Here is a 56,055-nt window from a genome sequence, read left to right as displayed (position 1 = left end):
AGGAAAAGAAGGGAGAGGGAGAGAGAGAGAGGGAGAGAGAAAAATCAAACTGTGACCTCCTGACCTCCTAGTTCATAGGTCGACTCTCAATCACTGGGCTGTTTTTTGTTTATCCTCACCTGAGGATATTTTTTTCCATTGATTTTTAGAGAGAGTGGAAGGGAGGAGGAGGAAGTGAGAGAGAGAAACATCCATGTGAAGGAGACACATTGCTTGGTTGTCTCCAACACACCCTGACTGGGACTGGGGATTGAGCCTGCAACCCAAGTACGTGCCCTTGGCTAGAATCGAACCCACAATCCTTTAGTCCGAGGGCCAAAGCTCTAACCATTGAGTCAGTACTGTTTTGTTTTGTTTTGTTTTGAAGTCAAGTAATACTTTAACTGCCCATGTAACTTGCCTCAGGAATATCATCCGTTTTAGCCAACATTCCAGATCCCTGTAGATCAAGGCACTCTGGCTTTCACGCCACCCCTGCTGGCAGGTGTTAATTACAGCCATCTTATTTTTAATGGTTAAATGCCACCACCTGGCCTCTGCTGTTCTGGCATCCCATCACCCCAATTGACACTAAGAGGGCTGGCGTCATGGCAGCATCTCCTACGGTCAAGCCTGGCCTACAAAGAATCAGGTGTCCCCCTCACTGGTGTCCTCCTTAGTAACTTAGAGAGGGGCATTCCTCTGAGCCCTCTACGGTAGCAATTTTCAACTTGTATGCCGCTGCACACGGTCGTGCTGCAGGAATTTTTAAAACATGCAATACTTGACTATTTAGTCGGGCACTGACCTCTCTTCCCTTAGATAGTCAAATAAAAAATGACAACAGCCAACACAACTATAGTCGTTTGGTGTGAACGAATAAAAATTATACCTAGCCTGGTTAGGCGTGGCTTAGTGGTTGAGCATCGACCTAGGCTCCAGGAGATTGTGGTTCGATTCCCGGTCAGGGCACATGCCCAGGTTGTGGGCTTGATCCCCAGGCAGGGGCGTGCAGGAGGCAGCCGATCAATGATTCTCTCTCATCATTGATGTTTCTATCTCTCTCTCCCTCTCTCTTCCTCTCTCTGAAATCAATAAAGGCATATTTTTTTTTAAAATCAATAAAGGCATATATATTTTTTAAATTATACCTATTTTTTTACAGATTGGCAAAACATATACTCTTTGGTGTGCCATAGAATTTTAGTAATAAGTTTATGTGTGCCATGAGATGAAAAAGGTTAAAAATTGTTGCTCCAGGGGAATATAGTCAAGTGATGGGTTCTCTGCTTACATGTAATAAAACCATTCTAACATTCTTATCTCCCTGAACCTCTTGACTCCTTTCTTTGGGACACTTTGCGAAAACAGTTATATAATCTCTACCTAAGCAACCATTGTGTCTATGCTTCAAGGAGTCATGCCAGCGATATGTTAGAGCTCCAGTTGTCCTTGCCAGGACATTAAATCCTTAGGCATGAGTGAATGTTTCCAGGTCCATAAATTCTCATATATGCAACCTCTTATTCTACCCTTGGTCCCATACCCTCATCTTCTCCTACACCTCACAGGTTCTTCCAGTACATATTAGAAAGCTCTTACAACTTTTTGGTAAATAGATCTTATCACCCTGAGCAGGGTTGTACTTGTATTCTTGGGCTATTATAAGGACTGACCCCAGTTATTGGTCTGCTGGCAATGTGGGTAAGCATCACTCTGTAAGGCATCCACCTCAGAAAAATTCTTTGCCTAGTCTCCAGGCAGAGGCAGGCTGCTCTTCTCCAGCAAGGAGGAGGGGGGTTGCTGCTTCTAGCCCACAGCATTCAGGGGGAGCTGGAGGTTCAAGGTTCTCAGGTGTGTCCTCTCAAATTTCAGGATCCCATTACTTTTCTATCAGAGGCTCTGAATTTAGGATAGAAGACCCATTCCAGTTGATCATTCAATTTCCTTGGCAGTTCTGCCATCCTTATGATTCAATTCCATGTCTGATTTTCTGCCCATTCTACTCTCCAACAGAAGAGAGTTTCTTTAAATCCTATCTGGCTTTGAAGAGCGTCTTGCTGACCAAAGATAGAATATTTCAAGCATCAAAAAGGACTGCAATGAATTGAAACACATCAATTATGTTAACAATCTATGAGCTCTCTGAATTGATAATTGGCTAAGTCAAACCTGTCATTCCACTTATTTAGAAAAAAATAAGTTGATCACTTTTGGAGGATGCTAGCGAACAAACTTTTAATCTAAAAACTGGTAAGTAAAGGGGAAAAAAATCAAGTATTTCTTCTGCCTTTCTTATACTTTAGGGTTACCAAATATAAGAGTTGATGAAGGAAAATTCTTTTTTTTATTGTAGAAAAGTACATATAACATTTACCATCTTTACCATTTTTAAGTGTCCAGATTTTTTCTGTCCACATTGCTGTGCAGCCATCACCACCGTCCAACTCTGTAACTCTTTTTACCTCTTAAAACTGAAAGTCTCTATCCACTAAACAATAATACCCTATTTCTCCCCTTCCCCGGCCCCTGGAAGCCACCATCCTACTTTTTGACTACTCTAAGTACCTCACGTCGGTGAAATCATTGTCTTTTTGTGACTGGCTTATTTTACTGAGCATAACGTCCTGAAGTTTCATCTATGTGGTAGCACGTACCAGAATTTTCTTCCATTTTAAGGCTCAATAATATGCTACTGTATGTATATGCCACATTTTGCTGATCCACTCATCTGTTAAAGAATACTTGGACTGCTTTCATGTTTTGGCTTTTGTGAATATGAATATTGCTGCTTTGAACATGGGTGTACAAATATCTCATGGAGACCCTGCTTTCAATTTTTTGGGGTATATACTCAGAAGTGATATTGCTGGATTATATTTTAATTTTTGAGGAGCAGTCATAGTGTTTTTCACAGCAGCTATACCATTTTACATTCCCAACAGTTTGCAAAGATTCCAATTTCTCCAAATCCTCTCCAACGCTTGTTTTCTGTGGTGTTGTTTTTTGATAGTAGCTATCCTAATGGATGCGAGGTGGTATCTTGTTGTAGTTTTGATTTGCGTCTCCCTGGTGATTGGTGATGTTGATCATCTTTTCATGTACTTATTGGCCATTTGTATATCTTTTTTGGATAAATGTTTATTCGTGTCTTTTACCCATTTTTGAATTGGGCTGTTTGTTTTTTGGTGTTGAGTTTCAGGAGTTCTCTGTATATTCTGGACATTGATCCCTTATCAGGTATATGATTTGCAAATAATTTCTCCCATTCTATGGGTTGCCTTTAAAAAATGTGTGTGTGTGTGTGTGTGTCTTTATTGATTTCAAAGAGAGGAAGGGAGACACAGAGAGAGAAACATCAATGATGAGAGAGTCATTGATCGGCTGTCTCCTGCATGCCACCTACTGGGAATTGAACCCACAACCCGGGCATGTACCCTGACTAGGAATCAAACTGTGATCTCCTGGATCCTAAGTCGATGCTCAACTGCTGAGCCACACCGGCCAGGCTGGGTTGCCTTTTTTGAAAAATATGTTTTTTACTGATTTCAGAGAGAGGAAAGAAGAGGGAGAGAGATATAGAAACATCAATGATGAGAGAGAATCATTAATTAGCTGCCTCCTGCACACCCCTACTGGGGAATGAGCTCACAACCTGGGCATGTGCCCTGACCAGAATTGAGTCGAGACCTCATGGTTCATGGGTCAACACTCAACCACTAAGCCACACTGGCCAGACTGTGGTTTGCCTTTTTACTCTGTAGATAGTGCCTTTGGGTGCACAAAATCTTTTAACTATCATGAAGTCCAATTTGTCTATTTTTTCCTTTTGTTAACTGTACCTTTGGTGTCATATCCAAGAAATCATTGCCAAATCCAATGTCATGAAGCTTTTAAGTGTCCAACTTCATTCTCTTGCATGTGGATATCCAATTTTCCCAGCACCTTTAGTTGCAAAGACTGTCCTTTCCACATTAAATAGCCTTAGCACCATTGTCAAAAATCACTTGGCCATATATGTGAGGATTTATTTCTGAGCTCTCTATTCTATTCCATTGGCTCATATATTTGTCTTTCTACCACTACCACACTGTTTTGATTACTATAGCTTTGCAATAGGTTTGAAAACCAGGAAGTGTGAGACCGTCAACTTCGTTCTTCTTTTTCAAGATTGATTTGGTTATCCAGGGTCTTTTCAGCGTCCATATACATTTTAGGATGGGGTTTTCTTTATATATTTTGGATATTAACCCCTTACCAGATATATGATTTGCAGATATTCCTCCAGTTGGTAAGTTGCCTTTTCATTCTGTTGATGGTTTCCATTGCTGTACAGAAGATTTTTAGTTTGATGTTTATTTTTGCTTTTGTTGTCTTTGCTTTTAATATCTTTTTCTGTTTCTGCAAAAAATGTCATTGGGATTTTGATAGGGATTGCATTGCATCTGTAGTTTCTTTAGATAGTGTTGGCATTTTAACAATATTAGTCTTCAAATCCATGAACATGGGATGTATGCCTTTTATTTATGTCTCCTTTAATGTCTATCACCAATGTTTATTATTATTATTATTATTATTATTATTATTATTATGATGTCTTTCACCTCAGTTAAATCAATTCCTATTTTATTCTTTTAAAAAAAATCCTGACTGGAGGATATCTTTTCCATTGCTTTTCAGAAAGAGTGGAAGGGGAGGGGGTGGAGAGAGAGAGACCTTAATGTGAAAGAGGCACATTGATTGGTTGCCTTCTGCACACACCCTGACCGGGATCGGGAATTGAACCTGCAACCAAGGTATGTGCCCTTGACTGCAATCAAATCTGAGACCCTTCAGTCCATGGGCTGATGCTCTCACCACTGAGAAAAACTGTCTAGGGAAGTATTTTATTCTTTTTGATGGTATTGTATGTGAAATTGTTCTTGTAATTTCCTTCTCAAATTGCTCATTGTGTTTAGAAATGTAACTGATTTTGCGTGTTCACTTTGTATCCTGCTACTTTCTGAATTCATATATTAGCTCTAACAGGTAGAGTTTTTTTGTGTGTGGGTGGAATTTTTAGGGATTTCAAATTATAAGATAATATCATCTACAGAGTTAATTGTACTTCTTTCTTTTCAGTTTGGAGTCTTTTATTTCTTTTTCTTGTCTGATTGCTCTGAGTAGAACTTCCAGTACTGTGTTGAATAGAAGTAGTGGAAGTGGGCATCCTAGCCTTGTTTCTGATCTTATAGGAAAAGCTTTTAGCCTCTCACCATTGAGTGTTATGTTTGCTGTTTTTTTTTTGTTTGTTTGTTTGTTTGTTTTTTATATATATAGCTTTTATTATGTGCTGATAGTTTCCCTTAGGAATACTAATTTGTTGAGTTGAATTTTGCCAAATGCTTTTTCTATATCAATTGAGGTTAGGACATGGCTTTTTCCTTTCACTCTGTTAATGTGTTGTATTACATTGATCAATTTTAATATGTTTTACCATCCTTGCATTCCAGGAATAAATCCCACTTGGTCTTGTGTATAATCCTTTTAATAAGTGGCGAAATTCTGTTTGCTATATTTTTTGTTGAGGATTTTTACACCAATGCTCATAAGGGATTTTGGTCTGTAGTTTTCTTTCTTTCTTTTTTTTCTTTAGAGACAGAGAGAGGAAGGAAGAGAGAGAAAGAGCGAGAGCAAGAGCGAGAGCGAGAGAGAGAGAGAGAGAGAGAGAAACACCTATTTGTTGTTCCACTTATTTATGCATTCATTGGTTGATTCTTGTCTGTGCCCTGACCAGGTATCAAACCTGCAACCTTGGCATATTGGGACAGTGCTCTAACTAACTGAGCTACCTGGCCAGGGCTGTAGTTTTCTTTTCTTGTAGTGTCTCTAGTGGCTTTAGTATCAGGGTTATGCTGGCGTCACAGAATGAGTTAGGAAGTGTCCCACCTGTCCAATTTTTGGGGAGAGAAAAGTTTTAGAAGGATTGAATAAATGTTTGGTTGAAGTTACCAGTGAAACCAGCAGGTCCAGAGCTTTTTTTTTTTGTTGGGAGATTTTTTTTTTTTATTCCTATCAATTTCATAGTTATATGTTTATTCAGATTTTAAAATTTTTATTTTTTTATGGTTGGCAATAATACAAATGTCCCCCAGCACCCCCCTTTGCTCCCCTCCACCCAGTCCCTACCCCACACAACCCTTTCACCACACTATTGTCTGTGTCCTTGGGCTGTGCATATAACATATATGTTCTTTGGTTAATCCCTTCCTGCCCCCAACCCCACCCCCTGAGATCCATCAGTCTGCTCCATGCATCCATACCTCTGGACCTATTTTGTATGTCAGTTTATTTTGTTCATTAGATTCCACATATAAGTAAGATCATGTGATATTTGTCTTTCTCTGACTGGCTTATTTTGCTTAGCATAATAATCTCCAGGTTCATGCATGCTGTTGCAAAGGGTAAGAGATCCTTCTTTTTCACAACAGCATGGTATTCCATTGTGTAAGCATACCACAGCTTTTTAATCCACTCATCTACTGATGGGCACTTGGGCTATTCCCAGAGCTTAGCTATTGTAAATAACACTACTGTGAATATAGGAGTGCATATATTATTTCTGATTGGTGTTTCAGCATTCTTAAGATAAATTCCCAGAAGTGGGATCACTGGGTAAAATGGCAGTTCAATTTTTAATTTTTTTGAGGAATCTCCATACTATTTCCACAGTGGCTGCACCAGTTTGCATTCCCACCAGCAGTGTACTAGGGTTCTCCATTCTCCACATCCTTGCTAGCACTTGTTTGTTGATTTATTGATGGTAGCCATTCTGACAGGTGTGAAGTGATACCTCAATGTAGTTTTAATTTTCATCTCTCTGATAATTAGTGACATTGAGCATTTTTTCATATACCTATTGGCCATTTGTATGTTCTCTTTGGAGAATTGTCTATTTAGGTCCTTTTCCCATTTTTTAATTGAGTTGTTTGTCTTCCTGGTGTTGAGTTGTATGAGTTCTTTATATATTGTGGAAATTAACCTCTTATCAGACTTGACATTGGCGAATAGGTTCTTCCATACAGTGGGTTCCCTTTTCATTTTTTTTTTAAATTTTATTATTGTTTAAAATATTACAGATGTCCCTTTTTCTCCCCAATAACCCGTTCCACCCCGTTCCTTCCCCCTCCCCAGTCCCTCTCCCCACCATTGTCCATGTCCTTGGGTTGTGTATATATGCACATAAATTCCTTCATTACTCTCTCCCCCTCCACCCACCCACCCTCCTCCATCCCTCTGACATTCATCAGTCTCATCTATGCTTCCATGTCATTGAATCTATTCTGTTCATCAGTTTATTAAGTTCTTTAGATACCATGTGATATTTGTCTTTCGCTGCCTGGCTTATTTCACTTAGCATAATTTTCTCCAGGTCCATCCATACTGTCCCAAAGGGTATGAGATTCTTCTTCTTTACAGCTGCGTAGTACTCCATGGTGTAAATGTCCCACAGCTTTTTTATCCACTCATCTACTGACGGGCACTTGGGCTGTTTCCAGATCTTAGCTATTGTAAATTGGGCTGCTATGAACATCGGGGTACATATATTCTTTCTGATGAATGTTTCAGGATTCTTAGGATACATTCCTAGGAGTGGAATCACTGGGTCGAATGGCAGCTCCATTTTTAATTTTTTGAGGAACCTCCATACTGTTTTCCATAGTGGTTGCCCCAGTCTGCATTCCCACCAGCAGTGTACTAGGGTTCCCCTTTCTCCACACCCTCGCCAGCACATGTTGTTTGTTGATTTATTGATGGCAGCCATTCTGACAGGTGGGAAGTGATACCTCATTGTGGTTTTAATTTGCATCTCTCTGATGATTAGCGAAGTCGAGCATTTTCTCATGTGTCTCTTGGCCATCCGTATGTCCTCTTTGGAGAAGTGTCTATTCAGGTCCTTTGCCCATTTCTTAATTGGGTTGTTTGTCTTTCTCTTGCTGAGTGCTATGAGTTCTTTGTACACTTTGGAAATTAGCCCCTTATCAGATTCATCCTTGGCAAATATGGTTTCCCAGACCGTGGGGTTCCTTTGTATTTTGAGGCTGTTTTCTTTTGCTGTGCAGAAGCTCTTTAGTTTGATGTAGTCCCATATGTTTATTTTTTCCTTTGTTTCTCTTGCCCTAGGAGATGTATCAGTGAAAAGTCCACTATGTGGGATGTCTGTGACTTTACTGCCTATGTTTTCTTCCAGCATTTTTATGGTTTCGTGACTTACATTTAAATCTTTTATCCATTTTGAGTTTATTTTTGTGTATGGTGAAAGTTGGTGATCTAGTTTCATTCTTTTGCATGTATCTGTCCAATTTTCCCAGCACCACTTATTGAAGAGACTGTCCTTACTCCATTGGATACTCTTGCCTCCTTTGTCAAATATTAACTGACCATAGTGGCGTGGGTCTATTTCTGAGGTCTCTGTTCTGTTCCATTGATCTATAAGCCTGTTGTTGTACCAATACTAGGCCGTTTTGATTACAGTGGCTTTGTAATATAGTTTGAAGTCTGGTAATGTGATCCCTCCTACTCCGTTCTTTTTTCTCAAGATGGCTGCAGCTATTCGGGGTCTTTTTTGGTTCCATATAAATTTTTGAAATGTTTGTTCTAGGTCTGTGAAATATGCTGTTGGTATTTTCATAGGAATTGCATTAAATTTATAAATTGCTTTGGGTAGTATGGACATTTTAATGATATTAATTCTCCCAGTCCATGAGAATGGTATCTTCTTCCACTTGTTTATATCTTCCTCTATTTCTTTTTTCAGTGTCACATAGCTTTCTGTGTACAGGTCTTTTACATCCTTGGTTAAGTTTATTCCTAGGTATCTTATTTTTTTAGTTGCAATGGTAAATGGTATTGCTTTTTTAGTTTCTCTCTCTGGAAGTTCATTGTTGGTGTATAAGAATGCCATTGATTCCCGGATGTTGATTTTGTATCCAGCTACCTTGCCAAATTCATTTATCAAATCTAGTAGTACTTTGATGGAGTCTTTAGGGTTTTCTATGTACAGTATCATGTTATCTGCAAATAATGACAGTTTTACTTCCTCCTTTCCAATTTGGTTACCTTTTATGTTTTCCTCCTGTCTAATGGCTATGGAAAGGACTTCCAGTACTATGTAGAATAAGAGTGGTGAAAGTGGACATCCCTGTCTTGTTCTGGTTTTTAATGGAAATGGTTTTAGTTTTTGCCCATTGAGTATGTTGGCTGTAGGTCTGTCATATATGGCCTTTATTATCTTGAGGTATGATCCCTCTATTCCCACTTTGCTGAGAGTTTTTATCAGAAATGGGTGCTGGATTTTGTCGAATGCTTTTTCTGCGTCTATTGATATGATCATATGATTTTTGTCCTTCATTTTGTTTATATGATGTATCACATTTATTGATTTGCGGATGTTGTACCAGCCTTGCATCCCCGGAATAAATCCCACTTGGTCATGATGTATGATCTTTTTAATATATTGCTGGATCCGGTTTGCTAGTATTTTAGTGAGGATTTTAGCATCTATGTTCATCAGGGATATTGGCCTGTAATTTTCTTTCTTTGTAGTATCTTTATCTGGTTTTGGGATTAGGGTGATGCTGGCCTCATAAAAAGAGTTTGGGAGTTTTCCCTCCTCTTGAATTTTCTGGAATAGTTTGAATAGAATAGGTGTTAATTCTTCTTTGAATGTTTGGTAAAACTCGCCTGTAAATCTATCTGGTCCAGGACTTTTGTTTGCTGGGAGTTTTTTGATTACTGCTTCAATTTCATTAGTTGTTATCGGCCTATTCCGGTTTTCTGCCTCTTCTTGATTCAGCTTTGGAAGGTTGTATGCTTCTAGGAATTTGTCCATTTCCCCCATGTTGTCCAATTTGTTGGCATATAGTTGCTCATAATATTTTCTTTCAATCCTTTGTATTTCTGTTGGATCAGTTGTTATATTGCCTCTTTCATTTCTGATTTTATTTATTTGGGTCCTCTTTGTTTCTTAGTGAGTCTGGCTAAAGGTGCATCAATCTTATTCACCTTTTCAAAGAACCAGCTCTTGGTTTCATTGATTTTTTGTATTGTTTCTTTAGTCTCTATGTCATTAATCTCTGCTCTGATTTTTATTATTTCCTTCCTTCTACTTCCTCAGGGCTTTTCTTGCTGTTCTCATTCTAGTTCTTTTAGTTGTTGTGTTAGATGGTTCATTAGATCTTTTTCTTGTTTCTTGAGATAGGCCTGTAATGCTATGAATTTTCCTCTCAAGACTGCTTTCACCATGTCCCATAGGTTTTGAGTTGTTGTCTGTTCATTTTTGTTACTTTCCATGAAGTGTTTGATTTCTTCCTTGATCTCCTTGGTAACCCATTCATTGTTTAATAACATGCTATTTAGCCTCCATGTGTTTGAATATTTTTGAGTTTTTTTATAGTGGTTGATTTCTAGTTTCATGGCATTGTGATCCGAGAAGATGCTTGATATGATTTCAGTCTTCTTATATTTGTAGAGACTTGCCTTGTGCCCTAACATGTGGTCTATTTTTGAGAATGTTCCATGTGCACTTGAGAAGAATGTGTATTCTGCTGCTTTGGGTTGAAGTGTTCTATAAATGTCAATTAAATCCATTAGGTCTAGTGATTCATTTAAGGTCTGCGTTTCCTTGTTGATTTTTTGTCTTGATGATCTGTCCAATGCTGACAGTGGGGTGTTAAAGTCCCCCACTATGATTGTGTTGCTGTCAATCTCCCCTTTGAAGTCCCCCAAGAGATTTTTTTATATATTTAGGTGCTCCTGTATTGGGTGCATAAATGTTCATAAGGGTTATTTCTTCCTGTTGGATTGATCCCTTTAGTAATATGTAGTGAACATCTTTGTCTCTCATTATGGTCTTTATTTTGAAGTCTGTTTTGTCAGAAATAAGAATTGCTACTCCAGCTTTCTTTTCCTTTCCATTTGCATGGAATATTTTACTCCACTCCTTAACTTTTAGCCTGTGTGAGTCTTTTGCTCTCAGGTGGGTCTCTTGTAGACAGCATATATTTGGGTCCTGTTTTCTTATCCATTCAGCTACCCTTTGTCTTTTGATTGGCCCATTTATTCCATTTACATTTAAAGTTACTATTGATATCAACTTATTTAATGCCATTTTTCCCCTTTATGGTGATGTACCTTTCTCTCACTATTCCTTCTTTTTCTTAAAGCAGTCCTTTTAGCATTTCTTGCAATGCTGGTTTGGTGGTACTGAACTCTTTTAGCCTTTTTTTGTCTGGGAAGCTCTTTATTCCACCTTCAAATTTAAATGATAGCCTTGCTGGATAGAGCAATCTTGGTTGCATGTTCTTGCTCTTCATTACTTGCAGAACTTCATGCCACTCCCTTCTGGCCTGAAGAGTCTCTGTTGAGAAATCCACTGTCAGCCTTATGGGGATTCCCTTGTAGGTCACTGCTTGTCTCTCTCTTGCAGCCCTTAATATTTTCTCTTTGTCCTTGACATTTGCCATTTTAATTATGATGTGTCTCGGAGTGGGTCTCTTTGGGTCCCTCTTGTTTGGAACCCTCTGTGCTTCCTGAACTTGTGTGGCTTTCTCCTTCGCCAGCCTAGGGAAGTTTTCTATAATTATTTCTTCCACCAAGTTCTCTATCCCTTGCTCTCTTTCCTCCCCCTCTGGTACTCCTATAATGCGAATGTTGTTTCGCTTCATGTTGTCCCAAAGTTCCCCTAGACTGTCCTCATGCTTTTTAAGTGTTTTTTCTTTTTGCTGCTCTGATTGTGTGATTTTCTCTACTTTGTCTTCTAAGTCACTTATTCTATCCTCTACTTCATTGAGCCTGCTTTTAATTCCTTCCAGTGCATTCTTGATATCAGATACAGCATTCTTTATCTCTGTCTGAGTTGTATTTATGGTATGTATCTTTTTTTTCATGTTTTCACTCAGGTCCTCGATCTTATCATCTATAGTCTTCTTAAGTTCCTTGAACATCTTCATCATCAATACTCTGAACTCCGTTTCTGATAACTTGCTCAACTCCATCTCATTGTCTTTTTCTGGCGATGTTTCTTTGTCTTTAATTTGGGTGTTGTTTCTTTGTCTCCCCATTTTGGTAGGTCTTAGTGCTTATATCTATATATTAGATATATTTGCTGTGTCCCAGTCTTGTGGCGTGGGATTTTGTCTTGTGGGTCCAGTGGAGCCCAGAGATGTAGATTGTTGTTAATACTGGTGAAAGTTTAGAAAATAATAATAAACTAAAGTGTAAAAAATAGAGAAGCTACTGGGAGATAACAGAAGCAGAGAAAAGATTCTCAAAGAAGGGCCAGCACAAAATTAAGGGAGAGAATAGGAATAGGATAATAGTTGAAAATGAGAAAACAAAAATACAATAATGAGAATAAGAGAAACTAACAATCGGACAGGAAAACTGAAGGGGGCAAAATGAAAGAATGAAAGAAAAGTAGAAAAAGAAAGAAGAAAAAGAAGAAAAAAGTTATGCCAATGGATTGAGAGGAGAGAGAGACAAAGTCCAGGCAGGCAGGGAGTCTGGTAAGAGATTTGGGGGAAACTATAGAGGAAAGCAGTAAACTTGGTTATAATGATAAAGTCCCAGTCGTTAAGCAGGGATATCAAGAAAGTCTTGATAGTAGAAGCAAGGATAAAACAAAACAAAGCAAATAATGAAAACAAAAGCAAAAACAAGCTAAGCAAGACAAAATTATTTTATAAAAAAAAAAATGTTTAAAAAAAATTAAAAAAGAAAAAAGATTTTTATAAAATTTAAAAAAGAAGAAAAAACAAATTTTCTCCCCTTTCTCTTCTTCCTAAGGAAAAAAGAGAAAAAATAAACAAACCCACAAACAAACAACAAACAAAAAAAACCCCGAAAGCCAAAAAAAAACCAAAAAACCAAACAAAACAAAACAAAAAAATAGCAGAGAAAAAGGTAGTCAATCAGGTGCGTTTCTTCTGGACAACTTATGTTGTCTGAGGGTCACTGTTTTTTGTGATTTCAGTTCTCCTGGGAGGTACTTGTGTATCACCCAATGTGAGGAGCCGTCTAGGTTTGGCTCTGGTGTCCTTAGGTAGATGGTTGATCTGAGGCTCTCCGTGGGCCACCTCCTCTTGTCAGCTATTTTGCAACCTTGTAGTTGCCTGGTCTTGCTCCAGAGTCTTCTGTAGAGTCTTTAGGGTACAGGGTGGCTAGTGTAGTCCAGGGTATCACTCCCGTTAGAGGTGTCGCTGTCAGGCGCTCACTCTGCGGGAGTTAGTCTCTGCTCCACCGCCAGCTCCTCAGTCCCTACCCTGTCCTCTGATTCTAGCTCCCCAGGCTCTGGCTGGTTGCACCTTCAGATTGATTTCAGCCTGTTGCCTCTTCTGTCTGGGCCGTTTCAGCAGCCTGGGCTCAGTGGGTTAGATTAAAAACACATTCTGGTGGGCCCTTTGCCTGCCCAGCCCCCAGCAGGGGTTTTCAGCGTTTCTTCCAGCTCCAAACAACAGTCCCCGAGAGTCTTATTCTTGCAGAGTCCTCCTATGAGCTGCTCTCCCTTCCCCCTCAGGACTGTGCCCTGGGGGGGTGTCTGGGGCCTCAGTGAGCGGGACCCACCCCTTTCCTGTTGGGGGCAATGCTCTTGGCTGCAGGAGAGGCCGGCCGGCTCCGCCCCTCCCTGCTCAGCTCTGGTTGGCTGGTCGCACGAGGCCCGCCCCTCAGACCGTCTACTGTGCAGACCCCAATGGCAGCCTCCACTGGTCTGTCCGCGCAGTACACGCTGGGAAGGTGGGAACCAGTTCCGCAATCAAACTCGCAAAAGCACAAAGCAACACACGGGCAGAGTCCGCCCTGCAAGGTCCCGCCTCCCTTGCTCCAAGGCACCCAGTGGGAGGGGACCCAGTCAGCTCCACGCAGCTCCCCACACCGCTGGTCTGAACAAAGCTGGAGCGGCTTCACGCGACACCACGGTGCCCCTCAGGGCCGGTCACAGATCCCAGCCTCTTTGCACCCAGGAGCTCAGGGCGGGAGGACACCCTCAGGGCTGGTCACAGATCCCAGCCTCTCGGCACCAGGAGCTCAGGGAGGGAGGGCCCCTCCCCTCCCCCGCACCCCGCAGATTCAGTGCTTTCTGGGGCTCAGCACAGTGCCCCACAGGGAGGAAGAGGGTCCCCGTGTGCGGGTGCTCAGCGCAGTCCTCTGGTCCCTCACCACTTGAGTGCCACAGGCCTTGGGACAGCCTTCCCTATGGTTGGCATCCCGAGCACCAGAAGTCCGGTCGCAGCCGCCCCTAGACGCTCTGTTTCCTAGGAAGGTGCCATCTCCTCCCGGACTCACCACTCCCCTGGGTCCCTCTGCCCTGTGCGTGGGGCGCTCCTTCCCCTCTCTGCTCCGGGTGTGGGATCCCCGCTTTTGGATGCCGTCCGCGGGGCTTTGCAGCCTCCAAGCCTTCAGGCTCGGAGCCCAGCACAGGCTTCAGGGGGACTCCCCCTTCCTACGGCCCCGTCTCTTACCAGACTCCGTGATGTTTCTTCAGTGCTCCCCACTCACACTTCGTCCACTCAGGTATGTTTCTCTGTTTTTTTTCATGCTGGTTACGTAGGATTTTAGGAGGAAATCAAGTCCGTGGCTGGAGTGGGGGCGCTGCTGCTTCTCACAGGGCCATCTTCCCTCTCTCCCCTCTGCATAATTTCTAGGTTCCTATTTTTTATATCACTATTTTTTTCTCCATCTGGTTGGCTCTGTTTCCTATGATCAGTAGTTCATGTCTAATCTCCTTAATCACATGCTTTATTTCCAGGATTTCTGATTGGTTCTTCTTAAAAGTTTCAATCTCTTTGGTAAAGTAATCATTTTGTTAATTAATTTGCTTCCCGAGTGCATTGAATTGCCTGCTTGTATTTTATCATCTCATTGGGTATTTTCTGAACTGCAATCTTGATATCTCTGTCATTTATATCACATATTTTCATGTGTTCCAGTATTTTTCTGGAGATTTTTCATTTTCTTTCTGAGCTGCCTCGCTACTGTGGTTATTCATGGTATTTGCTGGTCTCCTCTGTCTAGGCATCTAGGTATTATTGGCTCTTCTCTAACAGCTTTCTCTGAAAGAGGTCTTTCTACTATTTTCCAGTAGATGGTGCTGGATCCCAAGGTTTTTGCCTCTGTGTCCTCCTTCAGCTGACTACTGAAGCTGCCATCAGATACTACTACATCTGGGCTGCTTGCTGCTTGGGGTTGGGGCTTGTTTTCCCCTCACCCTAAAGTGACTCCAGACTTCCACAGAGTCCCCGCTCACATGCTCCACCTGGGGATCAGTCACAGAGGGAAACAGTGATTCTGCTGCAGTAGCTCTCAGTTTACAGATACTGTGCTTCTCACTCCCAACACCAAGGGTGACAGGAAGCAAGTTTGGGGAGTCCAAGGGGCAGCAGGGCTCTGTGGCTCCTTTTCTTTTCTTTCTTTCTTTTTTCTTCTTCCAACTGATTTGTTTTGTTTTGTTCAATTTTGTTTAAAATATTACAGATGTCCCTTTTTCTCCCCAATGACCCATTCCACCCCATCCCATCCCCCTCCCCAGTCCCTCTCCACACCATTGTTCGTGTCCTTGGGTTGTGCATATATGCATATAAATTCTTTGGTTACTCTCTCTCCCTCCACCCACCTGCCCTCCTCCATCCCTCTGACATTCATCAGTCTGATCTATGCTTCCATGTCATTGAATCTATTCTGTTCATCAGTTTATTAAGTTCTTTAGATTCCACATATAAGTGAGATCATGTGATGTTTGTCTTTCTCTGCCTGGCTTATTTCGCTTAGCATAACATTCTCTAGGTCCATCCATATTGTCCCAAAGGGTACGAGATCCTTCTTCTTTACAGCTGCATAGTATTCCATGGTGTAAATGTCCCACAGCTTTTTTATCCACTCATCTACTGATGGGCGCTTGGGCTGTTTCCAGATCTTAGCTATTGTAAATTGGGCTGCTATGAACATAGGGGTGCATATATTCTTTCTGATTAGTGTTTCAGGATTCTTAGGATATATTCCTAGAAGTGGGATCACTGGGTCAAAAGGCAGCTCCATTTTTAATTTTTTGAGGAACCTCCATACTGTTTTCCATAGTGGCTGCACCAGTCTGCATTCCCACCAGCAGTGTACTAGGGTTCCCTTTTCTCCACACCCTCGCCAGCACGTGTCTTTTGTTGATTTGTTGATGGCAGCCATTCTGACAGGTGGGAAGTGATACCTCATTGTGGTTTTAATTTGCATCTCTCTGATGATTAGCGAAGTCGAGCATTTTCTCATGTGTCTCTTGGCCATCTGTATGTCCTCTTTGGAGAAGTGTCTATTCAGGTCCTTTGCCCATTTTTTAATTGGTTTGTTTGTCTTCCTCTTGCTGAAGAGTATGAGTTCTTTGTACACTTTTGAAATTAGTGTGGCTCCATTTCTTTTAAATACTGACTGCCCAACAGTGGACACGCACAACAAAACCCCTGTGCTGTGTCCTTGCCCTAGTCTCTCAGCTGGCTCAGCCTCTGTTCACACCATTTTTCCTGCTGGAGTGCCCACTTGAGATTCTTTGTTCCTCCCCACTGAAGGAAGCACCTGCTATCACTGGCTTCCTTCCCTCTCTGGGCCAAGCCATGAGCTCCTGGCTGCAGGTCTGTGTCTGTGACCTGAAAGGTTAATGTGGTGTTATGTGGGCAGTCTAAATATTCATCTCAGCCAGGTAAATAAAGAAAAATAAAATTTATTAAAAGGGGATGGGGATATCCAAAGGGAAAGGCTACACAGCACTGAGCCAAAGGGTACTGGGTCCATGATGTCAGCAAAAATACACTTGGTTCAGTGAAACAAGAAAGAGCACAGAAGAAGCAACAGGGAACCTAGGCTGGGCTGCTTTGGCTCACTGAGAAGTCAGAGAGAGAGAAGGGGGCCTTAGAGACACGTTCAGGGAGCAAGTCCAGAATGAGCTACTGCTGTCCATTGCTCCCTTGGTTGCAAGTCTCATGGGGTCCCCTCGGAAGGATGGAGATGGTGCTGGTATCACCATCTCCACTGGGTCCTTTGTCCTGAGTATATTTATCTCTTTCTTGCAGGCGGAATCTTAGGGGAGATCTCTGAATATTCACTAGCTTTCCAGGTGTGTTCTTTCAGGGTCGTGGTCTCCACTGATTGGTCAGTGCCAGGAGGTCATTAGTCAATGTATCTGGTCCTGAGGCAGCCACGGCACCACTTGTCTGGTTTTGGTACTTATCTGGGTATGGAGCTGAAGTACAACTGAGGCCTAGATGTTATCAGGGGTTCTAAACTGCATGACTAGCAATATGCTAGGGGAGGATAGATTACCCTGGGGACAAAGTTCTTATTTTCCCAGTTTTACCCCTTGCAAGGCATCTTCTGGGGCTTTCTGCTCTGGTGAGTCTCTGTGCCCATGTTTCTGTACCTGGGTTTCTGTACCTGGCCCATCTAACATGGCCATCTGAGCTTTCCTCCTTTCTCACCTCCCCATTTGTTCCCGTTTGCCCGCCTTTAGATGCTTCAATGTGCAGGTCTGTCAGGCATGCCTATATATTGAGTAGGGAATCCTTTGTTGAGTTATTGTTGATCAACTTGTTAAAGTTTCAGAGGGAGAGGATAAGGGGATCTCTCACACCATCATTCCTCTGATGTCATTCTAAAATATTTTATTTTATCAAGTATTATCCAACCAGTAGTATCAACTTCATTCACTTTCAAGATATAACCATTGTCAGTTCTGTGCACTTTGATAAGAAATAGAAGCTCAATATCCTGACTTGCCTTATCACACAGCAGTTTAATGGCTTAGATGTTGTAGAGTTAACTGTGATTTTTTTAAGCTTAAGGGTGAAATTAAAATTTCTGAACAATAAAAAAAGTCTTCAACCACTATTATCAAACAATGAATGGCTTTGGGAATGAGATTTTGCAGCAGATTTGATAATGTTTCTTAGAATTTGACCTGAAAATCAAGGCAAAATAGTACTTCTACGGGAAACTCATACTATGTTAAGTCATTTTGACAACATTGTTTGAATTACAAATAATAATCAATTTGCTTTATACACCTTTTGTGCCATCAAAAGTTAAAGCAAGAAGCAAGATATCCATGCATATACAAATTTGGGACAGATATATTTTGCAAGCTGAACTATAGTTTCAGCAGTGGTTTTCAGTCCTTGTTTCAAGTGCAAAAGAAACTTCCATATATAAAAATGTATCTAACTATGCAATTAAGGAATTTCTACCTAACTTTCAATTGGAAGTCATTAATCTGCAATGTAATAGCATGCTAAAGGGCAAATATTAAGAGAAACATCTAGAAGAATTCTGTAAATGCCTTCTATACAATGAATATGTTTATTAAAATCATATGCCTGTGGACTGAGAGCAATACTGTGTGAAAACATGTTTCAAAGACAAGTCCGTAAAGTCACATTACAATCTGCATTAACAGGTAAAATCTGCAATCATTTTATTTATGTAAAATGCTATCTCAAAAAAAGAATTACAGCCCAGCCAGGCGTGGCTCCGCGGTTGAGCATTGACCTAGGATCCAGGAGATCGCCGTTCGATTCCTGGTCAGGGCACATGCCTGGGTTGCAGGCTCGATCCCCAGTCAGGGGCGTGCAGGAGGCAGCCGATCAATTACTCTTTCATCACTGATGTTTCTGTCTCTTTCTCTCTCTCCCTTCCTCTCTGAAATCAATAAAGATATATTTTTTTAAAAAAAGAATTACAGTCTTTTCAGTAGTAGACCTATATTATAATAAATTGTTTTCAATTAATGTTATACCTTGAATTTCAGCAATAAAACAATTTGTGGATAGTTGTTTTCTCTCATATATATTTTTTTCTGTTTTATTCATGTAATATCTTTAATTGTGCCTCTTGGCCTGCAGAAAGCCTAAAATGCTTATCACCTGGTTCTTATGTTAACAAGTTTGTGCGGGTGGTGCTATTCAAAGTGCAGCAGCATCTGGGAATGTCCTGACAATACAAATTATTGACCCACCTACTGAATCAGAATTTCTGAGGGTGGCTCAGTAATATTTCCCCCCAATAATTTCTCCAGGTGATTCTTACACAAGCTGAAGTTTGAGAACCGCTGCTCTTTTTTTTTTTTTTTTTAATATCTTTATTAATTTCAGAGAGAGGAAGGAAGAGGGAGAGATAGAAACATCAATGATGAGAGAATCATCATTGATCAGCTGCCTCCTGCACGCCCCCGACTGGGGATCGAGCCCACAACCCAGGCATGTGCCCTGACCGGGAATTGAACTTCGATCTCCTGGATCCTAAGTTGATGATGCTCAACCGCTAAGCCACACCCGGCTGGGCAAGAACCGCTGCTCTTAAACAGGATTTTAGAGACTGAGTTTCATCTCCTTGGAAAAATTATTTAATCCTCTGAGTCAATAAAATGGGGATAGTGTCACCCATTTCAAAGAATTGTTGACAGGATTAAAATTAAAATTTAAAAATATGAAAAAAGCAGTAAATCTAAGTATAACTGATATAAATAATTCTTTTTTAAAAAATATATTTTCATTGATTTCAGAGAGAGGAAAGGAGAGAGAGAGAGATAGAAACATCAATGATGAGAGAGTCATTGATCGGCTGCAGCCCGCAACCCGGGCATGTGCCCTGACCGGGAATCGAACCCCAATCGCCTGGATCCTAGGTCGACGCTCAACCGCTCAGCCACGCCCGCCTGGGCTAAATAATTCTTAATGAATGGTAATTATACCAGCCCATGAGATATGATTAAATTTTCAGAAACTTTGTGAGGGAGTTATTAAAATAGCCATTATTGAAAATTTAATTATATAAACTTAATATTAAATGTTATATTAAAACTTAAAATAAGAGGTAATACTACAAACTCATCATGAGTTACATTTTACTATTATCTGTGCTCATGAGGTTATGTCTAAATGATATTCTATATAATGATATTCTATATAATGGTATTCTATATAATGGCATGCTACATCTCATCTCTTCCCTACTATGCATTCACAGGAAATCAATAGCCACCACAAATCTGAGCTTTTTGGAGAAGGGCTTTGGGTTAAATATTAACCAGCACACCTCTGGTTATAATTATTAAAAAGTGCACAATAAATTTAGTTTTGAACTCACTGAGTTTGAATTACTATGCATGTAAAGATGTCTAATAATCTACCAGGTACAAAGATAGAACCCATATATATTTAGGCACTAATAGTATGTAAATAGTAGTTGAAATAAAAAACATGGACAAAATTGAGCAAAAGCAATCTTTAGATTAAAGGGTAGATATTGAGAACATATGGAAAAAATTCATTTTGTGAACAAAGTCAGAAGGACTTGGGAGTTTATAAGTACAGCCAACAATGGCTAGCAGCTCCATTTAACTACTTCCACATACCACTATCCTAGTTCTCAGTTTTAACTTCTAGAATGCTTCTAGCAACAAAAGTTATATAAATAGATGCAGTGAGAGAATTATATTAGTCTGCAATTTGAATCCAACATCCATATCTTGGTCAGCATAGGTAATGGTATTTCAGTCCATCTATTTATTTATTATTTATTTATTTATTTATTTATTTATTTATTTATTTATTTATTTTTTAAATATATTTTTATTGATTTCAGAGAGAGGAAAGGAGAGGGAGAGAGATAGAAACATCAATGACAAGAGAGTCATTGATTGGCTGCAGCCCGCAACCCAGGCATGTTCCCTGACAGGGCATCGAACCCCGATCGCCTGGATCCCAGGTCAACGCTCAACCGCTGAGCCACGCCCGGCCGGGCTCAGTCCATCTATTTAAACAAAGCTGACAAGTTGGTTCAAACCCTGAAGTTGCTACCTCAAGTCCATATCACCCTTTGAATACTAAAGAAAAATGAATGATATTGGGATGATAACAACATATTAAAGACATCAATGATACTGAGTATATTTCAAAGTTTAGTTTCAAAGAATCATAGAACCAAAATAGAGTTTAAAACCTATTCTGATATCTTCATTTATTATTGCTTTTCTCTCCACAAGAAAGAGCTATTTGCCAAGTTAAATGTCTAGGAAAATATTTTAAAATAAATTTTTTTTCCTTATAGTTATCCAAACACTTGGTTATCTGAAATTAACATGGAGTTCCCAAAGGAGTGGATTTTCCTTATCCCAACATGAGTGGGTATTAAAAATTTAGGTAATTCTTATGGCTATTGTGGTAATTCTTATGGTAATCCTTATAACTCCAGAATTACCAAGTTCAAATTCAGGTGATCTGGAATCTCTGGAGAGAGTGATCACAATATTTCTCCAAAGGCACCTCAAAGTTCCAACATTCCACTGTGAAAGTTAAAACTCTATGGTTCTCAAAGTGAATTAAGGTTGTTATCTCTTTCCAAATTGGGGACTTCAGAATAGGGCTCTTCCAAGGATAGTGAATTTAGCCTTTCTCCCATATGAAGAAAAGGGCATATATAAAGTAGATATAATGCTAACATAAGAAAAATTATTGGCCCGGCCGGGCGTGGCTCAGCGGTTGAGCGTCGACCTGGGATCCAGGCGATCGGGGTTCGATTCCCAGTCAGGACACATGCCCGGGTTGCGGGCTCGATCAGTGACTTTCTCATCATTGATGTTTCTGTCTCTCTCTCTCCTTCTCCTTTCCTCTCTCTGAAATCAATAAAGATATATTTTAAAAAGAAAAAAAAGAGAAAAATGATTGAACTAGTCAATCTATCATCTACACTCTTTTAACTTTACTGATTACCAGCTTACCAAATATTTTATCACTCTACTTTGACTTGCAAAGTGTAATAAAAGTGTTATTTTTTTACTATTTATCCATTCTTGGACTTAAAAATATAAGGAAATAACTGGCCAGTGTGGTTTAGTGGATGAGCATGGACACAGGAATCAAGAGGTCATGGTTTAGTTCCCGGTCAGAGCAAGGAATAGAGCATGACTATACACAGTAAACTCTGTTTTCACTTACTCTGTATCATCACTTAGCCTTTACAACCAACCTCCATATTTAACACACCTCTTAAAGCTGCTTTTATATATATATATATATATATATATATATATATATATATATATATATATATATATATATATATACTGGTTAATATACTAACCAAACCATATCAACTTGAAGCTTTTTCTCAGTTTTTATCACTCTGACTATTTTGAAGCAACCAACTTTTTACCATTCACTTTCTTGAAACCAAATATAGGCCAATTCTAGTCTTTCACTCCTACCTACTTCTGTCTTTTTCAGTGTCAAATGCTTGCACCCCTTCTTCTTAACTACGGCGCATTCCTCAAGATGCTTACCTTGGACAAATTGTCTTCTTTTTCTTTGTTGACTCTCATCCTCCCACCTAACTTCAAATATCATAGCAGGATATTTGTGGATAACTTCTTGATCTCTAGCTGGAATCCCCTCTTGAGAGTTAAAACAATAGTCTGTTAAATAATTTGTAACTAGTCTCAGTCGGTCAACAAATTTTTATAGCACAGCTGCTGTGTGCCAGACATGAGTGTTAGACATGTATTCAAAATCTAATATGAAAGTCCCTGTCATCAAGGAGCAGATAATCTGAATGGCAGACCAAAAAGTCCAACTCAAAAGATCCAAAATTGACTATTCATGTTTCCTCTTCCAATGGATTCTATATTAATAGACTGCACATTCTTATTACTGCCAAGGTGATAATGTGTGACTCCTTTCTCAATTCCATATTTAATTGGTTACCAAGTAAGTCCTGTTCTTTATCTGCAATGTTCTATTCCCATTGCCTGAGCTTAGTTCACGCCATTAAGCATTTTCACCCAAACTGCAACAACCACCTTCTGAAGCATTCTCTAATTTCTCATCTAATTCATCCTGCACTCAACTGGCAGGTTAATTTTCCTAAGCCACAGGTGTGACCCATCATTTCACTACACAAAAATGTTTACTAGTCCTTCAAAAGGCAAGTCAAATGCAAAAAGTCCTTCAGTTTGGCATTTACAGTTTTCCACTATCTGGGCATTATCTATTAATACTTCTTCATCTCTGCCATCCACTATTTCCTTATCTTTTGCTCCAACCAAATATGGCTACTTAATCATATCTGGAAATTCCTTGAATATTCCCTCGCCCTCTATTTTCATTTATGTCATTTCTCTCCTCTCACCCCCAACGTGATTAACAGTATCCACTCATTTGCACCTTTCAAAAGCTTACCCAACCTTTGGTTCAAATAACATCATTTTTCTAAAAATCTCCCCTCCATCCCAACTCTATAGTATATGTAAAGGCTATTTTTTGTCACTTGTACCTTATCTCCGCCGGAGCTGCCTGCCTGGTGTAGGCCGCCGAGATGCCAGGGCTCCCCCGCCGCCGTCCTCCGCGGCACATGGCACGCGGCTGACATTCAACAAACAGTAAATACATGTTGAACTTATAATAAAATATATACATATAATAATAGCATGGTCCATAAAGTTATACAGGAAGTTTCCTTCACTTTCTTATGGAGAAAAATCACTGCTATGAGAATATCTTTTTAAAAAGTCACCTTATTTATTTTTTTGTAAAGACAGATTAAAAAGAGATTTCCCCGCTCGCGTCCATGAGCACGCCGTCCACTCCTACATATGCATGAGCAGTTGTTTTGTTTTGTTTAATCCTCACCCGAGGATGTTTTTCCGTCGCTTTCCAGAGCGCGGAAGGGGTACGCGGCCGCCGCGCCCGCCCGCCCCCGAGGGGGCGCCGCCCGGGCGCGCGCTCTGGCCGCTGAGCTAACCGGGCGGCTGCGCGCGGAGCCTGAAACCCTCCCTGGCCGAGAACCGAAAGCTGCTTCCCGGGCTTCAGTCTGACGGCGCGGCAGGTGCCGCCGGCCGAGCGCGCTGCGGAGCAGACGGCGGGCGGCCGGGCGCGGACACAGCCCAGCTTTTTTTTAGAGAGGAGCAGGCATCACATAATCATCCTTCTCGGTCTCACTTCCTCCACACCTCCACGACATCTGTCAACCCAAATGTTTGTTTAGGGCCCATACTTCCAGGTTCACAAGTTAAAAATAATAAATAGGCTTTTTTTTTTTTAATTTTATTTTTGTTTAAAATATTACAGCTGTCCCTTTTTCTCCCCAGTGACCCGTTCCACCCCGTCCCTCCCCCTCCCCAGCCCCTCTCCCCGCCATTGTCCGTGTCCTTGGGTTGGGCATAGATGCACATAAATTCTTTGGTTACTCTCTCCCCCTCCACCCCCCCGCCCTCCTCCTTCCCTCTGACATTCGTCAGTCTCATCTATGCTTCCATGTCACTGAATCTATTCTGTTCATCAGTTTATTAAGTTGTTTAGGCTTCTTTTTCCCGAGGAAACGCCACACGGCGGATGACACTGGCGCCGCGGGCGGCCGGGCTCCGGGGCCCTGGGCCGGAGGACGCGGCTTCCAGGGAGGGCCTGGCCCGTCGGGGTCCGGGCGGGGGCGGGGGCGGGGCTGGGGCCGAGGACAAGGAGTGGGTCCCTGTTACCAAGTTGGGCCGCCTGGTCAGGAACATGAAGATCAAGTCCCCGGAGGAGACCTATCTCTTCTCCCTCCCACCAAGGACTCTGAGGCCACTGACTTTTTCCTGGGGCAGCCCTCAAGGATGAGTTTTGAAGATTATGCCCGTGCAAAAGCAGACAGGGCTGGCCAGAGGACCCGGTTCAAGGCATTTGTCGCCACTGGGGACTACAATGGACATGTTGGTCTGGGTGTTGGGTGTTCAAAGGAGATAGCCACTGCCATCGTGGGGCCATCATCCTGGCCAAGCTCTCTATTGTCCCTGTGCGGCAAGGCTACTGGGGGAATGAGGTTGGCCAGCCCCACTGCGTCCCTTGCAGGGTGACTGGCCGCTGTGGCTCTGTATTCGTGGCCTCATCCCCGCCCCCAGGGGCACTGGCATGGTCTCAGCCCCTGAGCCCAAGAAGCTGCTGCTGATGGCTGGTATGGATGACTGCTATACCCCTGCCAGGGGCTGCACTGCTACCCTGGGCAACTTCGCCAAGGCCACCTTTGATGCCATATCGAAGACCTACAGCTATCTCACCCCAGATCCCTGGAAAGAGACTGTTTTCACCAAGTCTCGCTATCAGGAATTCACTGACCATCTTGTAAAAACCCACACCAGAGTTTCTGTGCAAAGGACCCAGGTTCCAGTGGTGGCCACCACATAATTTCATACCAGAAAAATAAAGTGAATTAAGCCTGAAAAAAAAATAGATAGGTTTCAAGTTAAACAGCTAATTCACCAAATACCTACTATGTAGAAAGCACTGTTGGGGACACAAAAATTAACAAGACATAATTTTCATCTTCTGGCACTCATGATTAAATGTACAACACATACCTAAACAGCTCCATTATAAAGCAGATTATGTAATTGCTCAAAAGCTTCTAACAAACCCACTGGTGTGGCTGAGTGGTTGAGTGTTGACCCATGAACCAGGAGGTCAGGGTTCAATTCCTGGTCAGGGCACGTGCCCGGTTTGTGGGCTCATCCCCAGTAGGGGCTGTGCAGGTGACAGCTGATCAATGACTCTCTCTCATCACTGACGTTTCTATCTCTCCCTCCCTCTTCCTTCCTCTCTCTGAAATCAATAAGATTTTTTTTTTAAAGAAAGCTTCTATCAAGGTAACAACAGAATTCTATAAAGAAAGAGATGAATTTAATCAAAGAGTTATCTGAGAAGCTTAAAATGAGAGATGGGTTTCTATTTGGCCTTTTAAAAATCAAGCATTACCATTCAAGATTTTCAATATTAGTTATTTTTGAGTAAACAATTTCATTTATCTTAAGTATTTTATTCGCTAGTATTGCAACAGAATTGGACTTTTCCCATTGAAAAGGTACTGGTTCTACATGGGAGGGTGGGAAGAGATCAACCAAAGAATATATATGCACATATGCATAGCCCATGGACATGGACAATAATGTGGTGAAGGCCTAGGAGAGGCAGGGGCTGGGTGGAGGGAGGCAAAGGGCCTGGGAAATGAGGGACATCTGTAATAGAGTCAACAATTAAAAAAAATAACAGTTGCAAAGAAAGTGAAGGCTTTATATAAAGAAAACCATGAAATTTTATCAAGAGACATAAATGACCTAAAAAGATGTAGAAACCAATCATGTTCCTGAATGAAACACCTAAATACTGTAAAACTGTCAATGCTTTACAAAGTCATTTATAGATTTAACAAGCTCCAGTCAAAATCTCAGTAAGTTTTATTGGAACTTGGAAAATCTAAAGCTCATCTGAAAAAAAAATCTACTAGTGGGAACAGTCAAGATATTTTTTTGCAATAATTTCTCATATTAAAATATTTTTAAAAGCAAAACCATTTTTTTAGTTGAAAGGATTTTTTTTTTTTTAAGCTCACCTTGAAACACATGGAAATGTATTTTTCTAGATAAAACTTGTAGCCTATAATTGAGAAGGAAATTTCTGTATGTTCATGGGAAAGACACAATGTGTCTATATTAATATTTACTTAAAATTATTCTCCCAGAGAAAGGCTAGGTACATATAAATGGGCCACCCAATTTTTACAGAAATTTGCTCAGCATACCAATAGCACATTAAAAGGGGAAATATTGAACTGAAAATAAAATTCAGGGCCCTAGATTCATTCATTCATGCAACACTGACTTCTTCCAGGTATATGGCCAAAGGTCTGAATAAGACCTTGAAGCATTTGTTTTTCAAGTAAACTCCATCGACACCATTTCTAGATTTAGATACTTCTGTTACCGTCATAACTAGTTATTAACATTAATAATATGAAGAAAGCAAAGGGAAGGCCAGACATTATAAACATGGTTATCTGGGCAGCTTCACCAGGAAGCTACAGTTTCATACTCCCCAAGGAACCACCAGTCTATTTTCTGCAAATCACTGGGGAAGGGGTCCAACAAAGGGGAGATGGACACCTGGGCAGTGAAGTCGGGATGATGTAGGAAGGTGCTTGCCTGTCAGTCTAACCTGGGAGCAAAGATCATGGGCTAGGAGGGTGGACCCCAATGCAAGCCCATGACAGTTTGGGAATACATAATTCCCAGAGGATTCTTTCTCTCTTGTTCCTCTTGCTTCGCCCCAGCTTCCTTGCACTTGCTTGTGCTCTTTCCACAGCTGCATGGTCATGGGCCACACAGACTTCATATGCAATGGACTGCAGCTGGGAACACAATCCTAGCTCTGCTGAAGATGAAATGGGACTTTTTCCTTGGTGGGATGGAGGGAGATGGGACCTTGGAAACTCAGGGGTTTAATTCCACAGAAATAAAACTTTTCACAGTACCTTATCCTCCCATGGGGGCTTCCAGAAGTTCTTATTCCAGTGGCACCCCAAGAAGCCCACTTCCACCAGCAACAGGTGGGGACACGGAGGACACCACACTGATAACACTTCCTTGAAGACTCTGAGCTGCCATGACCTAAGGCTGGATATGCTGAACACTGTAGGACAGATGAAAGGACCACACTCATTTCAGCTTCAAACAACTTGCACAGAGAGGGGTGGAAAAAATCGGAATTGACCTATGCCAATGGAGTACATTTTAAAAAGAGGAAATTATGATATGACAGGAGTGAAAGCAAACTGGGGAACATGTAGGAGGAAGTATGAAGGGGACATCTGTAATGTTTTGAACAATAAAAATAAAAATAAACAAAAATTTAAAATGAAAAACATAAAGAAGTATGGTATTCCAAATTGCTACTATTTTTTTTTTAAACTTCCAGCTTTTAGTTACATTACAGAATTCATCAGACAGTTGAAATTACTGAGCTTAACAGTTAGTTAAGCAACAAACTAGGGGGAAAAATTAGGGTAAATTACATGTAGTTTTACAAAACATATTTTCATTTAAATATTTCATTAAAACCAATCTCTTGAGATTAACTATATAAAGGAGGTAAAACCAGGTTACGCAGATTTAGGCAGTGGAAGCTGGGAATGCACAACTGATATAAGTTTGGTAACATGCTACACGGTGCAGTTTCCTGCTACAGTAGACAAGGGGAAGAAACCCAGTAAGTGGGTTGAGCACAGGAATATTTGCTCACTAATTCAACAGCTAGCAGCTTTATTCATCCTTCCTGACGTTTCTCGGGACCTCTGACAATTCATCCTTTCTTCCAATGAGGCCGTCCGCTATCTCCCCCAAAATAATTTCCGTGCAAGTGGTAAACTCACCCTCACAAACTACTGCTCATTCTTCCGTGACCCCAAGATGGGGAAAGGTCGCCCTGCCAGGGAAGTTATGTAAAGTGGTCTTTCTCAAGGTCCAGCCAGCGCTTGCAGCTCCACAGACACTGCAGAAAGGAAGCCAGAGGCCTCCAGAGAACAGCGGATGAGGCAGAGGATGCGAGCCCTTGAGGCAGGCTCCGTGGTGAACCCGATACCTCTCCATCAGGAGGATGGAGAAAGCGAGGAACCCTCTGCCCTGTCTGGTAATCATAAGCGTGACCGCTTGAGGTCTTTCCAAGGGGCTCAGGGGCTCAAGACCCCCTTCTCACTGCCCCAAGAAGACACTGGGGCTTGAGAGCTGGATCCCTCTAGGGCAGAGGCAGGGACGGTAGAGGTAGTGACCAGGTTAACGCAGGGGTTGTCAGATGGGGTGGATACCTCCACTGAGGCAGGAGCCTCAAGAGGCAGCGGCCAGAATGATCAGGGTTGGTGTCCCTAGGGAGACAGCAGTGTACCAGAGGAGCTCCCCATCTGCCTGCCAGCTCCAGTCCAGTCCAGGGGCTGTGTCCAGCCAAGGAGACAGGAGATCTGCAATGCCTTCCCCTGCCCTGGGGCCTGGGAGGGTTGGGCTGGGGGCTCCCCTTTGAGGGTGGGGACTGAGGGAGCTGCTAGGGACATGCCTGGATAACAGAGAACAGTCAGAAGCAGAGCCCAGTGCCCACAGGCTAGAGTAACTCTATAGCTTTCCTCATACCCACACTTGCTGAGGGACTGCCCAGCTGAGGGACCCCAGGCCTCAGGGGCATCAGAATGGGCCGGAAGGCTGCCCCATGGGCTAGAAGCACCATTCGTCTTACTGGGGGATGGTGGGATCAGAAGAGGCACATTCAAGTGAGGTCAGAATTGGGCCCTGCTCCATTCCCCTGAGGGGGTTGAGGAAACCCAGCCCATTCACCTCAACCCCTCTGAGAACCAACCAGGACAGGAAGCACCTGGAGGTTATCAAGGGTGTTGATAATCACCCCCAGATGTCTTCTCACTCACCTCTTTCCAGGCCTAACTCCTGGCAGCAAAGCTAGCTAGTTTGGCCTCTCAGCCTTTTGTACTGGGCCAGGGTACCAAGAGGGGCAGCCAGGAGGAAGAGCCTCACTCAAGCTGGAGCCTTGAGCACCACCCTCCTGTTATTAACTCAGGGCAAGAGACCCATATGTTACCTAGCAAGGCTACCTGAGGCAGAGAGCAAGCCCAGACAGGGCAGGTCTGGGTTAGGCAATAGAGGTGGAGCAGAGCCAGGTGCAGACGTTTTGGTTCCTGGCCCCCCCAGCTGGCCCAGAACCCTAAGGTCAGGACTGGCTTGGGTCTTGACATAGTCCCTGACTTAATGGACCATCAGCAAGTTCCTGGACCTCTGTTTCCCCATCTGTAACCTACTGGGAATGGTCTATGTTGCTCAAAATAGGATCCCCAAACACCTCAGAATTACTAAGGCAGTTTGATTAAAACCCAGATTCCTGGGCTCTGCCTAAGCCAGGTCTTGATGGGGCCGTGAACACCATTTTCCAGGTAATTTTGTTCGAGAAGTCCTGCTTGGATGCAGCCCTGCCCAGGAGCCCTGGAAGATTACAGGGGGAACTGTGGGGCTAGAGCCACATTCAATCAAGGCTGTGTGGGCTCCATTCACTTACTTGAGGGGTGGGGGCACCAGCACACCTAAGTCGCCCCACACATACCTTTCTTGCCCCCAGCTCTTAGACATCAGCACTCTAACCAAAGAATGGAACGTGCTTTGTGAAAACTGAGGGGTGGTGCCACTGCCTCCCTCACACAGGAGTCCTGGGCAGCTCTGTTCCTGCCCAGTCACCTTAGGCTGGAGCTCCCGAAGCCACTGTCATAGTTCTTCCCATACAGAGCCCTCAGGTCAGGGCTAAGTCTGTCCCCTCAGACTGGGGCTCCCAGGACAGAGTTGTACCATGGGGAGCAGCCACCTCTTCCCAACATATCCAGCTCTACATAACTTTCACCCAGTCTCTGCACCATTATGGTCCTCTAGGACACAAGTGAATAGATGGACTCAGGTGCTGAGCAGCCCTGCCTATGCCAAGGCCTCAGACTTGCCCTGTATCCATGGTAACATTAGCAAGATGTATGCTAGGGAGCAGGGCTCAATAGGTGTGCAAGGAAGGGTGGAGGAAGGGAAGGAAAAAAGCTTAGAAACAGTCAAATCCAGCAGCGCCCTGGCAGTGAGGTGGGTGAGGCTGTCCTTGGTCTGGGGATTGAGCAGTTCCACCTGTCACAATCCTCTTTCCTCCTACATAAGTAACCTCAGTTCTCTCTACACTTGAGTTTTCTGTAGCCATGGACCACACCCCCTATTCTCCAGGTTCCAAACGGTGTCTTCTGGCCCCACACCTCCTGTTGAGTTCCCTGTACCCCAGACACACAAGGGTATTTCCCTTTCCCAAATACTCCTCTAGCCTCTGTACATGCTGCTCAACTCACTGCATTTCACACTTGCTTTTAGCTATCTAATCCTGTTGATCTTCAAGGCCCACTTTAGGCAGCAACTCTTCTGGGACCCAGGACACCTTCTCATCCCGACTAGGATAGACCTCTCCTGAGCTTCCACAGCATCCTTCCCTCAAGTGGTCACTGTGGTGACTACAGAGTTGGGGTTGCTTATTTCCCGTCCTGTCCATTTCTGTGGGTGAGTGTTGCCACCCCAAACCCTGGTCCAGTGCAAGGCCAGGCTCTAGCTGTAGAAGTCACAATGTAACTGTGTACAGGAAGAATGGTATAACTGAGCTCAGTGAAACCCACAGTTAGGGTCAATCCTGGGCACAGCTGACCACCCCTGGAGTGGAAACCACATCCAGGAAGCCACTTCAGCAGCTCTGAGGACAAACTTTGCAGGAATAGAGCCCACCTAAAGTGTAGGAGGGGCTGTCCCTCAGTGGGATAAGTCACCAGCATGGGGAGTGGGGAACAGCTGGTGGGCATCTCCTTGGTCCTAAGAGGAGTGTGTGCTGGGTCTGGTGACCAGCACTTCTCCAGGGGCCTCAGGAGGCTTTCCTGAGCAGGGGAAGTGGCTGACCAACAGGTATGTGACAAGGGCCCACATGGCCATAGCTAGCTGGGACAAGGTTCCTGGAGAGCCTTCTGGGCTGGGAGCAGGGACAGCTGCAGCCTTTTAGTGAAGGGCTAAGTACCTGGTGATGACATACTAAACCTACCACCCCCAAACACACAGCTGGGTCCCAAATCCAAAAACAACCCAAATGCTTTAATGTTTATGGCCTGTCTCCAAGGACCAGAGCCTTATTACAAACCTTAACTAGGCTGAGGGCCCAGCTTGCCAGCCTCTAGGCTCAGATGAGCACTGCAAGGAGGTAACCCACAGCAGGCCTGGCTGATGGGGCTCCAGGTCCTCAGTCCACATCTTCAGAGACTTCCAGGACTGAGCTGTCATTCAGCCTGTCCTTTCTAGTCCCTGCAGCTGCTTGGCTTCCAGCAAACACACAACTTTCTTGGGAAAATGCACTGGGTGAGGTTTGGTAGCTCCTGGAAGTCACCAGTGTCAATTTAGGACAGGCCTGGGACCTCTCAGGGGTAAGAACAACAGGCCCAGAACAAGGGTGCCAGTCCCAGGCTGTATCCCCACACCCCTGTAGCATGCTAGGGGAAGGGCAGGCTCCCCCAGGGCTGAGGTTTAGGGCCCAACACCAAACACTGGGGCTGTAGCTGCAGGCATTCCTGTGGGATGACTCTACAAAGTATGGGAGTCATATACACTGTACACTGTATCAAAACAAGATAACCAAGTCCTGTGACACATTAAGACTTCCTGGAGGTTCTGTTTGCCTCAGCCTCAAACTCCAGGCACTGGCTGGGATCTGGGCCCCTGTCCTGTGGAGGAAGCAGACAGCAAACCATAACTGGTGTCAGGCATCACCCTCACAACAACCCTGCGAGGTAGGCTGTGTTGTCCTTTTTTTACAAATGGGTAAATAAGGGCTCGAGAAGTGACTTGCCATATTACACAGCAAGAAACATGGGAGCCAGGGTCTGACCCCAAGTCAGTGGGGCTCTAAAGCCCACACGTCTTTTCTCAGGATGAAACAGAAATCAGTCCTTTCTAATAAGGGACCTCAAGTTATAAGCTCAAGGACTCTCAGCCCAGCTGGAGGTGGAGGGCAGGGTGAGAACCAGAGAAGCTCCAAGGGTTTATCTCCTGGCCTGGGCAGCTGGGCTGGCAGAATGGAGGGGTAGAGAGAGATTACCAGACAGTAGCTAACCAAACAGCACCAGCCACCAATGCTACAGGAGATAGCTCTGGCCACCCAACAGCTGTGGGCAGGGTGAGGGCCGGGCTGCTCCTGAAGCCTTGTGGCCCTAAGTGAGCAATGCCAGGCCACTAAGCCAGGCGGTTTCCAGCAGGCTTTGGCAGTGGGCCCACAGTGTGTGGCTGGGTGGGCTGGCACTGGCATCATGAGCAGGTGAGGCACAGCAGGACCCTCCCCCAGCAGTTGCCTCTGCTTTCTCCGGGCCAGGAGTTGGTAGCTTCCTCCCTGGCTTCCTGGCCTTGGAGATGGGAGACTTCTGAGCCAGAAATAGGCTCTCTGGCTCATCTCTGGCCATGATGGGTTCTGACACAAATCCAGCCTGTGTCAAAGTCACCTGGAAAATGAACACATAGTCATGCTACAGACCCCAACACCCTCATGTCCTATCTCCTGGTCTCCAAAGCCATCTAGACTAGTGGCTCTTCTTTGTCCCAGGCCAGGAGGGTACCAGCAGGGCCAAAGAAATCATGACCCTTCTTCCCTGCATGTGCATGCTGGCCAGACCATTAAGCCAAGCGTGAGTTTCTCCCTAGGTAATGCCAGAGCTCTGTCTGATGACAGCACTGTGCAGAAGCTGTTTGGGTGCAAGGAAAAGAGGAAAGGGGTTTGACAGAGGGCTGGGCTGCACAGAGCGCCACCATTTTCTATCACATTGCTGCCAGAGTAGGAGCCCAAGCTCAGGCAGGGACTGCCTTGAAAGCAATGCCTGGAGGAAAGGGGGTGAAGGGAGCAGCAAATGGCATGGGAGGGGGCTCCTGACCAACAGCACACCTACCTGGGAGAGAAGCTGCCAGGGGAGCCTTGTCTTAAGGACACCACAGAAGGGCAGCACCCCAAAGATGGGGTGGGGAGGATCCAAAGCTCAGGGAAGGAGTGGGGACAGGGACACTAAAATCTAGCTAGCCACAGGAAACTGGACCTGTAATTTTTTCACCAGGCCCCAGACTCTTGCAAGCCCAGTCAGAGCAGGAAGGGACTGTGAAGTGCATGGGCTCCACTATCCAGCAGGCAGCCCAGGAAAAATGAACCTGTCTGTCTCTGGGCCCCAGATAGCCCAACTGTACAGGGAGAAGGTAAGGCTGGGGCAGCCTCTGTGTGATGCTGATCGCCCTGCCCCAAATCTCTCAGAAAAGAATGCTCCCACTAACATTCTTTGTGCCCCATTAGGTGAAATGCCTCAACTTCGTAAGTACTCAGGGGTCAGCAATGCTTATCACCCAGAGGCTAAGCTCCACATCTGCTCCTCATTGCCTCAGCTCCTTCTCCACCCCACCTGGAGTTCTACGGAGACACAGCCCAGATAGAGGCTTGGTGGTGAGAAGACAAGGGAACAAGGAAAGAAAGACAGAGTGGGCCTTGCTGCCAGATCTCCTGAGATAGAAGAGGCAGCAACAGACACCAATGGGCACCATCAACCACACCAAAGGCCTGGAAGAAGTGACATGGCGCACACCATGAGACATGGCAGAAGTCCCCAAGGGTGAGGTGGAGCTACCTGAACTGATCATGCTCCAGAATGTAGAGAGCACACTGGAGAGCAGTGTGCCCAGTGTTAATTGGGAAAAGCAAAGTGCAAAACAAGGTCCCAACTTATTGGGGCAATTCCATGAATACAAACACCTGGGAAGACTGAAAACTGTATATTCAAAAGGCCACAGTATTGGGGGGAAGTGAGACCCCTGCTGGGTTTCAGGAATTAGGTATTGGGTGAGTGGAGATGCTGTTCACTGGGGTAGGAAATGAGCTTAGGAGAAAACTCAGGCGTGTGGCTTGGGAGGAGTTAAGGGTGAGAGAATTATCAGTTACAGAAGTCCAGCATGCAGTCAGTTATTTGGGGCTGGTGCTCAGAAGAGGGGAGGCTGGATGAGACAGATATGGGGAAATGACCTCAGATAACAAACAGGGCCTGGGCAGAGCCCCAGAGCCCAGAAAAGACTGCAGCAAAGACAGAGAAGGCACAGCAGAGGAGTGGGTGGATCCAGGAGGACACAATACCAGGATGGCCAAGAAAGCATTTCCATGTGGACAGAGTAATTGGCATGTTCAAAGGCTTACAGAGGAGGCTATGAAGGCTCTCATTGATGCTGGGGATAAAGAAGGATGGGAGGTCCATAAAGCCCACCCTGGAAGGCTAGCCACCCCCTCTCTGGCCCAGGTTCTAGGGACTCTCTGCCCTTTCCAGAGGCCCAGGAATCCCTCAGCCCCTGCCTGTGAGCACTCACACAGCCCACACACCTATCACTTGCTCACACAGCTCCTGTGGCAACTGGGGGTACCCCATGTTCACTCAGCTGGCGGCGTACACAGTCACGCCACTGCAGGCCCAGCAGGTCAGGGTATATGTCAGGCAGCTGGCGCAGTGCCAGCAACTTCAGCATGCGTGAGGTACAGCCATGCAGGGCTCGCTCCCGCAGTGCCCTCTCCTCTGACAGTGTGGTGGGCCGGAGCTCCACGCGGTGCTCCTGCAGCACGTGGTCCACAGAAGCAGGCGGCAGCCTCGGGAAGAGCTGCTCCTTCACCAGGTGGATGGGCACGAAGATGGCGCCAGCCCGCACCACGTGGGGGAAGGGGCACTGCTGCGTGCACACAAAGCGTTGCAACTGGGACAGCAGCTTGCCCAGCAGCCCCTGCACTGCCTGGCCATCCTGCCATGCTGCCTGGCCCCAAGGCCCAGCCATCTCAAGCCATTCGCGTAGCTTCTCAGGTGGGGAGTGGGCCACTGAGCCCGAGATGGCATCACACAGGGATTCATGCAGTCCTGCAAAGTGTTGCTCTGGGGAATCCACTGTGACAGGGGTAGAAGCTGGAGTTGGAGCCTGGGCTGGAGCAGGTGATGGAGCCAGAGTAGGTGCTGGGGTGGCCACGAATACACCTGGAGAACTGGGCAGTGCCAAATCAAAGCAGGCCATGGGCAAGGGCTGTTTGAGAATCTGTAGTCCAGTGGGCACAGATGTAGGGGTGGGTGCAGGCTGGTCAGAGGAAGGGACTGAGGTGGGCCCAGATGGGACCATAGCTGCAGACAAGGGTGCCGGCCGGAGGATCTTGAATTTTCGGAACATGAAGGCCACAGAGCTGTGGAAGTTGGTCTTTGGGATGGTCTCTGTGGCCATTGGCACCCCAGGCAGCTCCAAGACTGCACTTCCTGCATCTGGCACACCCACAGTTACAGGGAGCTTGGAGTGCACCGCAGGACCAGGGACCTTGATAGGAGGAGCCTCTGCCATGGGTTTCTTCACACTCAAGTCCAGTGCCACTTCCTCCCTAAGTGAGCAATGCACCCTCAAAGGGGCCTCCTGGGTAGACAGGGTTCCCCTGGAGTCTTTGTCATAGCTGTCCTTGGGGACTGGGGCTGGATCAGGCTCAGATGTGGCCTCGGGTGTCTGCACATCCAGATAGTCACGGTAGGGGGCCAGGCTGAAGACATTGTCAATAATGGGCATGGGTGGAGAGCCAGGGGGCAGTGTGCCTTGGTTCTGTAGAAGAGACTGGTGCTCTTGGGCACAGGGTGGGAGTGTTGGTGGGGTGCGGGGAACTGGACTATCTCTGATAACAATGGGTGCCCCGGGGTGCTCGTTGAGCTGGGACTGGAGCTGCTCTTTCCTGCAGCTGGGCAGCCGTATAGTCTTCTCAGCATCCTGCACCGGCTTCTCAACAGGCCTTACAGGCTCTGTGAACGGCTGACTGGCAGGCAAAGGCTGGCATGCTCGCTGGAAGGCACTGGGCTGTGGCACAGCCTGAACACTATTCTGGGAAGGTAGTGTCCCCCTGAGCCCCGGGGATGCTCCACAGACAGAAAGGTCATCCCGTGCATAAGGAAGGCCCAGTGCCTGGGGGGCAAAGTCCAGTGGGCACTGTGGAGTGAGAGGTGGCTCTAGCTTGAGGCCTGGTGAGGGTACTGGGAGGGGGACAGAGGGGTAGGAATAAGTGTCCAGCCCCACTGCGGGCATACAGGGTGTCTGGGCTGTCTGCTGCCTCAGGAAAGGGCTATTGAGCTCACTGGCTGGGTACCCAACTCCCTTGTGGGCTCCCAGAGGCTGTGGTGGGGGTACTGAACTGTAGCTGCTCTGCTTCTCTGGATGGCGACAGGCTGGAGGGCAAGACAGGGCCTGTGGAGGGTGAGGCAGTGCGTAGTGGGAGGACACTGTATCCTGATAGGCTGCCCCCAGGGGCTGAGCCAGCTGGGTCCAAGGACTGGGGGTTCCCTCAGACAATGCCCGCTTGGGGTCCCCAGAGTAAAAACCTGCATACTTGGAGGCTAGGAAGCCTGTGCTGTGGTTGGTCTGATACTTGTCCAGGAATACCTGGCATGAGGAGAAACTCCCTGAGGAGTCCTTGCCAGATCCCCCAACTGGCACCCCATGCAAGAAGGTACCGTCCACGGACTGGCCCTTGCCAGGAGCCAGAGTCAGAGAACAATGGGGGTTGGCTGAGGGTAATAGGGACCCAGTCACCAGTGTCCAGTCAACATCCAGTGACCTCTTCACTGCCCCATCCCCCAGGCAAGTCGAGAGTCCATAACACAGAGGGCTGCGATAGATAGGTTTGGGTGCTGCCAGTGGTGGGCCTGAGTAGGAATGAGCCTGGGGACTAAAGGGCAGGAGGTCAACAGGGCCAGAGTCCTGCACCTTCTCAGAGTTTCCTGCTGATGGGTGATAGACCAGGCAGCTGGTGAACAGGCTGTCTTCCCGAAGTGGGGGTCTTGCTACACTGGTAGGATACAAAGGTGGATATGGGGTCCAGGATGCCAACCGCTCAGACCCTGTTTTGGGAGCCCCCCCCATGGGGCAGAAGTAGGCACTCTTGTAGTTGCACGGGTCCTGGTAAGCAGCAGAGGGGCCCAAACTGTGCCCGGGTCCAGAGTTGGCCTCTAGACGGGGCAGCTTGCCGTACATCACAGGCCCCAGGGTGTCCAGTGGCCGTTTCTCTGCCATCACTGTGAAAACGCTTCAAGCCCTCCGGGGCTCCAGCTACTCAACTGCTGACCTGGGAGAGAGAGGGAGAGAGACATGGGCCATCAGAAGAACAGGCTAAAGGCAAGTAATAGAGGGCTGCTGCTCTCACTGGCTCACTGCCACACCTAAGAACTTGACACTTAGTAGATGTGCAATAAAGACTCTATGAATTAATGAATGCATGAGCTATATAATGCAGAGGTTCGAAACTTTATATTTTAAGCTGCAGAACCCTTTGTTAATGAATTCTTGTGCAGCAGCCCTACACATACTCCACCACCTCCACTCCAGGAGCCCCTCTGTTTCACTTTCCTCCACATGGCTCCCAAGAGACCTTCCTTGGGCTTTCAGACTGCAGGGCACACAGTCTGAGGAGGATCACTTTGTAGGCTACTCCCTTCCCTCATATACAGATAAGGAGGCCTATTCAATCCCATGTAACTGATGAAAGAGATAGGATGAGAGACAGGCTTCTGACCTCCCATGACAAGATCTTATTCCAAGATCCCACAGTGATCTCAAGATGCCCACTGCAGCCAAGATATAGAATTGTCTACAAATTCAGATTTCCTGTGACACTCTCTATATCTGTTTCAGGAGAGGGCTATATATGCAAAGCAGTCCCCACACACCGAAGGGGCTGGGAACAAAGAACAAGGCAGACAAGGACAGCTTGTCGGTTAATGAGTTTAAAAGGGAGCTTATGTAGAGAAACGCAGTCCTGGACAGCAGCAAGACAAAATGGATCCCCACCCCATCCACCCTCCCACCCCCAGACCATGTGCTTATATCTCCTAAGCAGTGAGAATATGTGAATAATCAAAGGGATCAGGTGCCGGGAGGCTCTGGTGCCAGAGCAAGTCAAGAAACAGATAATATTGAGGGTTTCTCACCCTGGAGAGAGAGAACTACTGAAAATCCTATGATCAGCCAGAGCTGTGTGTACATATTCCACAGCTGACCTGGGGAAAGTTGAGGGGGTCAAGGGTCCAGGTTCACAGAAGTCAAGAGGGCAAATTACCTTTAAGATGTAGTCACTTATGCTCCACACAAGATCTGACCTGCCAGTCTTATAAAAAATGGCAAAGCTAGGCCTGGAACCCAGGTCCCTAGGCCCAGAGCAACACAGATACTGGGCTTGGTTCTGGAGGGTGGCCCCCAGGAGAGGTGGCCAGGTGCATCACTTTGCATAAGCCACACCCCTCCCACCCTAGCCCCACCAAGGCTGTCCTGCAGATGGTGCTGTGGCATCAGCAGGAAGGTCCCAAAATTGTAGGGGAGGAAAGCCTGTGTCCATCCCAGTCCTTAAGCTACAGTTGGCTGTTCCAAGTCACATGGTGACAGCACAGCACCAGGACAAGCAGGTAGGGAGGTGAGAGGAAGTGAATATCCACAGGGAGCCTCCAGGGGCCACAGAGTGATAGTTAGCAATTACCTCCATTGTACTGATGTTAAAACTGTGCCAGAGAAAGACTAAGGCCTTGAAGCAAAGCCAAGCAAAGACTGGGACCCAGGCCCAAAGAGGCCAAGTGTGGGTTTCTTCAAGGTGGTCATGAGGTCAGTCTGCTAGGACCACATTGACCTGCCTCTATCTCCTCTGGTGCCCTGTTCCCTGAAACCCTCAGCTGGCATAGAAAAAATGAATCAGCTCAATCTTGCTATGATTAGGCCACGAGCCAGGTGTCACAGGTTTCCATCACCAACAAGCTAAGAACAGCACCCTGTCCCAGACCTCTCCTCCCTTCTGGCTTGTAGCCAATGACAGCCACAGGCTCAGAGTTAGACCAGCATATTTTGGGGACAGGAAAACCCAAAGGTAGTATGGGGGAAAGTACCCATTCCCATTCCCAGGGTAACTGCACCAAGGAAGCCAAGTGGGAGTCTCAGAAAGTTGGTTTATCTCCTGGCCAGAAATTGACACCTCCAGAGAAGGCAGAACGGGGCATCAGGACCACAGTTTCAACAGCAGTGGCCTATACTAGGGACCTCCATCCTATGGGAACATAGCTTTGCATGATAGAGTTGTGTATGGTTGTGGGGTTCTGAACCTCCCCCTCTGCCCTCATGAGCTCTGGAGTTAATTAAGTGCTGGCTCTGTCTCACCCTCCCCACATGCTCCTTGGGGCCTCCTCCATACTCAGTCCCAGTCCCAGGAGTCCTTCTTTCCTGGGCTCTGCCCACTGTGTGCTCTTTGCCCCAGAGACTTCCTGAGATTCCCCTCAGGGACCCAGCCAAGAGATGTGAAGCCACCCCGGGGACCCTCAGGAGTCTTTAGGAGAGAGGGGTCTCCAGGGAGCCATCAGAGGACTATGAAGAGTATAGGGATGACCCTACCTCCTGCGAGCAGAAGATGGAGAGCCCAGGATATACTCTCTCAAGTGAGGTCGTTCTCCACTCAAGAGAGTAGCCTCCTTCCATGACACACACATACTGAGGAAGCAAGCAATTGCTTGGAGAAAGGTGGGACCCCAGGGAGCAGGGTCACATCACCCTTTGGGCCATCACACTGTTTGCTGGCTGAGGCTGAAGTTGGGCTGGGAGGCACGTCAGCCAAGGCCCAGAGCAGGGTCTAGAAGAGCCCACCAGTGCCATCCGGGGCCCTAAGCAGCAGGGCAGGCAAACAGCTCCGTGGCCCAATTCCCTCTCCCACCTCTAGGGGTTCCCTGGATGGAGGATGGGAAAGACCAGGAAGAAAGGAGTGATCCTGCCCAGCTGTGGCCAGTGTCTGGCCTTTCTCAAAGGACTGAATAGGGCCTCCTCCCCTGTTCTCACACTTCCTCCAGCTGAGGTTCTGGGACCCTGCTATGCCCAGAACCCAACCTGGGCAGCCCAGGCTGCAGTGGAGGGAGAAGGGTTGCGGGATTGGCCTCCACCAGCTTTCCTCTACCTGCCCTGCCCAGACTCTGGTGCCTGGAGCCCTCAGCGGACCTGGCTTTGTGGCTTCCGGGTGTTTCCATGCACTGGGGCGCACGTGTACCCCAGCAGGCTGATATACAGGCTGCCACCACGCATACAAACCCGTGCCAGCAAGTATGTGCATGGCCCACCTCTGTACACACGCCCCACAGAACTGCTCTCCCCTCGCTCGGGCCCCGGCACACGTGTGCACGCAGGCTCCCCGCATCCAGCCCCACAGACCAAAACCCAAAGACTGGCGGGACATCCGGAACAGGGGGCGGCCCGGCAACAGAATCCGGGGAGCCACCGCCTCAGGATGATCCCGCCAGTCTGGGCTGCGGCCAAAGGGTGAGTCAAGCCGTAGCGAGGAAACCACAGGGCCATCCTGTCCCAGCAGGGCGCGTCCATAGCCTCGGGACGCCCGCCGCCCCCCCCCGCCCCCCAGCTCCGCCTGGCCGGTCCCTAAGAGCCAGGCCCCACGGGAGGCCCGAGGGATCCGCCCGCCCTCCTTCTGGCCAGCCCCGCGCCCGGGCCGCGCAGCCGGTCGGCTGGGGGCCGGCGGCAGCTAGGAGCCACACCACCTTAGCTCAGGCCGGGAGATCCATTCCCGGGCGGGCCGGTAGGGGCGCCCTGAGGCGGCGCCACCCACCCCTTCTCCACGCGCCCACAGCAAACTCGGCCCAAGTTTCCGCGCCGGCCCAGCGGGTGAGCTCCTACCTGCAGGGCGTCAGGCGGCCGCTGCAGCAGCTCCGGGCCGCAGCCGCATCCTCCAGCGCCGCCGAGGCAGTGGGTTCTTGTCCCGCTGGGCCCTGCGCGGGAACTCGCGGGGCGCTCGGAGCCTGGAGCCAACCTCCTCGCGGCCGTTTGCGCCGCCGCCGGGCGCCGTCTGTGGTCCCGGGAGGGGCGGGCTGGGGGCGGAGCGGAGGCGGGGCGGCCAGCGCAGTCAGGGCAGAGCCAGCCGTGCTTCTCGCAGCCCGCATTTCCCTGGGCCCAGGGTTCGGAGGACCTGCGTGGGCCAGTCCTCCTAGGACCCTGCCGCAAGCGCTGTGTACTGTTTGTACCCGACGTACTCTGCAAACCAGTGCTGGTCGCGCCCATCACACGCCTTCATTCAGCCACTCCATTAGACCATTCATTCATTGTCACTTCCTAGGTACTTGGCCTATGTGCATGCCACCTAATCTTGTTGAGCTTCAGTTTCCTTATTTTAGTAAAAGGAAATTATATCATAGTGGTAGTGTTGTAAGGCTTAGAAGAGGTTGTATTAAAATATCTGGCACACAGTAGGTCCTCTGGCTCCCTTGGCCAGTACTAGTGACATTAGGGGCATGGAGAAGGGCTCCTTAGTCTCAGTGCAGCCAGTGAGGACAAATTCCAGACAGATGTATCTCAACTCCTGTTAGAGCACCACACCTGGTTGAGGAAGGGATGATTTTCCTATCCCTGTAGTGAGCCAGGAATGAGTGAGCCAGTTACTGGGTGGAGGTGGGGGAGGTTGTTGCTAAATAAGCCTGAATGGGTACCTCTGAATGTTTTTGGCAAATCTCCCTCAATAAGATAGGCCTGCGCATGTGTAGCCTGGGAGGTGAGATGGGGTGAGCATTCCCAGCCAGAATGGTATGTTGCTAAGAGAAGGGCTGGAGGGGTAGAAGAGCTGTCCCCATTTGCCCAACTCTCTGGCCTCCTGATTTGTGATGAGAAACCCCTTGGTGCTGCTACCTTCTCTGAAGAAATCTGGTTAGTTCCTGGGCTGCCCAAGAACTGGGCACAGGTGTGTGAAGTGGGGGAGAGGGGTATGGGTGGACATGCCAAAGGTATGTTCATGGGGCAGGTATGTGCAAAGGTGACTTCATGGGGCAAAACCATCCAGGCTGCATGCTTAGATCTAAAAGGTCAGGGCTGCCTGAGTCAGAAGGCAGCACAGGCCTGAGGCCCCAGGTTCCAAGAGTCAGGAAGCTGCTGGAGCAGCTGGAGCTAAGGAGGAGGTGCTGGACACTACAGGTAGGAAAAAGAAGAGGAGTAGAGGTCATCTGGGAGGAGGGGAGAGTATATCACCTAGTTGAGAGCTGGAGGGTCCTTAGAAATAGTCTGGAGAAATCTGGGGAACAGAGACTCAGAGACAGTTGGGGCTTTCCAAAGGTCACACAACAGGCTGGGGATCTTCCTGCTGTCACACCTTAGCATCAGGAAAACACATCTGTGTGCTGACAACTAGGGGTCATGTCCAACTCTCAGGTCACAGGCTGTTCTTCCCTATCCTTGCTCCTCACCAACTCTGCCTTCCCCTCCCCCTCATCCAGCATACCATCCCTTTGCCCTGCTATTTGGGGGATGGAAAGAGGGCAGTGTCTCAACTCTTAGGGTCGACTACTCTCAGGTTTTGTGCTCAGGTGGCCTCGTATTCTCTCCAATCTCTCTGAGCCTGAGTGAGACCCACCGAGGCCAGGATGAGCCACTGAGTCTTGTCTTAATTCAGGGATACTCACAAAGGCAGCAGCTCACTTAATCAGTGTCTTGTCCATTCCTTTTCTGCATCACTTAAACATGTTGGAATATAAAGAGAGAACACAGGGTGGGGGATGTGGCAGTCACTTTGTAACTCTGAGCCTCAGCTTCCTAATCTGCAAAATGGGAACCATGAGATCTGCCTCATAGGTCAAGATGAGAGTCAAACAAAATAAGTGTGTGAAATTGCTTATAAACTGTAAAAAGCTCTGTATAGTGTCAGCTGACTGTCAGATCCTGAAGACCCTGACCTTGCCCTTTTCTACTCCACGGGTCATGTGCAGAACCTATGGAGAGAGGTGGCTATCGAGCCTTTGTTGGATGAAGGGAGGTGATCAATACAATGGGGCTGTTTTGGGAGCTCCCACGTGTTTATTAGGCTGTGGTCTTGCAGAGGAGAAATGGTATTGGGGTTGGAAGGAATAATCTGTCCTTATGTGGACTTCCTGGGCAGAGTTAACAAAGAAAAGTAGCATAGAAGAGCCTGGAAAGGAGGTTTCACAATCACTCCCCCCCAACACACATACACATATACACACAAACACAGCACACCCAGGTATGCACAGGCTCCACAGGTATACACTCTTCACCCACCCCACCCCAGACACAGATTACTGCTGGCTCCCTGGGAAGGCAAGGTAAAAAGTTAGCTCCTCAAACCTCAGCTCGTTAATGTGGCCATGCCTGCTATTTACAAAACTCTTTCCTTCCTTGGAGGAGCTCCTCTTCACCCCAGAGAAAGGAGATATGGCTCTGGTAGGCACCCTATAGATAGAGAAACAGAGAAGTGTGGCACCTTTCCCTGAGACACACAGCAATGCTTTCCCCATTCCTTTCAGACCTAGCCGTAGACATTGCCTCCTCCATGAAGGCGTCCTGGACTGCCATTATAGCATTCTCTGCCCTCTCTATTCCTCATCCCTCCCTTACTCCCATCCAACAGAGTTGGTGGGTGGGCAAGACAAGGAGCTCCTACTTGGAGCATGGCCCTGTGTCAGTCACTTGATAAATATTATGTCAATTAATTCTTACAGAAAACATATGAGGCAGGAGTTTGAATACATGCAAACTGAGGTTTGACCTACTGAATTGTGTGACCTTAGGCAAGCCCCTTGACCTCACGTCTCAGTTTGCTGCTCAACTGGGAATAATTAGAACATGTCCCAGGGCTTGTGTGGATCCAATGAGTTCACAGCTTTCTTTATAGTAGGCCCTCAACCAGTGGTAGCTCTAGAGGAGGAGTGGTGAAGCAGCCAGCCCCATAACCAAGAAATGGAGGAGCTTGGATTTCCCCCCAAACCCTCCTAAGAAAAGGCTCAGGCAAAGCTGTTGGTCCAGAATCCTCTGCTATCTCAGCATGCAGAGCCTGAGAATTGAGCTGTACCAGTAGCCAGTAGCCTGGGTTCAGAGCCTGGGTTGGATAGGACCTGGGGGTGGGACAGGGTCATGGGATCTGATCAGAGTGAGGTGAGCTACTTCCAACGCTGTGCTGGCAAACCAGAGCTTCCTTCTGCAGGGAAGGCCAGAGACACAGTAAACCTGTTGCCTTGCCATGGTAAGCAGGGAGTGGGGAGCCCCACCCCACCTCCAGAGGAAATCAGTCTCTCAGAGGGGGATCCCAAATACAGAGAAAGGCAGATGGGCCTCTCTGGAGAACTGTGACTATCAGCCTACTGGCTACAAAAAAGAAAAAAGCCCATACAATAGTTTGAGGACCTTACTACAAGGAAGGGGGAGCTCTCTGATTAATTAACAGCCAGTGAAGGTTGACTGTCCTTCCCATCTTTCCTCCCACCAAATAATGACCCTCCAGGCTTTGTGGTGGCAGTGAGAGGGACCCAGGTGCTGTTTCCTAGTGCAGTGAGAGAGGCAGGTGGAAAACAGCTCAGTGCACTCCACTGTGATGTGTGCTTGTGTGGGAATGGGGCTGCTGCAGAAGCCTGAGGAATAGGGGCTGGGCCTTGAGTGAGAAGTTCTCTCACTCTGGCTGTGCCCGAGCTCAGCCACTGGGGTGTCTGGCTTGGTACTGGAAGTGAAACTGGAACCAATAGTGTCCATGTGGCCTGTCACTACCAGAGTCAATAAGTAGAAACAAGGTTGAAGCTTTGAGGTGCTTTATTCAGATGCCAGCAATCCAAGAGAGCGGCAGGTAAATACCCTGAAACACTGCTCTAACATCTGTCTCAAGGCAGCCGTTATATAGAGTTAGAGGGTGGGAGAGAATCTAAAACTACGTGAGTTCTCAGGGTCTGTTTTCTATCATTGTCCTCATAAAGATTAGCCCTCAGAATTTTGTCTCCCTTCAGGCAGGGCCTGACCTTGATTTGCTCTCAAAATGTATCTTCTTTCTGAGTGGTGGACCCATCTGGACTCCAAGGCCGCTTATCTTTATGACTCTGTTTTTCTTCTTACAACACGTCCTCCACAGTTTCCCAGGGTCTGTAAGAAAAATCTCTTATCTATAGTTAGTATAATGAATAGCTATTAATCAACTGTGATTCTGTTCTTATAGCATGCCCTTCCCCTATCAGAAGCAGTGGGAAACATTCCCTCCGGAGAGGTCTTTCCAATGCCCATAACTGACTCTGTTGGCTCCCTAGTGCCCCACTCTGGCTTCTGCTTGCTTCCCTATTGCCACTGCAATCCCCAGAGCCAGCCAAAGTGCCTTGCTGGGTTATACCTCCATGCTTTGGGATATGCTGTCCCTCAGCTTGGATGCTTGTCCAGCTCTTTACTAGCTTCTGTTGGCCTTCAAGACTCAGCTTAGGCCCCTTCCTCCAGAAAACCTCCCAGAGCTCCAGGCTGTTTTTAGTCACCTCTTTTGAGGCATCATGACATTCTGAACTCATCTCCATGCTGAAATTGCCTGGTTATAAGCCTGGCTCCCTACTAGACTGTGGAGGGACCTCCTCCAGGGCAGAACCTGGGTCTGCCTGTGCCCTGGGACTCCAGTGCCCCACACAGGGCTGAGTCAGGCCATGGCTATGGAGTGCAGGGTGCATGGTGAAATAGGACTCTGCACATCTGAAAGGGAACAAAGGCAGAAAACCCTCCCCAGGCCTTGTGATGAGGACCTGAAAGGAGCCTCTGTTTCCCAAAGCTCCCCTTCAAGCTGTGCACTCACCCTCTCAGCCTCTCAGGACCCATAGCACCAAAACTCAGACCAGCAACAGCCTGCTGCCAGCCCCCATTTCAACATGGGAAAACTGAGGCATAGTAAGGCACAGCCACATATCCAGGTTCTGGGCCAAGCTGACCTAGAACCCAGGACTCCTAAAGGCCTGTTTAGCCTGTACACAGGCTTTCTTTTTTTTTTCTTTTCCCTTTCTTTCTTTCTTTCTTTCTTTCTTTCTTTCTTTCTTTCTTTCTTTCTTTCTTTCTTTCTTTCTTTCTTCCTTCCTTCCTTCCTTCCTTCCTTCCTTCCTTCCTTCCTTCCTTCCTTCCTTCCTTCCTTTCCTTCCTTCCTTCCTTCCTTCCTTCCTTCCTTCCTTCCTTCCTTCCTTCCTTCCTTCCTTCCTTCCTTCTTTCTCTCTCTCTCTCTCTCTCTCTCTCTCTTTCTTTTTTTTTTAGAGAGAAAGGAAGAGAGAGAGAAAGATTGATTTGTTGCTCCACTTATTTATGCATTCATTGGTTGCTTCTTGTATGTGCCCTGACTGGGGACCAAACCCACAACCTTGGCATATTGGGACAATGCTCTAACCAACTGAGCTACCTGACCAGGGCCAGCTTCCTTCTTGTCCTGACACTGCCTGTCCCTTCCCATCCCACCTCCTAGGCCTAGGATGGAAAAACACCTGGCTGAGCTCCACCGGCATGCCTCATGCTGCCTGCAAACCCATCCTTAGGGGTCCCCAGCCTGGGCTGGAGGTGTGAGGAGAAGAGGAAGAGGAGCCCCTATGCAAAGGGGAGAGGCTGATGCATTTCCCCCTCAGTGTTGCAGCAGGTTGCTCCCCACTACTCCTAGCCTGGACTTCTGCCAGCCTCCCTAATCACCTCCTTTCCTTTCCCCATCCAGGGCCCCTCTCTGGGGATCTCCTCCCCCAGCCTCTGTGCCCTGGGCCAGCAACATAGCTATTCCCAGGACAGTGATTTGGGCCTGTGCAGACTGTACCCACACTGACTCCTGCTCAGTGCCTACCTTGCTTCAGCTAGCCTCCATTTTGGCCTCTGTTAGGAATCATCTTCCTCTAGTTCCCCAGTTCAAAGGTCTTGAGGGGCTGCTAATCAGCTCCTCCTGGCCCTATCCAAGCCCCTTCACCAAATACTGGAGCACTCTCCCCTCCTATCATGGAAAGATGGGGTGGAATGTCCATAGAAGCCTTCCTAAGGCTGGTTGGGTCGTGGGATCTGTGCCAGGTGGTTGGTGCTGGCCCCTTGTTAGCACCCCACTGGGATCTCCAACACTTAGGGCTGATTACTAGGCAATGGCATCAGAGGGCTCAGCTCTGGCTTGGGGCTGGCACAGCAGCTGCTGATGAGGGGGAGGCATGCAGCCAGGCCAGCTGAGGCCAGGGTCATGATAGGGAGGCCTCATCCTCCCAGGAGGTGTTCGGGTGGCTGCCTCAGCTCTGCAGCTTCAGATATTCCTTGTCATTATCTCAGCTTAGACTTACAGTCTTGCTCTAGGAAAGGGTCTCCAGGGTCTTCCATACAAACACCCACACTCAGAGCCCTCAGGTTTCTGGGAGGCTGAGTGAGAGCAGAGAGGGACACTTTTTCCTCTTAAGGGGTTGGGGCTGTGGCTCTGATGCCTTACTGACCACCACCCTGTGGCCTAAGATGCAGACCGTGAGGAGTCAGATTTCCAGCGTGTAGGGCTTAGGCTTTGGGTATAAATCCTGCTCTGCCTTTCAATGGCTGTGTGGCCCTGGACATGCTGATCCCCTGTCAGGGCCTGGCTTGCCTTACCTATAGAACGGGGGTGATGAGACCTGTCCTGTAAGGCAGTGTGCAGTATAGAAAGTGCTTGGTAAATAGAAAAACAAATTTAAAAAAAAAGAAAAATATAAAAATTACAAAATAAAATAAAAAAGAAAGAAAGAAAAAGAAAAAGTGTTTGGTGCGGCACCTGGCACAGGCCCCCTCTCCACACCTGTCACTTGCTTCCTCCAAGTCGGGCTGTGTATTCAGTCCCAAGCTTCCCTGATTGTAAGGGGACATGATTACATACTTTACAGTGCTGACAGCCCACACACGGGCCACCTAGCATTGCCAGGTGACCCAGGAAGTGCCATTTTCATGTCCAAGAATAGCCTTGTGCCCCAACCCTGCACCTTGTCCCCCATCCCTGCTGACTTGATTTTTTAAAATTTAACACTCATAGCCTTTACCATGTACCAGGCACTGTTTTCAATACTTTACAAATATTAATGTGTTTAATTTATTCAATCCATTTAATGGATTAAGCCACTTAATCTATTTATTTTATTTATCTATTTAATGGATTAAATAAAGGAATGCTGAGGTAGACCCAGGGAGCTGTGGTGGGACAGGTGCCCAGGCACAGCTCTCTTCCATGCTGGGGTGGCCTCAGCTGTGCTGTCGGGTTGGATACCAGTCCTGCCTCCTGCCACAAAACCAGCCTGGGCTGGTGTAATCATGGGAAGGTCAGAGTTTTGGGAAGAACAGTGATGGCTAATTAAAACTTCTGTTCAGGGAGGCCCTCTTGGGGCCTAGATTGCCTCAGTTAGTTCCTTTAGGGAGAGCCTCTAATTGGACCTCTGGGCCCTAGTAATGATGCAAGCTCACCAGGCAGAGGATAACAGGCAAGGAGGGAGGGAAGAGGAGGAAGGAAACAGGTTGGCAAAAAAATAATGATACCCCCCCCTCTCATTGTGAGGGTAGTGACTTGGGAGTCCCCAGATTGTCACTTAATTGCTGTGTAACTTTGGATTAGTTCCTTGGCTTCTCTGAGCCTCCATTTCCTCATTGAAAAGTGGAGATAATAAAAACTCCAGCCCTGGAGGGTTGCTATGAAAAGGTATACATGAAAGTACCTAGCACGATGCCTGGCTCAGAAGTAGGGATTCATAAAATTGGAGCAATTATTATCATGTTGTTAAGCCAGTGTTACTATCAAAGGTCTTTCATACCTGAGCTCATCTAGTTCTGAGAGCATCCTGGGAAGGAGGAGAGTGGGGACAAGCATTTGGCTGAGGGAGGTGTTTAGCCTCCCAGCTTTCTCTCCTGATGACCTGCGTCTGGATCCTGGGCCCCAAGAGCCATGTGGAGGAGCAGGAATAGGGGCTGTGGGTCCTCCTATTGGAAGTCGTCAGGAAGAAGGTCATGGAGCAGCCTGGGATGCAGATGGAACCAGAGCCTGCAGTGTAGAGAGGACCTAACTAGTCAGAAAGGAACAGAGATTCTTGGTGGGGGTGGGGGAGACGACAGTCAAAATAAAGGCCTGGAGACCAGAGGGAGTGCAGAGTGAGTTCAGAAGCCACAGGCAGCCAATAGGGCTAGAATTGGGGTGGGTCAGTGTGCTTGACAGCCACCCCTCTACATTGATGAGGCCTGGGGTCTTGCCCTAGGTGACGAAGTCCCCCCTAGCTACAGAGTGGGCTGTGAAGAGGGGAATAGAATGAGGGAAGAGGGTGGTACCTGTTTCTTTCTGGTTGCAGCAAAGTAGAACTCACTAACTCTCCTGACCTCTGTCTGAGGGTCAGTCTCATCCCCCACCTGTGATGCCTCTATCATCACAGAGCACAAGCCTATCTCCCTGGGCTTTCCAGCCCCTTTGGGAGCCACACAGGCCTGCTCTCAGAGGGACAGGGTCCAGGCCAAGGTCCTGACTACAGATGGCATGGGGTGAGCCCCAGACACCTCCAAGATGACCCAGCTTAGTGACATCACCCCTGTTTTCACAGGCTGCCTCCAGCGGCACCCAACCCATGTTTGTCTAGGCTGCAGCCGGCCTGGAGGCCCCCGAATAGGACAGTGGGGCTCCTCCCTCCTCGGTACTCCCTCAGAGTAGAACATTCTGCCTCCCAAGCACTCAACGAGTCCTTCCAACAAATGCAGACTCAGAACACAAGTCCTTTCAGGCCAGGGCCAAGGCGTGGAGGAGACCCGGATGCTTTTATTAGTTAAGAATGCTTCCTTTATTACATAAAGCCAATACAGCTACTTTTAAGTTCAATAGTTTGTATGTCTCTATATTGTTGAAAGTGTTATGCCTGTGATGTTAAAGACAATCACTTCCAAGTGTTATCAGGTAGCAGTTTTCTTTGGGTGTCATCATTTGTCATACCTGTTCCCCATTTCACATACAGTTGGCAAGTAGCTCTAGTTCTTCAAGGCCCCGGAGTAAACATATACCTAATGTTCTTCCATACCTTATTGTACCAGAAGCAACAAAGTTCTGAAGGAGAAACAAATATCTCACAGGTGTCCCAGTTTATCAGTATACTGTTTTATCATTTTCATTAATAAAGTGTATTACAATGGAACCCTAATTATAATTGGTTGTTACAAGATTGCACATTCTCCTGAGGACACATCATGAATTCTTAAGATGCAAGGTCACTCTCAGAACAACCTCCCATGTTTGAAATAGTGCTTGAAATAGGGCTTTGCAAGATCAGCACTGATTATAAACGTACACAGTTCTGAGACAGTCTTCACTACACATCTGGTAGAATTAAAAGACTGCTTGACTTAATCTTACTGTAGTTAGTATATTAGTGTTATTACATGGTGTGAGAATTGTTTTTCATTGTTCAGTTTAGCTCAAGAGAGAATAAAGAATTTGGGCAAAAATTATAACCAGACAAACATGAAATGAAAAATAAAAATAAAAACACTTCCTCGGGGCTGCTGGTTCCCTGGAACTCCATGATAAAAAACCACCAACAGAATTTTACCCAAAGGCAGAAAGAGTCATTATTATACATACATCACAAAAATCCCAGTCTTAGCCCTGGCTGAGTAGCTCAAGTTGTTTTGAGTGTTGTTCCCATATGCCAAGGTTGTGGGTTCAATCCCTGGTCAGGGCACATACAGGGGTCAACCAATGAATGCATAAATAAGTGTCACAACAAATCAATGTCTCCCTCTCATCTCCCCCCCTTCCTCTCTCCCATCTTCTCTCTCTAAAATCATAAATAAAAATTATTTAAAAATTATAACCACATTATGACCAGTTCCCTAAGCGAAAGAAACAAAGTACTTGCTGAGGTTAACAAAGATACAGTAATTCTCTTCATATGACCTTGACTGTTATGTGAATTGCATTATTTAAAATCATGAGCTTAGGAGAAACAAGGTAGCAGCGTAGGTAACCGCTGTACCTTCCGCCTCCCACAACCACATCAAAATTACAACTAAAATACAGAACCACTATCACTCAGAACCTCCTGAAATCCGGCTGAACAGAAGCCCTGCAACCAGGGAGCTGAAGAAGCACCCAGACGGGTAGGAGGGGCGGAGACGCGGGCGGATCGGGGCTGAATCCCGGAGACTCCGCCGGAGTCCCAGACCCGATGCCACGGTTTAAACCCGGGAGGGACATCTCGGGGGTGGAGGTTTCCAGAAGGAGTGAGAGGTCCCAGCCCCACATTGGGTCCCCTAGCACAGGGCTCCAGGGCTGGGAAGAGAAGTCCCCACAACTCTGGGCTATGAAACCAGTGGGGACTGTCTCTGAGGGTCGCAAGGCTGCAGGAGCCCCAGGCTTTCCTCTTAAAGGGCCCACGCACAGCCCACGCACGGACTTACTCAGACGCGTTCCCTCTGAGCCCTAGCACTGGGCAACAGCTTAAAAGGAACCTGGGACACTTGGGGAGGAACCAACCTGCTTAAAATCTGGATGAGAGGGGAAGGTGCAGCTTTCTCTCAGACAGAGGAGATGGCAGAGGCCATTGCTCCTTTGGCGAGCCCTCCCCCCACAGAGCCGGCAGGCAGGCACCATATTTGAATCTCCGGCACCTGACTCACACCTTTGGCCCCGCCCTGGTGATTCCCAGAGACCCCGCCCCGCCCCGCCCTACTTTCTGGCTCATCCAATCCATTTCCAGTGGCTTTTCTATCCAAGTGGCCTTTCGAGCCTTATGCTTAGGACTTTCCTAAAATCTCTCAAACAAGCAGTAGTGTGCCCCATATGACTTGATAAGTGGCCCCAGGCCTGGCACTAGGGGCAGCCTGCATTGGTTCATAGCTTGGCCTCTCCTGGACACCTCCAAGCCCAGCACAAGTAGCAGCCAACTACGGTTTGCTGTGTAGCTCATGCTAGGTCGCCCTGGGCAAGGCACTGGCAGAGGCTGACTTTGCACCTCCCAGGAGGCCCCAGAGACAGTGCACGTGGTGGTCAGACTCGACCACACTGGATTACAGCCCTACCACATCCACGAGTGACACACTCAAGGGGCGCACTTGGTGAACACCAAAGCTCCACTGAAGTAAATACTGCTCCATAGGGGTGTCTCCAGTACAGCAGCTCTTTGGCTGTAGTTGCAGCTGGTCCTCACAGCCAGCTGGTCTGGAAGTCGATTCCTCCCAGTGATGCCAACAGCAACCAAGGCTCAACTACAACAGGACAGAGCACACAGCCCACACAGGGGAGCACCTAGAAGGCCCAGCTCAGGTGACTGGGGAGGTTGAGCTACTGGACCCTACAGGACACCTACTACACAAAACCACTCTACAAATTCCAGGAGACATAGCAGCTCTACCTAATACATAGAAACAAACACCTGGGAGCAGCCAAAATGTGGAGGCAAAGAAACATGTCACAAAGGAAAGAACAGAAGAAATCTCCAGAAAAGAAACTAAATGAAATAGAACCAAGCAAGCTACTAGACATAGAGTTCAGAATTATGGTTATAAGGATGCTCAAGGGTATTGGTAAGATTATTACGAAAACAACTGAGACCATCAATGACTTAATAAAATACCTATCAGAAATGAAGTCTACACGAACTGAAATGAAGAATAATTTACAGGGAATCAACAGTAGAGGACGCTGAGAATCAAATCAGCAACTTGGAACAAGAGGAAACAAAAAACACCCAACCAGAAGAGCAAAAAGAAATAAGAATCCAGAAATAAGAAGATAGTATAAGGAGTCTCTGGGACAACTTCAAGAGGCCCCAATATTCGTATTATTGGGATGCCAGAAGGAGAGGAAAGAGAGCAAGAAATTGAAAACTTATTTGAAAAAATAATGACAGAAAACTTCCCCTACCTGGGGAAAGAAAGAGACTTACAAGTCCAGGAAGCACAGAGAGTCCCAAACAAGAGGAACCCAAAGAGGCCACAACAAGATACATCATAATTAAATTCCAAAGGTTAAAGACAAAGAGAGAATCTTAAAAGCAGCAAGAGAAAAGCAGTTAGTTACCTACAAGGGAGCACACATACGACTGTCAGCTGATTTCTCAACAGAAACTTTGCAGGCCAGAAGGAAGTGGCAAGAAATATTCAGAGTGATGAAAAACAAGAACCTACAACCAAGATTGCTCTACCCAGCAAAGCTATCATTTAGAATTGAAGGTCAGATAAAGAGCTTCACAGATAAGAAAAAGCTAAAGGAGTTCATCACCACCAGTACTACATGAAATGTTGAAGGGTCTTCTTTAAGAATAAGCTAATGGCCCAGCCAGGTGTGGCTCAGGGGCTGAGCATCGACCTAGGATCCAGGAGATCAAGGTTTGATTCCCGGTTGGGGCACATGCCTGGGTTGCGGGCTCAATCTCTGGTCCGGGCCTGTTGGGGGCGTGCAGGAGGCAGCCAATCAATGACTCTCTCATCATTGATGTTTCTATCTCTCTCTCCCTTCCTCTCTCTGAAATCAATAAAGACAAAAAAAAAAAAAGGATAAGCTAATGAACAAAAGAATCTGATGAACTAAATAGATCCAGAAACATTGATGCATGCAGCAGATGATCATATTTCAGAGGGACGAGGGAAGGGGGTGGAGGGTGGGAAGAGATTAACCAAAGAAGTTATAGGCATATATGCATAACCCATGGACACAGACAATAATGGGGTCAAGGCCTGGGGAGGGGGTGCGAGTGAGGTGGAGAGGGTCAATTAGGGGGGGATGGGACACCTGTAATACTTTCAACAATAAAGATAAATTAAAAAAAAAAAATCATGACCTTAGCAAAAATCTTTACAAGCCAGCTCATCAAAATAGGCATTTAGTCAATAAGAATTTAATTTCACACCAATAAAACTTTAGATTTTAGATTTATTTAGGGCTGTTTGCACATGTTTATAGAATATTTAGTTTACTCTAACACATGACAAGATAGCTCCCCCTCAGTGAGACTCTGGCCTAAACATATTTGCTTTACTTATATAGCAAGAGGATAACATTAAACATGGAAGCTTTTGATTTGTGGCACTGAACAGTGACCGACACAGGGCATCCTTCAAAGGCTACAATTAAGGACCCACCTAATTTTTCTGCAGTACAAGTCTGATTGAGGTCTTCTGGCCCTTTTGCTTGATATTTGTGTTTTATGCTTGAATTTATTTATTTTACGATTTTTTTAAATTGATTTTTATTTTTTAAAATATATCTTTATTGATTTCAGAGAGAGGAAGGGAGAGGGAGAGAGAGAGAGAAACATCACTGATGAGAGAGTCATTGTTCGGCTGCCTCCTGCACACCCCCGACTGGGGTTTGAGCCCGCAAACTGGGCATGTGCCCTGACCGGGAATCGAACCACAATCTCCTGGATCCTAGGTCGATGCGCAACCGCTGAGCCACACCTGGCTGGGCTTTAAATTGATTGTTAGGGAGAGGGGAAAGAAAAACATTGATGTGAGATCAAAACATCTATCAGCTGCCTCCTGCACGCCCCCTACTGGGAATGGAGCCCCAGAATCCAACGGGCAACCTTTCAGTGCACATGACACACCAAACCAACTGAACCACACTGGCCAGAGGCTGAAATTTCTTTTTGATTGCATCCTTAGAGCTTGCATAGATCATTTTACTTTTCAGAGGTGCTAGCTCTGGTGCCCACAGAGAAAACATCAACTCCTCTTTTCTGGATTCCTGAGTTTCAAAGCTTGCATCATATAAAGCACAGTAACAGTCTTTCTCAGGAAGCATTCCCACAAAAGGCTTGCAAGGATCGGTGGTTATGGTTACACCAAAATCTCATTGCCTTCTTCTACAATGATGTACTTTTTTTCTGCACTGAGACAAAATGACAGCCTTCTTTTTCTTGATTTCTTCTGATGTGGAACACTTCCTAACTTTAATGTCATAAAATATGGGACATATTTCATCAGCAGCTTGCACTCCTGAGGTTATCTTCGCTGTAGGGATGGCAAGGATGTAGGGGAGGGAGTTGGCTGGCCTGGCCTCCTCACAGCAGCAGGACCCAGCCACTGAGCGAGAAAGCACTCTTGGTGCAAACCTACCAGGGGACAGGAGGCAGGCAAATGCCTCTGGGCCCAGACAGGACTTCACATATCATGCGCTGCCCCCCACCCCCATGTTTGCATTTTAAGGCAGATGATCAGCCCTAGTAAATCAACCATTCATGAGCAAACACTGCCTGCTTTGGATGTGGGCCTTGGCCTCCCTTCTTACCCTCTGCCAGCAGCCCCCTCCCCTGATGCAGTCATATCTCCTGTCAACCAGGCCCTCTGTAACTCATTTGGCTCCAGTTAGCTCAGTAATTAGCACCTCATCAAGCCTGTCTGCCTTTGCACAGCTCCCCTGGGAAGGGGTTTCAGGAAGTCTCCATGACCTCATGGCCTAGAACTAGGGCAAGTTCAGGCAGGCCAAAGGGCCAGGCTGCAAGGGCCCCCATACCCACAGGTGCCCCCAAGCATTCACTGATATATGTTTCCCAGCACTGGGCAGTGGTGTCAAGTGAAGAACCCCTCAGGGACTGGGAGGCAGAGGAGCCCCACTCAGGACAGGGCTTCTCCCAGCAATTCCTAGGACCCTGTATCAGCACCCACACACACCTCCTCAGCAGCTCTGCTTATTTGAGGATCCCTGGCTGGCTAGGATATCAGGGGCATGGGCAGGGCAGGGGGAATGGTAGGAGGACAGCAAAGTCCCCAAGGTCCCTTAGGGAAGGAGGCAAAACCAGTTGGGGTCAGATCAGGGAACTGAGAGGAGAGTGGGGATGGGGGTGGCCTGTGGGTAGTTGGGGCAGAGAAGGCCTCCTGCAAAAGAGGCAAGATGC

General features: G+C 46.6%; 1 protein-coding gene and 2 pseudogenes across 3 annotated transcripts; 1 reads left to right on the top strand and 2 right to left on the bottom strand.

Annotated features, from left to right (window-relative positions):
* Positions 1-13,708: 13,708 nt before the first annotated feature.
* LOC308568677 (small ribosomal subunit protein uS5 pseudogene) lies at positions 13,709-25,224 on the top strand (annotated as a pseudogene). The gene is made up of 2 exons: positions 13,709-13,752; positions 24,358-25,224. The product of its transcript is annotated as a small ribosomal subunit protein uS5 pseudogene (transcript).
* A 6,244-nt stretch (positions 25,225-31,468) lies between these two features.
* LOC308568527 (uncharacterized protein C15orf39) lies at positions 31,469-41,278 on the bottom strand. The gene is made up of 3 exons (XM_081161547.1): positions 41,117-41,278; positions 34,785-37,532; positions 31,469-32,883 (listed from the first exon to the last, which is right to left on the bottom strand). Exon 2 carries the CDS (start codon positions 37,478-37,480, stop codon positions 34,796-34,798), a length of 2,685 nt encoding a protein of 894 aa, XP_081017673.1. The 5' UTR covers positions 37,481-37,532; positions 41,117-41,278; the 3' UTR covers positions 31,469-32,883; positions 34,785-34,795.
* On the bottom strand, positions 41,127-55,483 carry LOC308568626 (destrin-like; annotated as a pseudogene). Its single transcript has 4 exons — positions 55,449-55,483; positions 54,766-55,272; positions 54,247-54,366; positions 41,127-41,307 (listed from the first exon to the last, which is right to left on the bottom strand). The product of its transcript is annotated as a destrin-like (transcript).
* Positions 55,484-56,055: the final 572 nt, after the last annotated feature.

This window comes from Miniopterus schreibersii (genome assembly GCF_964146895.1).
Source record: "Miniopterus schreibersii genome assembly, chromosome: 1".
Taxonomy (NCBI): domain Eukaryota; kingdom Metazoa; phylum Chordata; class Mammalia; order Chiroptera; family Miniopteridae; genus Miniopterus; species Miniopterus schreibersii.
The sequence above is the reverse complement of the archived record's forward strand: the minus strand, read 5'-3'. Positions and strand labels throughout refer to the sequence as shown.

Coding starts and splice junctions, on each gene's coding strand:
- LOC308568527 (XM_081161547.1), bottom strand. CDS start 37,480: ATGGCAGAGAAACGGCCACTGGACACCCTGGGGCCTGTGATGTACGGC.